The sequence below is a fragment of the Notolepis coatsorum genome, assembly GCF_963971535.1.
Source record: "Notolepis coatsorum genome assembly, chromosome: 9".
In the NCBI taxonomy this organism is placed as follows: Eukaryota; Metazoa; Chordata; class Actinopteri; order Aulopiformes; family Paralepididae; genus Notolepis; species Notolepis coatsorum.
The window spans coordinates 75,880,143-75,952,231 of record NC_140173.1 but is presented as its reverse complement, the minus strand read 5'-3'; positions in this window follow the sequence as shown (position 1 = coordinate 75,952,231).

The window sequence follows — 72,089 nt, the reverse complement described above, 5'->3', positions numbered from 1 at the left end:
TCGCCGACAACAAACTATCATTACACATGGGCAAAACAGAGTCCATTCTCTTCGGTTCAAATAACAAACTCAGCAAAACAGACGGCTTCTCAGTTACAGTGGGTGACAATATTGTCACAAGGAAAGATGAAATTACCTACCTGGGTTCCATCCTAGAGGCTAATCTTTCCTGTGACAAAATGGCATCCAATGTAATAAAAAAAGTCAATCAACGAACTCGATTCTTGTACCGGATCTCCTCCCTGGTAAACAAGAATACCCTGAAGACTCTGGCAGGAGCACTCATTCAAGGGTACTATGACTATGCTTGCACCTCATGGTACCAAAGCACCTCAAAGGCACTAAAAACCAAATTACAAACATCTCAAAACAAACTAGTCAGACTACTGCTTGACCTGACTCCTAGAACCCACCTCACCCCTGCACACTTTGCCAACCTAGGATGGCTTAGAGTAGACGACAGAGTACAGCAACTTGCAATGGGCCTGGTCTACAAGATACACTACACGACCAAGGTACCCATGTACATGTCAAAATACTTCCCAAAGGTCAGTGAATACCACGATCACAACACCAGAGGGAGCTCCACAAATCATGTAAAACCCAGATTCGGCACAAACAAGGGACTAAACACGTTTCGCAATTATGCCACAACAATGTGGAACGCCCTACCCAAAGCTGTAAAGGAATGTAAATCACTACCCACCTTCAAAAACACTCTCAAAGAACACCTACGGGAGACTGCAATTCAAAACTGGCCCCTACAAATGTCCTAACCCAGTTGTACAATAAAGACCAAGCATGGCTTTGTCAGTATTCCAATGTACAGCCCCACCCAACCCAACACCTACCCAACCTCCTCCAATGTACAGTTTCCATGTCAAATGTATGTCAGTATTCCAATGTACAGTGTCCCCCCCCCCTACCCAACCCCCCCCCCCCCCCCCCCCCCCACCTACAATGTACAGCCCCACCCCACCTACCCAACCTCCCCCAATGCACAGTTTCTATGTCAAATGTATATACTCTTCTTCTGGATTTTTTTAGTATCACAAACAGTACTGTATTTGAAAATCTGGTATGTCATAAATGTATAGATGTAGCAGTACTGTCTATCTGTATGTCATGTGTGTCATATGATGAATTGAAAATGGGGGACCCTGATGGAAACAAGACAAAAGTCTTTCTCAGGTCTGCATCCTCTTAACAATTGTATGTATTGAGCTGTACTGTACTGTACCCATTCTGCAATCTGTTAATAAACTTTTCAATCAATCAATCAAACTACCTGGCTCAGTGTAACCTCGTTCCCAGCTTTATCTCGTGAGAGTGCCATCTCTGCCATTCCATTCGCCGTCTCCGCTGTCAATCAGTTGTATGGCCTGGTCCCGCCTCCACCAATCACATTCACCAATCACAGCACGGCTCCATTTGTGTGTGTGTGAGAATGCTCCGCGAGAGGAGGAGAGTCAGACACTACTCCAACTCTGTCGCAGACAGTGAAATCCTGGTTGTTCCCCCCACCCCACCCACGTATTATCTAACTATCGCACCGCCGCAACTACAAACAATGGCATCTAAGTTCAGTGGCCTGACTGTGGGCAAAAAATATTATAATAATAATAATAAAAAAAAAAAAAAATGTAATTATATAATTTTTTTTTTTTAATCTGTCCAGGTCAGGCCACCGGGAGAACTCCCGGTGCTCCCGATGGCCAGTCCGGCCCTGTCCACCAGTGGATGGGTCAGCTCCGCAGCGTGCTCACTCTGTGATACATGCACTGTCTCGTGTGTAGACAATCATGGTACAAGACCACCACCTGAAGAGCAGCGAGATCCAGGATACAGTGGTGCCCAGTCCTGCTGTCATCCACCACCCAACAAGAGCAAGCCTTACTACCACACAACATACAATGAACCTCCAAGCAAGTCAGTGGTGAATGACATCATGGTGAAACATGTGGAGGCCATGCGGCTGAAGAATATTCCATTCTCCTTTCTTGTTGGTGACCTGCCCACCTACAAGACGATCACTCAGCTCAAGGCGGAGAATCCAGAAATGTTCAAGGACATCATCCCAATCCTCTGAGCTTTCCACCAGTTGATGTCCTACATCTATGCCATCTACAAGAGATTCAAGGGCTCTGGAATGGCAGACACTCTGGTTACAGCAGGGGTAGTAGTGGAGGGGTCGGTAGACAAAGCACTACAAGGAAAGCACTACAGACGGGGCGTGCGGTGCATCCTGCTCTTGAGAGAGGTTCTTATCCAAAATCAACTGTCAAAGATTCTTGAGCACAAAGAACTATCGGAAGACATCAAGGAGAACCTCAACATTCTGCAGAATGCACTGATTGAAACTCAAGAGGCTCTACAGACAGCTTACTGTGATCTTGAGAATGATGGCGACATGAAGGAGCTGATCAACAGACTTTATAAGAAGCCTGGCACAGACATGGGGGACTTTTGGGTCTCGTTCTTGGAGATGTCTGACCCACTTGTACAATGTCTTGATGCATGTCATGCAAGAAATGGCTCTGAGTACCTATCGTCAACCTACAACATGCTGCCAGGACTGATGGCATATGACAACCATGACTATGGGAGGTGGTTGCCAGACTACTGGGCAATGCTCTCTTCACTGTCAGATGAACAAATGGAGTTCTTCAACGATCACTTTACCCAGTCAATGACAGGGCTACCCTACTCCTGCCAGCCCCTCAATCTTTGGATAGAAACAATGAATGAATCTGAACTCAAAGCTAAAGCAAGGATGGACTCAGCTTTAAAAAAAAATGAGAAACAACTGTTCTCAACAACAAAGAATGCAAACAACGTTGCACGGGTGAAGTGTGAAGCGGGGCCTCCAGTGCCAGCGTCGTCACAGGAAGCATGTCGAATGCCAGCCAGCGAGGATGAAGAAGGATGAGCAAGCAGTTCAGGACCTGCAGGCATGCATGAGGGATTTTGAAGCTAATCCATTTGACATCTCCTCACCTACACTGAGGTCACTACAGTCTGGCCTTGTCGCCTCACCAGAGTTACTGCATGACCTTAAGACTGCAATTCCAGATTCCAGGTTGAGACTTTTCTGCAAGAGCGGGTGTTCACCAAGATCAAGCCTCTTACTGCAACCATCCACAGGAATAAGAGACGGAATTTTGCAAGTGAAAAGAGCTGCGCACCTTCTGGTGCTCATATGCAGGTGGCCCATATGGAGAGATCAGGACTAGCGGCCCTGGTGGACCTAGCAGAGGGATCTGGTATGATACAACTTGAATCATCCCTTGAGAGAAGAGTGACAGAGGGGTGCCTTTCACTCTTCAATGTGGATGGGTCAATGTGCAAGACTGTGAAGAGCAAGTTGTTAGAGCTTTTCACCCTAGAACCAGTTCCTGAGGAACCGCAGAACTACGTGAGCCTTGTAGACATGGGTCTGGTATGGCGGCTTGCCACCCCCACATCTGAGGACCGAGAGGCTAGGAAGTGGGATGGTTCAGAGTACCGCTGGAATGACTACCTGCATAAAATCTGCGCAATCATCTTCTCACGCCATGCCAATGCTTACCTCATCATTCTCATCAACGACAAGTATGACCTTCCCTTCAGCATCAAGGATGATGAGCATGATGATGAGCAAAACATCCACACGTCCCAAATGTTTTCCTGAAACCCGAAGACAGGTTCCCAGGTGAACTCATGGTCAACTCAGGAAACAAGGTCAGATTGCAAAAACTTGTGAAAGAACAGCTGAAAATACAAGTTGGTCAAGTGCAGGGTGATATCAAATACTGTGAGGGAGAAGTGTCAACCAACCTCAGCACTGGCATCGATAATGGAGAGTATGTCTTCAAACATCCAGAGGCAGATACAATGCTGCTCTCCGCCTATGCAAAGGTGAGGCCACCAACTACACTGGACCTGTTGTTCTAGACTGCGGAGACACAGACGTGTTTGTCCAAGCAGCTTATGTCTCGCAACAAATCAGAGGTGATCTGCTGATCAAGCGCAAGAATGCATTTATCAACTGCTGTGCAATGCTCTCTGAAGCGGTTGCAGACATCATCATACCTCTCCATGGCAGTGACCACACCTCAGGCTTCTATGGGCATGGAAAGAAAAAGGTGTTGGAGAAGGTGATGGTTGTTCCTGAGGCAAGAGAGCTCCTGTGACAAGTGGGTGATAGTCTGGAGTTGACAGATGAAGTGAGAGCAGATATGAAAGCATTTGTCCTCTCAATTGTTTACACTGAGAGTGCAGATGTTATGTGTGGCCCGGCCAGAGCTTCCAAGTGGCACAAATTGAAGAAGAAGTGTACGATTCGTCTCCCACCTGATGAGGACTCCTTGGATCTTCATGTGGAAAGGACAAACTACATGACATATTGCCAGCTCCATTACAACCTTCAAGAACATCCTTTCCCCATTGGTCACGGCTGGGAACTAGTGAATGGGAAGTGCCGGCCAGTGTGTCATACCCTTCCCCCCCCAGCAGCTCACATCTCATGACTGCTCAGATGAGAGTAGCAGTGATGATGAATGGAGTCAGTGTGGAGAATCAACAGATTCTGATGAAGAATAGTGATTCTGTCTCCCGTTCTCATCATCCATCAACAACAAGTTGTTACGTTATATCATCTGCTTAGCTTACTTTATATCCATCCCTATACTCTGTATTTTGTGTTTTCTACCAGCCTTTTCTCTCCACCCTTATTTCCTTTATTTTTTAATATTGTGATGTGAACATTAGTGTGTTTTTATTCTAACAATTATATTTTCAGTTTGACATTACATGGTTCAGTTGCTGTGTCAGCCAGAGGGAGATGCTGTTGCCTCCAAATCTGCCCTTAAGGCAATTAGGCTACTAGTTGATCAATTATTATTTTGGAGTGCTATTTGTTGAAGCACCATAGTTATACAAAAGTTACAAAACATATATTAAGAAAAAAAAGAAAAAAGGTGGAAGATAACCACCTATCCCCTCTGTCCATAACTCAACTCATCATGAGCAGAGCTTTCATTAGAGCCTAATGTGAAGGCTCTGTGACGATTTTGAAAAAAATCCATTTTGGAGCTCAAAATTGACAGCCATCTTGCATTTGAAGGTCAACAATAGGTCAAATCATTATATAAACACCAAATATGTATTCCTTGATCAAAATAAGCTCTGAAACCATGTATTGTGCATCATTGTAGGTCAAACCATTAAAAAGTTAATTTCCACGGCAGCCATTTTGGATTTTGGTCTCTCACGAATTTTTCCCGCCTTTTAAAAAAATACACCCCGGCTAAATTTGTTTATTAACCCTCCTAGATGACAAATCCATTGAGAAACGGACCTTCGCTCTCCACGGTCACGGAAGTGCCACAGATGACCCTACTAAAGCGCTGGTGGAACTACACGACCACCTCAACAGACACCAGATCAAGCACCCAGACGCGGCATTGATAGTGGCTGGGGATTTCAACCAGGCGAATCTGAAGAAAGTGACAAACAAACAAAGATCACGTGACGCCGTCGTGTGACGTGAGACAAGAAAATGGTCTGACGAATCAGAGGCCACGCTCCAGGATGCGCTCGAAGACACGGATTGTGATATGTTTCGAGAAAGCGCCAGTGACGTCAATGAGTACGCTGATACCGTTGTGAGCTTCATATCATCACTCGCTGATAGTATTGTCCCCACGAAAAAGGTGCAGGTTTTCCCAAACCAGAAACCGTGGGTGGACAGTACTATTAGAGCAGCCCTGAACTCTCGCACCACGGCTTATAACCTGGGCAGAGAGTCAGGAAACATGGAAGAGTACAAGGCTTCAGTCTATACAAGGCTGTTAAACTTGCTAAGAGGACATATGCTGATAAACTGGAGACACAAATGGCACAAAACGACACAAGAGGCTTGTGGCGGGGACTGAAGACAATAACTGACTACAAAGTCAGCGCCCCCTCAATGGGGAGCGACGACGCCTCTCTTGCGGACAAACTCAACTCCTTCTACGCTCGGTTTGGTGTAGACAGTATCGCCGCTAGCTCTCTGGCTAGTGACGTCACTGGCGCGCCGGCTGTTGTGGAGGGGGGGGGGCAACCGCGGGGGGGCGGGGACGCTCTCTCGTTGTCGGAACACAGTATGAGAAGAGCATTTATGCAGGTGAACACCAGGAAGGCTGCTGGCCCAGATGGTATAACAGGACGCATACTTAAGTCCTGTGCCAACCAGCTTGCCCCGGTGTTCACCGCCATATTTAATCAATCCCTGGCGGAGTCAGTGGTCCCTGCCTGCTTCAAGATGTCTACCATCATCCCTGTACCGAATAAACCCTCCCCAACATGTCCAAATGACTACAGACCGGTGGCACTCACCTCTGTGGTCATGAAATGTTTCGAGAGGCTGGTCAAGGACCACATTTGTGCCTCCTTCCCCAGTGATATGGACCCTATGCAATTTGCATACAGGACAAACAGGTCCACTGACGACGCGGTCTCCCAGGTACTGCACAGCACCCTCTCTCACCTTGACCGTCAGAAGGGGGGCTATGTGAGACTGTTGTTCATTGACTACAGCTCAGCGTTCAACACCATAGTCCCCACCAGACTGGTGGACAAGCTGATCGAGCTGGGTCTGAGCTCCGCCCTGAGCGCCTGGGTACTGGACTTTCTGAGTGAAAGATCCCAGGCGGTCAGGGTGGGGGGTCAGACCTCCAACACCATCACCCTGAGCATCGGGTCCCCCCAGGGCTGTGTTCTGAGCCCCCTGCTGTACTCACTCTACACACACGATTGTGTGGCCAAGTTCAGCTCCAACTCCATAGTGAAGTTCGCAGACGACACGTGGTGGTGGGGCTGATCTCGGACAACGACGAGAAGGCCTACCGGGAGGAGGTTGAGGTACTGGAACGCTGGTGCCAGGACAACAGCCTGCTCCTGAACATTGGTAAAACCAAGGAGCTGATCGTGGATTATAGGAGAGGACAGCAGGAGACACACACACCACTGATGATTAACGGGGCTACCGTGGACAGGGTGAGCAGTTTTAAGTACCTGGGGGTCCACATCTCAGAGGATCTGACATGGTCAACACACATAGACACAGTAGTAAAGAAGGCGAAACAGCGCCTCTACCACCTGAGACAGTTAAGGAAGTTCAGAGTATCGGGGAAGATACTCCAGTCCTTCTACTCAGGAGCTGTAGAGAGCATCTTGACCGGAAACATCACTGCCTGGTATGGAAACAGCACGGCACAGGACAAGAAGGCCCTACAGAGAGTGGTGCGCTCAGCCGAGCGTACCACAGGTATTGCACTATCTCCCCTGCAGGTTCTATACAACAAGAGGTGCAAATCCAGAGCCTGTAGAATAATGAAAGACCCCCACCACCCCAATAGCAGCCTGTTCCAGCTGCTGAGGTCAGGCAGACGCCTGCGAACCCCAGCTACTAGGACAGAGAGGCTTAGGCTCAGCTTCTTCCCCCAGGCCATCAGAGCCTTGAACAATGAACATTGAGTGCCACAGAACACTGAACTATCCACACACAAGCACACATGAACACACACACGACACGCTCACACACTAGCAGCCACTTTAACACTTTAACATGAGCGGGCACACACTCATGCCGCACACACGCACACTTATGGCCAAAAGGAAAGGCCACTTTAAATTAGTATAACAACAGGAACAGTGTATTGCACTACCAAAGCTACCTAGCATGTCCTATATGCTCTGTAAATAACTATGTACAGATACCGAGATGTCACACCATGTTACCTGTTTATTGCACAATGTTGTTTGTTTATTGGATTATATTATATGTTGTACCACTGTATTGCACATCGTTGCGGGCAAGACCACCCGCATTTCATTGTATACTTGTATGCCGTGACAATTAAAACTCTTGACTTGACTTGACTATAGGGCTGCATTTAAAATTTCGTTGTAACAACTGTAACAATGACAATAAAGATATATTCTATTCTATGGGATATGTTATTTGTAGGGATGCTCGATATTGGCTTTTTTACCGATACCGATATTCCGATATTGTCCAACTCTTAATTTCCGATACCGATATCAACCGATATCAACCGATACCGATATATGCAGGGTTTCCCCCCCCCAAAAAACTGAATAATTTCAGGTAACTAATAATTTCACTGGATATATATATAACAAATATTGTTATTGTTTTTTTCTTTTTTTAAACCGATACCGATATTTTCCGATATCACATTTTACTGCCGATATCGGCCGATAATATCGGACATCCCTAGTTATTTGTTATTATGTAAGAGTGAATAGTGGCACCAAACCCGTCTTTTCCATATAACTAACACACACACACACACACACACACACACACACACACACACACACACACACACACACACACACACACACACACACACACACACACACACACACACACACACACACACACACACACACACACACACACACACACACACACACACACACACACACACACACACACACACACACACACAGAGGAGCGGGGGCCAGTTGATCACCGCCCTGACATACACACACACAGACCACGTATATAGCTACCTTGAATAAACATGACGGAAATAAAGTCGCAAGCCTGCAGCCAGTTCGGCGCATTTAATGTAATGATAATAAATAATACGATATCACTTGTTTACTCCTCTGTTCCTCAAAAACTAATAAAATAATAAATACAATAATCCAAAGGCAGCTCTTCTCCTCTGGTCTTGAAGTGACTCTTGAAGTTTCTGATGTGCAGTGTTCTGATGTGCAGGTGTTCTGGTGTGCAGTGTGCACACAGACTAACAGAAAGGACTAAGTAAGAGCTAAGACCAGACCAGAGGAGTCTGGAAACAAGTGACTTTTTTTCTGATGTGTATCTGAATAACAGAAAGGAGGAATGAAGCGGTCAGGTGGCGTAGCGGAGATTGCGTTCGTCACCAACACCGGAGACGCTGGATTCGCCTGTTCGGATCCAGCTCACAGCTCCGGCGTTGTCACCAGCTTGGCTGGCCGTTCACACTAATACAATTGGCTGTATTAGAGGGTGGGAAAGCTGACGGGGTGGGTCCGGGTCGTTGTAAACAGCGACTCCTACAGTTCGGTCGGGGCGCCTGCTCAGCGCGGATAGGATCTAAGGGGGGTAGTGGGATCCTTCCACACGTTACACCCTCTCAGTGAGAGTCCGCGCTGCCAGGTGAAAAGAAGCGGTTGATTGGCTAGACGTGTGTCGGAGGAAGCACGTGATAGCCTCCACTCTCCCAGACCGACTGTGGGGGGTAAGTACGCAGCAACCAGGAAGGGGATTGGGAATTGGCATAACGACTAACATTGGGATGGGAGAAAATCGGAGGAAAAAGGAGGGGGGAAAAAGATCAATAAAAAAATTTAAATTAAAGAAAGGAGGAATGAAGCAGAGGGGAAGGTGAGAGGTTTAGAGGGAGAGAGAGAAGAGGGAGGGAGGACGTTGCTCTGTATCGTCAATGGTCAAATAAATATTTTATTAAGGAATATAATATGCATTTTTTTTATTATTTCTGTGTATCAGCAAAATGTTTAGATTTTTATGTTAGACATTGAGGTAAATTATTTTTTACAAACCGCCGCTTATCAACCAACCGGTTAATCGGAAGGTGACGTATGTTGCTCAGTAGTTGCTGATGTCTGCTCAGGAGGTTTGAGTGTTTGCTCAGACCGAAAAAAAAATTTGAGGGAACATTGGTCATCACCATGGACGGAAATCCCACAGGGGACGGGGGGGACAAGTGAATCTATGGTGGACTGTTTTCCAGTGTGGGGAGATTCAGGTGCAAATTGGAAATTGGAATGTTAAATTGGTTATATATTTCAATTTGGCTTTAAGATTGGTTGGCCCTCTTTTGATTGTAATGTTATGGTTGTGAAGATAATTTTGTTTGGTGTTTTTTTTTGGTTGAGAGAGGACTTTGTTCTCCGACTACAGTTCATGTCAGAGACACCTTGCTCTGTTTGCTGCTGGGACATTGGATTGGGATTGGTGGGTGCTTATCTCCTGGTGTGTACAATGGGGGATAGTTGGAGCTAAAAATTTATTCCCCAGAGATGTATAAGATATGTGTTCTCCATAGGTGGACTCATTTGTTTGTTGTTTTTTAGCTGGTTTATTATTTTTGTGTGTTTTCTGTGTGGTTAGAAGCAGTTGTCTCGGGGGCACATCCATGGTATTGAGAGGGTCGCCAGTTTGCTGGTTGTTTCATCATGCCATCGGGCTCGAGTGCATAAATACCCACCGCCAGTTACACATGACGACTAGGGTTAAGTTAGCCAGGTAGCTTATTGTTTAGGAAAGTAGCCAGGGGGGGAAGCTCCACTTCTGTAATTGAACTGTTTCTTTCTTGTTTGCACCAGGGGGTTAGGTACATGCTAATTATTTTTCCTGGTCTAGTGTGCTCAGTTGCAGGGTGATTGTTTCCTATTTAGATATTGAGCACATGGTGCTTTTGAGACAATACTTTATTTATTAACTAACATTTTCTTTATTCTGTAATAAAGACATTTTAAAATTTTAATTTACATGAATGATTTGGCTATGTCTTGTAATACTCTACTCCCATTCTTATTAGCAGATGACACCAATCTCTTAGCTATACTCATCATGACTTCAAGTCCCTGATTGTATGCGTGAATGAGGAACTTGAAATTGTCTCTAAATGGTTTCAATGCAACAAGCTTACTCTAAATGTCAAAATGTTTTACTTCATGGTCTTCTGCAACAAAAATAAGTACTACCCTAAAGACGAATCTAAAATATTAATGGGAATTAAATTCTCCAAGTGCCTTTCACAAAATGTTTAGGAGTTACTATAGATGAAGGGTTAAATCGGCATAATCACATTGACAATGTATGCAAAAAGTCAATGATGATTCTCGGAATTTTGAGAAAGGTCTGCCCCATGATACATCCCTCTGCCCATCTAACCTTGTATTATAGCTTTTTATTTCCTTACCTTAACTACTGTAATATAGTCTGGGCTGCAACATATCCATCATATCTTAACAATTGTAATAATCCAGAAGAGGTTCCTCAGGAGGGTCCTACTAATCACCCCAAAGTACCAGAAAATACCAGAAAATACCAGAAACTACCCCAAAATACCCCAAAGTATACCCCAAAATACCAGAAACTACCCCAAAATACCCCAAAGTATACCCCAAAATAACAGAAACTACCCCAAAATACCCCAAAGTATACCCCAAAATACCAGAAACTACCCCAAAATACCCCAAAATACCAGAAACTACCCCAAAATACCCCAAAGTATACCCCAAAATACCAGAAACTACCCCAAAATACCAGGAAATACCAGAAAATACCCCAAAATACCCCAAAGTATACCCCAAAATACCAGAAACTACCCCAAATTACCAGAAACTACCCCAAAATACCCCAAAGTATACCCCAAAATACCAGAAACTACCCCAAAATACCCCAAAATACCAGAAAATACCAGAAACTACCACAAAATACCCTAAAGTATACCCCAAAATACCAGAAACTACCCCAAAATACCAGAAAATACCAGAAACGACCCCAAAATACCACAAAGTATACCCCAAAATACCAGAAACTACCCCAAAATACCCTAAAATACCCCAAAGTATACCCCAAAGTACCAGAAAATACCAGAGAGAATACCCCAAAATACCCCAAAGTTCCCCAAAATACCCCAAAGTATACCCCAAAGTACCAGAAAATACCAGAAAATACCCCAAAATACCCCCAAAGTACCCCAAATAGTGTGTAATAGTGTAATAGTGTAATAGTAGTAATAGTGTGTAATAGTGTAATAGTGTAATAGTGTAATAGTAGTAATAGTGTGTAATAGTGTGTAATAGTGTGTAATAGTGTAATAGTGTGTAATAGTGTAATAGTGTGTAATAGTGTAATAGTGTGTAATAGTGTAATAGTGTAATAGTGTGTAATAGTGTGTAAACGTGTAATAGTGTGCTAGTGTAATAGTGTGTAATAGTGTGTAAAAGTGTAATAGTGTGCTAGTGTAATAGTGTAATAGTGTGTAATAGTGTGTAATAGTGTGTAATAGTGTGTAATAGTGTAATAGTGTAATAGTGTAATAGAGTGTAATAGTGTGTAATAGTGTAATAGTGTAATAGTGTGTAATAGTGTAATAGTGTAATTTTGTGTAATAGTGTGTAATAGTGTAATAGTGTGTAATAGTGTAATAGTGTGTAATAGTGTGTAATAGTGTGTAATAGTGTAATAGTGTGTAATAGTGTAATAGAGTGTAATAGTGTGTAATAGTGTGTAATAGTGTAATAGTGTGTAATAGTGTAATAGTGTAATTTTGTGTAATAGTGTGTAATAGTGTAATAGTGTGTAATAGTGTAATAGTGTGTAATAGTGTAATAGTGTAATAGTGTGTAATAGTGTAATAGTGTAATAGTGTGTAATAGTGTGTAATAGTGTAATAGTGTGCTAGTGTAATAGTGTAATAGTGTGTAATAGTGTAATAGTGTGATAGTAGTAATAGTGTGTAATAGTGTAATAGTAGTAATAGTTTGTAATAGTGTAATAGTGTGTAATAGTGTAATAGTGTGATAGTGTGTAATAGAGTAATAGTGTGTAATAGTGTAATAGTGTGTAATAGTGTAATAGTGTGTAATAGTGTAATAGTGTAATTTTGTGTAATAGTGTGTAATAGTGTAATAGTGTAATAGTGTGTAATAGTGTAATAGTGTGTAATAGTGTGTAATAGTGTAATAGTGTGATAGTGCAATAGTGTGTAATAGTGTAATAGTGTGTAATAGTGTAATAGTGTAATAGTGTGTAATAGTGTAATAGTGTAATAGTGTGTAATAGTGTAATAGTGTAATAGTGTGTAATAGTGTGTGTGTGTGTGTGCGTGTGTGTGTGTGTGTGCGCGTGTGCGTGTGTATGTGTGTGTGTGTGTGTGTGTGTACGTGTGTGTGTGTGTGTCTGGGTCTCTAGCACTCAAGATGGATTCCAACTTGTATGGCATCTTGATGGAGGAGCTGTGGAACAAGGGAAACCAACCAGGGGGGGAGAGAGAGGGTGAGAGAGAGAGAGAGAGAGAGAGAGAGAGAGAGAGAGAGAGAGAGAGAGAGAGAGAGAGAGAGAGAGAGAGAGAGAGAGAGAGAGGGGGGAGATGGAGAGAGAGAAGGGGGATAGAGGGAGATCTATATCTGCTTTGCACTATATAGTACTGTACATTAGTACACTGCATAGTATTGTATATTATATGGTAACTCAGAACATTGTACATATGTCTATACCGAACACTGTGACCTCATTTTCTTCTTCTAAAATTACATGCTATACTATGTTATTTGATACTATCTTGTCTAGCACAGTCTCTGGAGCGTAACAGTAAGAAGCATTTTGTATGAAAGTATTCTGTACTTCTGTATGACAACTATTAAAGAAACTTGAACTTGAAACTTACACACTATTACACTATTACACACTATAACACTATTACACACTATTACACAAAATTACACTATTACACTATTACACACTATTACACTATTACACACTATTACACTATTACACTATTACACTATTACACACTATTACACAAAATCACACTATTACACTATTACACTATTACAAACTATTACACTATTACACTATTACACTATTACACACTATTACACACTATTACACTATTACACTAGCACACTATTACACTTTTACACACTATTACACACTATTACACACTATTACACTATTACACTAGCACACTATTACACTTTTACACACTATTACACTATTACACACTATTACACTATTACACTATTACACACTATTACACTATTACACACTATTACACAATTACACACTATTACACACTATTACACTATTACACACTATTACACTATTACACACTATTACACTATTACACATTATTACATGGCGTTTTCACATTCGACGAAATGCTTGCTTGTGATTGGTCAATAGCCCCCCGACTGCGGTCATTATTTTTCAATAATGACCGCTGTTTTTTCAATAATGACCGCAGTGCGCAGCTGTTGGCAATCAAGCCCACTGACACACACTGTTTCAGTGCAATTAGACAGTGTTCTGCTGCCGGCGATGACAGGGGGCGGAGCGACGAGCGGAGCCAGAACACAGCGGAGCCAGAAGGCTGCCCGCGATAATAATAATCACGTTATTTGGGCTGACAGAGCCACAGAACAACTGCGATTTGTCAAATGAATTAGGTATATTGTTAGTAAGTTAGCCATGTAATAAGCGGGATAATGTATAGCCTACTCGGTCATTGTCGCAAAATAATTGACCTTCACTACGTTTAAAACACCTCGGCGCGGCGCCTCGGTATTTTAAACTCCGTGTCGGTCAATTATTTTGCGACAATGACCTCGTAGCCATACATTATCCCTTACCTATTACACTATTACACACTATTACTACTATTACACTATTACACTTTTACACACTATTACACTATTACACACTATTATTACATGGCGTTTTCACATTCGCCGAAATGCTTGCTTGTGATTGGTCAATAGCCCCCCGACAGCGGTCATTATTTTTCAATAATGACCGCTGTTTTTTCAATAATGACCGCAGTGCGCAGCTGTTCGCAATCAAGCCCACTGACACACACTGTTTCAGTGCAATTAGACACTCGGTGTTCTGCTGCCGGCGATGACAGGGGGCGGAGCGACGAGCGGAGCCAGAACGCAGCCAGAATAAGGTGTTGGCGCCGAGGTGTTTTAAACGTAGTGAAGGTCAATTATTTTGCGACAATGACCTCGTAGCCATACATTATCCCTTACTTACACTATTACACACTATTTGGGGTACTTTGGGGTATTTTGGGGTATTTTCTGGTATTTTCTGGTACTTTGGGGTATACTTTGGGGTATTTTGGGGTATTTTCTGGTACTTTGGGGTATACTTTGGGGTACTTTGGGGTATTTTCTGGTACTTTGGGGTATACTTTGGGGTATTTTAGGGTATTTTGGGGTAGTTTCTGGTATTTTGAGGTATACTTTGGGGTATTTTGGGGTAGTTTCTGGTATTTTCTGCCACTCCGCCCCCTGCTGGCAACCTCCACTGGTCCCACGCAAGGACCGCTCCAGAAAGGGAAAAAGGGCTCAATGTTATTGCTAGTAATCCATACTGCATCTGGAGAAGAGTAGCACCTCACCTCGTCGTTAGACTGGGCGAGCTATCCAAAGGAACACTGTTAGGCTATCCAAAGGAACACTGTAAATCACACGTTATACACACACAGGGAAAGTAACAGTTAGTTAGCACTACTGAATACTTTGTAGAATATTCAGGCTGCTACATATATACAGGTCACCTAGTGTATTAATACCGAGTGAGGCCCATAAGGAGAATGCTCCATCCATCAGTGATGGGTGAAATAAAGGGTTAGCTGCTATCGGGGCCAAGTGGGATTGAGTTTTGAACCCAAAATGGCGTCTGAATTGATTCCAAATTCTGAATGTAGTTTTAACGATAATATTTTTTAAGTAAGGGGCCAATGGAGAACTAATGGGGGCATGTATAAGACCGGTTAGTGAAGCAGGTTTGATGGATGAGGCTTCGATGTCAACCCACATAGGGCACACCAGAGGTTTGTCTGACTGTAGCCATTGCTGTATGATTCTGAGATTGGCTGCCCAATAGTAGGCTCTGAAGTTAGGTAGAGCCATGCCACCCAGAGATCTACGCCTTTGTAATAGAGCTTTACTAATTCTGGGAACTTTGTTATTCCAAATGAATTTGGACCCTAGGCTGTAAATTTTTTGAAAGAATGAGTGGGGAAGAAAGATAGGCAGGCACTGGACAAGATAAGAAAACCTTGGGAGAGAATTCATCTTAACGCAATTAATACGTGCAGCAAGAGAGAGAGGTAATAATGACCAACGTTCAAAATCTTCCTGAAATCGAGTCAGTAGAGAGCCAAAATTAAATTTGAATAGGTCCCCAAATGTATCCCTAATTTGGATACCGAGATATTTGAAGCCATGGGGAGAAATTTACAATGGGAAGTTATGCAGTGGATAACTTCGAGCTTCTGCATTCAATGGAAGAAGTTCACTTTTGTCTAAATTTAGTTTATACCCTGAAATATGGCCAAATCGGGTGAATATGTCAAGTGCAGCTGGAATAGATGTGGAGATGTCAGATACGTATAGAAGCAGGTCATCTGCATATAGGGAGGTCCTCTGTTCAACACCCCCTCTGATTATACCTTTAATACGAAGGTCTGATCGAAGTGCGATGGCCAACGGTTCAATGGCAACATCGCACAGGAGTGGACTCAAATTGCAACCCTGTCTCGTGGAGCGGTGTAGATGGAACTGTGCTGAACGTGTGTTGTTAGTCCTTACTGAGGCAGTGGGAGAGGTGTAAAGTTGTTTCACTCAGGCTACAAAGTTATCCCCCAGTCCAAACCTTTTCAATGTATCGAAAAGATATCCCCACTCCACACGGTCAAAAGCTTTGGCCGCATCCAATGAGATGACAGCCTCCGGGCTAGTTGTGGAGGAAGGGCTATATATAACATTAAAGAGACGCCTAATATTAGAAAATGAATATCTGTTCTGGATAAAACCTGTTTGGTCTGGAGATATGATAGTGGGAAGGACAGGTTCTAAGCGCATAGCTAAGAGCTTTGATAGAAGCTTTAAATCAACTGACTGACAGGATGATAACTTCCACAGGATAGGGGGTCTTTATCTTTTTTTAGCAACAGAGAAATCGAGGCTTGAGTAAGGGATGGGGGTAACTTAAGTGACCTAAATGAATCTGCATACATGTCAATTAAAATGGGTGCTAGTTTATCAAAGAATTTCCTGTAGAACTCTATAGGGTAACCATCTAGCCCCGGACACTTCCCTGTTTGCATAGAGTAGGCGGCCTCTCTGAGCTCATCTATCGTGACAGATCCCTCCAGCCCCGTGGCAGCCTCCGGGTTTATCTGTGGTATGTCCAATGAATTAAAGAAATTACCATAGGCAGAAGGGTCAGAGGTTTGTTCAGATGTATATAAGGAGGAATAAAAGTTTTTAAATTCTTCATTAATTAGCTTAGGATCCGTAGTTAAACCATTGGTTGTCTGGATTTGAGGGATCTGATGTGAGGCAGAGGCCTGTCGTAACTTGTGGTTGTACCACTGTATTGCACATCGTTGCGGGCAAGACCACCCGCATTTCATTGTATACTTGTATGCCGTGACAAATAAAACTCTTGACTTGACTTGACTTGACTTATGGGCCAATAATCTTGTCTCCATGCTCATAGTAAGTATGTCTGGATTTAATCATTAGATCCTCCACGTAAGCAGAGGAGAGGACATCAAATTTAGCTTGGAGGGAGAGACGTTCTTTATAGACATCTGGGGATGGTTGAGTAGCATGTATGCTATCTAATTGACTAATCTGCTTAATCAAGTCACTCATCTGTCTTTTTCTAACCTTCCTTTCATGGGCGCTATATGAAATTATCTCACCCCTCAGATATGCCTTCAATGTCTCCCACAGTAAAGATGCTGAAATCTCAGGGGTCTTATTGGTTGATATAAAAAATCGATTTGGTTGTGTATGTAATTAACAAAATTCTTATTTTACAATAAATGGCAATTTAGGCGCCAGGGAGGTGGCGAGTTGTTATATTCCTGGAAGCACAACTCCAGAAGCACTGGAGCATGATCCGACAATACGATCGCTTCATAAGAGCAGGAGTGTAGTGATGGGATGAGTCGATTATCAATCAGAAAAAAGTCAATACGAGAATAAGTTTGATGAACATGTGAAAAAAAAGAATATTGTCTTCCTTGTGGGTTTAAAAATCGCCAGGGGTCAGAGACCTTGAATTCATTCATAAAAGCATGAATGGTTTTGGCAGATCTTGAAGGTACACTATTCCTGGGTGATGAGCGATCTAATCTAGTGTTTTGAAACAGTGTTTGAAAAAAGTTCTCATTGTCCCAGTTGGGGCCGTATACATTAGCCAGAATTACTGGTACATCATACAGCTGTCCTATAACCAGGGCCGTCTCAGGGGGTGTGCGAGCAGTGCGGTCGCACAGGGCCTCACGGGAAGGGGGGCCTCGCAAAAAATAAAAAAAAATAAAAGAAAATTATTATTTCTTTTATTATTATTATTATTATTATTTTTTTGCGAGGCCCCCCTTCCCGCGAGGCCCTTTTTCATCATCGACCTAAAATCTAGTTTTGCTTATATGCTTATATATTTCAGATTAGACACGTTTGTAGAATGTGTCTGACTTGTTCCTGGCTCTGCGGCTCTGCAGCAGACATACTCACTATTGGAGCTCTGGGGCATACTATTGGTTTCAACGAAGGGAGGGGTTACATGTGTACAGTCGGCCGGCGTGCGTCAGCTGCGTCTGACTATTTCGCGAGTGCAGCATTGGAGGTTATGCCAGCCAAGAGGAAGAGGACGGTCATTCGGCAGATGGACTGAAGATGAAAGTTGTTGCATGTTAGACAGTTCAGTCAGGCTAGCCATGTCGGCTTAGCTAAAGGCAGGGACAGCTAGTTAGCTTTAGCTACGTTATAATATCGAGTGCTAACGTGTGGTTCAGTCGGGATAGCCATGTCGGCTAGTAGCTTAGCTAAAGGCTAACTAGCGTTAGCTAACCTAGAGAGAGCACGTGCAGCATTGTTATGCCAAGATGAAGAGGACGGTCATTCGGCAGATGAACTTCGTCAACTCCACGCGGTTGTCTCCATCCTCTTGGACGTTTGGTGAGTTTTTAATGCACTCTATTCTTTTCCCGCCGTGGAGATATCTCTCTCTCTCTCTCTCTCTCTCTCTCTCTCTCTCTCTCTCTCTCTCTCTCTCTCTCTCTCTCTCTCTCGGGCCGGCTAGCTATCATGGCTAACGTTATGTTGGCTAACATTATGTGGAGCCAGCGGGCCGGCTAGCTATCGTAGCTGACGTTCTGTTGGACCAGCGGGCCGGCTAGCTATCGTTGCTAACCTTATGTTGAGCTAGCAGGCCGGCTAGCTATCGTAGCTAATGTTATGTTGAGCTAGCGGGCCGGCTAACTATCGTAGCCAACGTTATGTTGAGCTAGCGGGCCGGCTAACTATCGTAGCCAACGTTATGTTGAGCTAGCGGGCCGGCTAGCTGTCGTAGACGTTATGTTGAGCCCAACGGGCCGGCTAGCTGTCGTAGCTAATGTTATATTGAGCCAAAGCGGGCCGGCTAGCTAACGTAGCTAACGTTATATTGAGCCAAACGGGCCGGCTAGCTGTGGTAGCTAACGGTGTGTACCTGGTGTCAGTACCTGGCTACTCTATTTGCAGTTAGCCTATTTAGCTGATGTCGGCCGTTGGCTCCTTGCTACTTTGTTTTCTCTGGGATAGACCCTCTTCTCTTTGGATTTAAGTGTTGATCTTTGTCCTTTTGGATCTATGTATATTTATGTTGCCTTTGTGAAGTTATCTTTTCCTTCTGTTTTGTTCTTCCATTAAAAGTTGAATATCCTTTAGGGGCTCATCTTAGCTATCTTGCTTATCTCTCTCATACATGCTCTCTCTCTCTAACACACACACACAGACATGCTCTCTCTCTCTAACACACAAACACACATGCTCTCTCTCTCTCTCTCTCTTTCTAACACACCCAGACATGCTCTATATCTCTCTCTAACACACAAAATGACATGCTCTCTCTCTCTATATTTCTCTCTCTTTCTAACACACATATACATGCTCTCTCTCTAACACACACACACAAACAGACATGCTCTCTCTCTATCTCTCTCTTTCTAACACACACAGACATGCTCTATCTATCTCTCTCTCTCTTCAATTCAAATGGGCTTTATTTCACATTCTTGTAGTTCTCCCAGTAGGTATGGGAGTTTTGAGTTATTGTCCATGTTTTCAAAGTCTCTTTGGGTGTTTGCAATTTGTGGGAAGTATATGTCTTGGTATAGTGGGCAGGTTGTTAAGAAGTGGATGTGGTACCCTTGACTGGGATTTCATAATCAAAACTGTTAGATCAACCCTGAAAACTGAAAATATCTGTGGTAATAGTTAATTCATGCATTACATGGACTCTTTCAAGTTTCTTCAAGTTTCAAGTTTCTTTAATAGTTGTCATACAGAAGTACAGAATACTTTCATACAAAATGCTTCTTACTGTTACGCTCCAGAGACTGTGCTAGACAAGATAGTATCAAATAACATAGTATAGCATGTAATTTAGAAGTAGAAAATGAGGTCACAGTGTTCAGTATAGACATATTGTTACAAAGGGTCAGATTAAACCGAATATATATATTTATTACTTGAGATATATTGTATAATATTTGTATATCGTCTGATATCCCTTGTATATTCTTTGTATATATACACGGAATATCCCTTTACCTAGGTACAGGCCAGACCATAATATTCGTTCTCCTATTGGACAGCGACCCCTAGGCGCCAACGGCCATACCCCCAATGGCAAGTTCAAAGCTACCGCTAAGACATGTCTCAACATGTCCAGGTTTGCGCAGTAATACGGGACAGAGCTGAGGTTGGCACTAGATTATTCACCTTACGTATAAATACGTCGCAGGTGGATACAGAAGCACTTAGACCAAAACGTTGAAGCCTTCACCACGATACAACGTGCCGTGAAGTGGGCCCCCTTTTGCCCCTAAATAGAGCCTTGAGAACTGCGTGCGAATAGATAGCTAAAGTGTCAGAGTTTAACGCTGTATCGTCGAGTTCGACTTATTCTATTGTAAAGTAATAGTCTATTATTTATAGTGTATCGTGCGGCTACCGTTCTACAGTGACCAGCATTACCACCGGTTCGTCGTACTCTAGCTAGTGCACTTATCCAGGCTGGGCGGCCTAAACTCGTGCCGCCATCCGAGGAGTCCTAGACGAGAACCGTTGGATATGTACACCGGAGAACCTACACCGGCGAATGCAGAGCCTTTTCCGGCTGGATTATATTGCTTTGGTACTGTGGCTGCTGGAGCAGAGAACCGTCTACCCCACTGCTGTGTGGGATCTACCCTGTGAGGAGCACCATCGAGCCCGCCTCTAGGACCACAGAGGCTGGCTAGCTTTCATCTATGCTGTCTTGCATACTGGAGTATAGCTGTTGCTTTGTCTACGGACCAAGGGATTATTGCACTGGCTCCTGTATCTGGAGTCTCTTTATTCCTCGTTGATCCAGACTTTTGCTCCTGAACATTCCTCTCCCCTGCTGGCTTACAACCGGAGGGAACCCCTTAGTATCTCCAGCTGACTACGAGTGTGCCTTATGTAATTCTTATGCTACAGGTGGCGTCAGTTATACCCATCTTATTATGCTCATGGACTTACGCTCTTGACCTACTTAGTTTCTTTCTTTCTTTCTTTCTTTCTTTAATAGTTGTCATACAGAAGTACAGAATACTTTCATACAAAATGCTTCTTACTGTTACGCTCCAGAGACTGTGCTAGACAAGATAGTATCAAATAACATAGTATAGCATGTAATTTAGAAGAAGAAAATGAGGTCACAGTGTTCGGTATAGACATATGTACAATGTTCTGAGTTACCATATAATATACAATACTATGCAGTGTACTAATGTACAGTACTATCTAGTGCAAAGCAGAAATGGGATGAGGTACAATTTAGGTACAATTTACAGTAAGGTGTACGAGTTGTAGTGCAATCCTTCATCAATAAATATAAATATAAAGTGTGGGGAGTGGGTGCTACAGTGTGTTTGTTTAAAGTGGGTGTGTGCTATAAAGTGTGTGGATGTGTGTGCTATGTGCGTTTGGTGGTTGTTGTTGTGTAGTGTTCATTCATTGTTCGTTTAGCAGCCTGATGGCCTGGGGATAGAAGCTTCTTCTGAGTCTTTCTGTGCTCGCCTTGAGACTCCGGTATCGCTTGCCTGACCGCAGCAGTTCAAAGAGGCAGTTGTTCGGGTGACTGGAGTCTTTAATGATTCTCTTAGCCTTGCCCTTGCAACGCTTGTTGTAAATGTTCTGGAGGGTGGGGAGCCCCCCTCCAATTGTGCGTTCGGCTGAACGTGTCACTCTTTGTAGTCTGCTTCGGTCTTGTGCAGTGCTATTCCCAAACCAGGAGGTGATGTTGCCAGTCAGGATGCTCTCTATTGTACATGAGTAGAAGTTCTTAAGGATCTTCTGACTGACTTGGAACTTCCTTAGGCGCCTGAGGAAGTAGAGGCGTTGTCGTGCCTTCTTCACAACACTGTCAATGTGTGTGGTCCATGTCAAGTCCTCGGATATGTAGGCTCCGAGGTACTTAAAGCTGTTGACTCTCTCAACCGGTGCCCCGTCGATGCTGAGGGGGCTGTAGTCCTTGACCCCCGACCTCCTGAAGTCCACAATCATCTCCTTTGTTTTGCTGACGTTCAGGGAGAGGCTGTTTTCCTGGCACCATCCCGCCAGGACCTTGACCTCTTCCAGGTAGGCCCTCTCGTCGTTGGCAGAGATCAGGCCCACCACCACTGTGTCGTCAGCAAATTTGATGATTGTATTGCTACTCCGCTGAGCCACACAGTCGTGTGTGTACAGGGAGTAGAGGAGGGGACTCAGAACACAGCCCTGGGGGGGCCCCTATGTTGAGGGTGATGGATGAGGAGGTGCAGTTGCCTGCTCTCACCACCTGGGGTCTGCCAGTCAGGAAGTCCAAGACCCACTGGCAGAGGTCATAGTTCAAGCCCAGGTCCCTGAGCTTGGCTATGAGTATGGAGGGGACTATGGTATTGAATGCCGAGCTGTAGTCGATGAATAGCATTCTCACATAGTTCCCCTGCCTCTTGTCCAGGTGTTTAAGTGTTCTTCGCCATATAAGCGCAATTCATAATTCTCAATTTGTAACCTATTGTTGCTGCTCTAATAATAAATACCTCTAAATAGAACTTTCTTTGTCAAGCCGTATTCTTGTGTGGGTGTTCACCAGATATACGGTGTACTGTATGGCCAGTAATTAAAGTACATAACTAAGTAGTGGTTTAATGATACCATACTCTCAATACAGTCAGGGAATTGTACCCCTCAGTTACAATTGGTCCTTCGAGCCGGAGGAATATCAGTGTAATATCTAAATATAATATTGATATTAACCATGGCCAGCGGTGAACACTCCACAAACGGCTCTCCTAAGCTAGAACGCCCGCAGCGCAGACGTCAGCCACCTCCTTACCTAGAGGACTACGCTGCCAGTCTAATACCTAGCTTTATACAGACATTAAATGCGGGAAAAGCGGATAGTAAAAGCATGTCAAACCCTACCGACCAGGCGACCTTGCCAGTAGAGACCCTAGTGGGTTCTAACGTAACTGACCAAGCTCACGGGGGGGACCAGGAGGGACATGACATGACTATACCCCCAGACAACGCCACCGGGACGGTCCCCGGAGAGCGCCAGGATAAAGAAAGCGCTCCAGGGACGGAACCCGACCCACTACCAGAAGAGAAGCGCGCCCAGGAGATAGACCTCCTCGGGGCGCGCCAGGAGAACGGATCTCCAACGAGCACTGTCAGAAGCCGATCACCTCCATCAGTGTCTTCCCCCAGCGAAGCGGACAAGATGCTGGCGCAGGCATTCATCTGCACCCTGGCAGCCTCCACGGAACGCGATCGACTCCAAGTACAGACGCTTAGCGAGCGCGAACATTCTTCCATGGAACAAGAGCGCCTCCGGGCGCAACAGCTAAGTGAGCGCGAACACTCTACCATGGAAAGAGAACGCCTGCAGGCTCAACAACTGAGTGAGCGCGAACAATCTGCAGACCAAAGAGAGCGCCTTCACGCGCAACTCCAAGCGCAAGCCCTTAGTGAACGCGAACACTCTGCAACCCAGCGAGATCGCTTCCAGGCGCAGCAAAGGAGCGAAGACGACCGCATACGCCTGGAGACCAAACGCCTCCAGACGGAAGAGAATATTGAAAGAGACCGCGCCGATGCCCAGCGCGCCGCCGCCGATGCACAGCGCGACGCCGCCAATGCACAGCGCGACGCAGCCCAAGCCCAGCGCGAAGCAGAGCGCGACATCGCTCACATCAAGCGCGAAGCAGAGCGCGACCGGCTACAAGCGCAGATAATGGAGCAATTGATTGCCAGGGCGACACCCCCTCTCTCCGCACGGAGCTCCAGGGCATCATCACGACAAGGGTCCAGGGCACCTTCCCCTACCCGACCAAGTGACCCGGAGCCCGGCCAACAGAAAGAGCCTATCCACGTCTCCGAACCCCCTCCCCGACCGGTCCATGCGAGACCCAGCAACCGGGAAGTACCGGCCTATGCCGCCGAGAGACTGAATAGACGACTTCAAGATCTAGAAGACCTAGCAGAGGAAGAGGAAGAGGAGGAAGGTCAAGCCCACCAGCAGCATCGTACTCCACAGGACCAGGAGGTCCAGTACAGCCCAGACTTTACCCCCGAGGCCCTGCGTTACAGACCCCCGACTCAACTCAAGGGTGAGTTTGACGCACAGCCAGCCCCGAGGAACAGCACCTGGGTACCCGGGCTTTGGTACCCACCAAGTACCAGCCCACGACGACACGTACAGGGAGACTCGCCCAGGAGGCCTCTCCCGCAACGCTCACCGATGTGCCAGCCATCCATGGCATCGTACCTTGGCACACCGACGTTCCCGGATTTTACGCACGAGGACAGAGCACAGTACACGGAATTACGGATGTGCTTAGAGACTATGATGTCCGACGTCCCTGATGAGTCGTACAAATACGCTATCCTCCTCAAGCACCTCAAGGTGCCCAGAGCGCATAATATAGCGCTGGCATATTCCAACTCAAGTACCCCATACACCGCGGCTCTAGTAGCCCTCGACCAGCGTTATGGACGCATATGGGACTACGTGATACAAGAGATAAGGAATATTGACCGTCTCCCCCCAGCCACAGACAATCGCTCATTGGATGACCTCTCTATCAAGGTACAATCCCTGGTAGGGATGCTGGGGTCCCAAAAGGAAAAAGATAGAAACGAACTGTATGCTAACTCTAATGTAGAAAGGATATTAGAGAAGCTCCCTCCAGCCTGCCAAGGGCGATTCAGGCGGCAGAGAGACCACCGTGATCCCGACGGTCCCGAGCCATCCCTCCTAGACCTGGCCGACTTTCTCGCGAGAGAAGTCAGCAGCCTACGACTGGATACGTTCGTGCGGAGTGGACCAAGCCCCAGAGATGGACCTCGGAGATCCAACGATAACCGCAGGCTGGTGACCGTCATGCACCAAGCCGAATCAGTACCGCGGAACAAGAACCACAACACCCCCTCGACGAAAGAGAAGTGGAAGATTGTATGCCAGTACTGCGAGAAAGAACATTGGCTGTCACAATGTGACACTTTCAAGAAGATGACCGCCGACGAGGTGAGTCAATGGATAAAGTCCAACCGCCGCTGTTACCACTGTGCGCGCAGCCATATGGCAGCCGAGTGCCGCTTGAAGAAGAGGTGCAGCCGGTGTGACGGCGCCCACTTGGACGTCTTGCATGACAGCAACAGGAAGAAACTCGCACCCCCAAGCAGCACCAGAGTAAGCGTCATGTATATTGACCCCGCCAGCAGCGGGAGCTCCTGAGTGCTCTTGAAAGTGGTCCGAGTGACATTAAGCTACGAGGACAAGGTCATGGACACTTACGCCGTCCTTGACGACGGGTCAGAAAAGACTCTCCTCCTCGCATCCGCTGCAGCCCAGCTGGGTCTGCGGGGGAGCGAAGAAACGATGACAATTCGTACTATAAGAAGAGACCTGAAGACAATAAAGGGTGAAAACGTCTCCTTCACTATCACAGCAAGCGGGCAGCCAGAGAAGCGGTATAGGATCACTAACGCTTTCACCAGCCAAGACATAGGCCTGTCGCGGTACACCTACCCCATCCCCAAGCTGATGGAAAAATACGTGCACCTGCGTCAACTACCTATACCGCTCATCGACGGCGCCACCCCGACCCTGCTCATAGGATCCGACCACGCACACCTCATCGTCCCAACGGACCGGGTCCACATCGGGCCCAGAGGCTGTCCAGCAGCAGTCGAGACCCGCCTAGGATGGACATTACAAAGCCCCCTCTCCAGGTCTCCCAACCGACCAGCAGCCACTCGCTGCCTCCACTCCCGAATGACAGAAGAAGACACCACCCTCTTACAGCACGTCGAGAGGCTATGGACACTAGAGACAATGCCCTTTAAGAACGAAAAGAAACACATTCGTTCAAAGGAAGACATTTATGCCATAGCCCTCCTCGAGCAGAGGACAAAGAGAGTCGAGGTCAATGGAGTGATGAGATACGCAACTCCACTCTTGAGGCGAGAGGGTATGCCCACCTTCCACGCCTCAAAAGAAGCGACGGAGCGATATCTACTGAACACCGAGCGGCGCCTAGCCAGAGACCCCGCTCAAGCCACTGTGTACGGCGCTGAGATTGACAAGCTAATCACAGCGGGACACATAAAGAGAATTGACATTCAAGAGGCCGATCAGACGACCGAATCATGGTACGTGCCCCACCACAAGGTCCACCACAACGGCAAGGATCGTATTGTGTTTAACTGCAGCTACCAGATCGGATTACAGAATCTGAATAAAGAACTCTTGCCCGGTCCAACACTCGGCCCCTCTCTACTAGGCGTGTTGCTACGTTTCCGCCAAAACAAGGTGGCCATCAGCGGCGACATCAAAGGGATGTTCCTGCAGGTGCGACTAGTGGAAGAGGACAAGCCCCTGCTGCGGTTCTTATGGAGAGAGAGGATCGGGGATGAGCAACCATCCATCTATCAATGGGAAGTCCTCCCTTTCGGAACCACATGCAGCCCATGCTGTGCTACGTTCGCACTGCAAAAACACGTCGCAGAGGACCCAGCAGCCGACGAGGAGGTCCGACAAAGTGTAGAGAGGAGTTTCTACATGGACAACTGTCTGCAAAGCGTCTCGACGCCAGAAGAGGCCGAGGCCCTCCTACTCAAGCTCCGCGCCTCCCTGATCAAAGGCGGCTTTGATCTCCGGCAGTGGGCCAGCAGCGACCCTCAAGTACTGCGCAGCCTCTCCCCAGAGAACAAGGCAGCAAGCAGCGAGACCTGGATGGCGACCATCCCAGGTGAAGCCCAAGAAATGACATTAGGACTAGTCTGGCGCTTCAAAACAGACTCGCTCCATTATAGACACACACCCCTGACCAATGAGCAGGGAAGGTCGATTTCACTACCGACCACCAGACGGAGTGTATACAGAACACTCGCCAGACAATATGACCCGTTGGGATGTATTCTACCCTACACCACCAGGGCAAAAATGATTGTGCGAGAGCTGTGGGACAAGGACCAGGGCTGGGACGACCCCATACCCGACCACCTTGCTTCCACATGGAGAGAGTGGGAAACAGAACTCAACTCGCTCCCAGGTGTCAACATACGCCGCAGCTACTTCCCACCCACAGTGCGGCTGGAGACGTGCCAGATGGACCTGCACGTCTTCAGCGACGCCTCCGAAGTAGCTTACGGTTCGGTGGCCTACTTGCGGGCCCGAGAGGAGGGAGGAGAAATACATACCGCCTTCATCCTAGCTCGTTCAAGGATAGCCCCCCGCAAGCAACAATCGATCCCGCGTCTAGAGCTCTGCACAGCCCTAGTAGGAGCGCAACTCGCCACGTTAATCCAACGTGAACTCACCATCCCGGTGCAAAGAACAATCCTGTGGTCAGACTCCATGACCGTACTCACATGGATCCAGTCCGATTCGTGTAGATACAAGGTCTTCGTGGGAGTCAGAATCACAGCGATCCAAGATTTAACAGAATCAGCATGCTGGAGGTACGTGGACACAAAACAGAACCCAGCGGACGTCATCACACGGGGAATGTCCCTGGATGACCTCACACGTCACAATATCTACAGTGACGGTCCCGAGTTCCTCAAGCTCCCGGAAAAAGAGTGGCCTAACCCCACCCCACGGGAGGCTAGTCAAGAGGAGGCAGAGATGAAGAAATCTATGTTCTGTGGGTTGACGCACACACCAGTCCCCACAGACCCCAACATAGACGACTGCCCCACCCTTGAGAGTGCGCAGTTAAAGACATTCCTGTGGCACCACCCTGAGGTCCCCTCCACTACTGACATTAATGCAGCTAATTACGAAGAAGCAGAACTCCTTCTGCTACAGCGAGCCCAAAGAGACTCGTTCCCCGACGAGCTAGACTGTCTGCAGGGATCAAAGCCAGTCCCGTCAGACAGCAGACTGCTCCACTTGGCCCCTGAGCGCGACGCCCATGATCTCATCAGAGTGGGTGGTCATCTGAGAAGGGCCCCGGACTTAACGGATGACGTCAAGTTCCCTATAGTTCTCAACAGCCGACACAAGGTCACAGAGCTCATCATAAAGAAATACGACGAGGACGTGCACCACGCTGGGGCAGAGAGAGTCTTCGCTGAGATCAGACGTCGCTATTGGATACTGCAAGGAAGAGAAGCAGTACGACGCTTCCAGCGGACCTGTCTAGACTGTCGCAAGTGGCGAGCACAGCCCAGTATACCCAGGATGGCTGACCTACCCCCCTGTCGCCTCCGACTCGGCGACAAGCCCTTTCACTCCACCGGTATGGACTGCTTCGGCCCGCTATATGTGAAGAAAGGAAGAGGGACGGAGAAGAGGTGGGGTATTGTATTCAAATGCATGACCACCCGAGCGATACACATAGAACTCCTTCCAACCATGAGTACGGACTCATTCCTTATGGCCTTCCGGAGATTCACAGCGCGAAAAGGAAAACCGTCTATATTATTGTCTGATCACGGGACAAACTTCAAAGGCGGAGAAAGAGAGCTGAGAGAGAGCTTCCAAGCTATGGGCCCAGAACTTAAGACCCACCTCGCTCCCTCTCAGATTGATTTCCAGTTTAACCCCCCGAACGCCCCTCACTTCGGGGGAACCTGGGAACGAGAAGTACGTTCAATAAAGACAGCCCTGTACGCCGTGCTTGGGGCCCAGACCGTGGCGGAAGAAGTCCTCACGACAGTCCTCACAGAGATCGAGGGAGTATTGAACTCAAAGCCCCTCGGTTACGTCTCAAGTGATGTAGCAGATGTCGACCCAGTCACCCCCAACACTCTCTTGATGGTGCGGCTGGACAGACAGTGTACAGACCTGAGGAAGCGAACGGCCGAAGGATGTGGAGGTACAGTCAAGTATTGGCTGACAAGTTTTGGAACAGTTTCCTCCTCCACTATCTACCGTCTCTACAGACCCGCCAGAAATGGGTAAAAGAAAGAGACAATTTGACGGAGGGCACAGTCGTCATGATCATAGACCAGTCACTACCCCGAGCTATGTGGCCGGCCGGCCGCGTAAGCAAAGTGATCACTGGTGCCGACGGAAAGGTCAGAGCGGCAGAAGTTCTCGTCCAGGGACGGACATACACCCGACCCGTGGCGAGGCTGATAGAGTTGCCAAGGCTCCCTGACTCCCTTAATGACGACCATGACCCACTGACTTTGTGAATTGCCCTACTCCTCACAACGGACATTGAGTAGTGGACAAGACGGTTAATCTGTCTCTGCTTATATAATTAGGTGCGGACTAATTAGGAGGCGGCTGTTACAAAGGGTCAGATTAAACCGAATATATATATTTATTACTTGAGATATATTGTATAATATTTGTATATCGTCTGATATCCCTTGTATATTCTTTGTATATATACACGGAATATCCCTTTACCTAGGTACAGGCCAGACCATAATATTCATTCTCCTATTGGACAGCGACCCCTAGGCGCCAACGGCCATACCCCCAATGGCAAGTTCAAAGCTACCGCTAAGACATGTCTCAACATGTCCAGGTTTGCGCAGTAATACGGGACAGAGCTGAGGTTGGCACTAGATTATTCACCTTACGTATAAATACGTCGCAGGTGGATACAGAAGCACTTAGACCAAAACGTTGAAGCCTTCACCACGATACAACGTGCCGTGAAGTGGGCCCCCTTTTGCCCCTAAATAGAGCCTTGAGAACCGCGTGCAAATAGATAGCTAAAGTGTCAGAGTTTAACGCTGTATCGTCGAGTTCGACTTATTCTATTGTAAAGTAATAGTCTATTATTTATAGTGTATCGTGCGGCTACCGTTCTACAGTGACCAGCATTACCACCGGTTCGTCGTACTCTAGCTAGTGCACTTATCCAGGCTGGGCGGCCTAAACTCGTGCCGCCATCCGAGGAGTCCTAGACGAGAACCGTTGGATATGTACACCGGAGAACCTACACCGGCGAATGCAGAGCCTTTTCCGGCTGGATTATATTGCTTTGGTACTGTGGCTGCTGGAGCAGAGAACCGTCTACCCCACTGCTGTGTGGGATCTACCCTGTGAGGAGCACCATCGAGCCCGCCTCTAGGACCACAGAGGCTGGCTAGCTTTCATCTATGCTGTCTTGCATACTGGAGTATAGCTGTTGCTTTGTCTACGGACCAAGGGATTATTGCACTGGCTCCTGTATCTGGAGTCTCTTTATTCCTCGTTGATCCAGACTTTTGCTCCCGAACATTCCTCTCCCCTGCTGGCTTACAACCGGAGGGAACCCCTTAGTATCTCCAGCTGACTACGAGTGTGCCTTATGTAATTCTTATGATACAGGTGGCGTCAGTTATACCCATCTTATTATGCTCATGGATTTACGCTCTTGACCTACTTAAGTGTTCTTCGCCATATAAGCGCAATTCATAATTCTCAATTTGTAACCTATTGTTGCTGCTTTAATAATAAATACCTCTAAATAGAACTTTCTTTGTCAAGCCGTATTCTTGTGTGGGTGTTCACCAGATATACCGTGTACTGTATGGCCAGTAATTAAAGTACATAACTAAGTAGTGGTTTAATGATACCATACTCTCAATACAGTCAGGGAATTGTACCCCTCAGTTACACATATGTACAATGTTCGATGCAGAATAGATGTAACTGAGTTACCATATAATATACAATACTATGCAGTGTACTAATGTACAATACTATATAGTGCAAAGCAGAAATGGGATGAGGTACAATTTAGGTACAATTTACAGTAAGGTGTACGAGTTGTGGTGCAATCCTTCATCAATAAATATAAAGTGTGGGGAGTGGGTGCTACAGTGTGTTTGTTTAAAGTGAGTGTGTGCTATAAAGTGTGTGGAGTGGGTGCTACAGTGTGTTTGTTTAAAGTGAGTGTGTGCGTGTGGATGTGTGTGCTATGTGCGTTTGATGGATGTTGTTGTTGTGTAGTGTTCATTGTTCGTTTAGCAGCCTGATGGCCTGGGGATAGAAGCTTCTTCTGAGTCTTTCTGTGCTCGCCTTGAGACTCCGGTATCGCTTGCCTGACCGCAGCAGTTCAAAGAGGCAGTTGTACGGGTGACTGGAGTCTTTAATGATTCTCTTAGCCTTGCCCCTGCACCGCTTGTTGTAAATGTTCTGGAGGGTGGGGAGCCCCCCTCCAATTGTGCGTTCGGCTGAACGTGTCACTCTTTGTAGTCTGCTTCGGTCTTGTGCAGTGCTATTCCCAAACCAGGAGGTGATGTTGCCAGTCAGGATGCTCTCTATTGTACATGAGTAGAAGTTCTTAAGGATCTTCTGACTGACTTGGAACTTCCTTAGGCGCCTGAGGAAGTAGAGGCGTTGTCGTGCCTTCTTCACAACACTGTCAATGTGTGTGGTCCATGTCAAGTCCTCGGATATGTAGGCTCCGAGGTACTTAAAGCTGTTGACTCTCTCAACCGGTGCCCCGTCGAGGCTGAGGGGGCTGTAGTCCTTGACCCCCGACCTCCTGAAGTCCACAATCATCTCCTTTGTTTTGCTGACGTTCAGGGAGAGGCTGTTTTCCTGGCACCATCCCGCCAGGACCTTGACCTCTTCCAGGTAGGCCCTCTCGTCGTTGGCAGAGATCAGGCCCACCACCACTGTGTCGTCAGCGAATTTGATGATTGTATTGCTACTCCGCTGAGCCACACAGTCGTGTGTGTACAGGGAATAGAGGAGGGGACTCAGAACACAGCCCTGGGGGGCCCCTATGTTGAGGGTGATGGATGAGGAGGTGCAGTTGCCTGCTCTCACCACCTGGGGTCTGCCCGTCAGGAAGTCCAAGACCCACTGGCAGAGGTCATAGTTCAAGCCCAGGTCCCTGAGCTTGGCTATGAGTATGGAGGGGACTATGGTATTGAATGAATGAATAGCATTCTCACATAGTTCCCCTTCCTCTTGTCCAGGTGTGATGCTGCTGTGTGCAGCACATGGGCTATGGCGTCCTCCGTGGACCTGTTGGGGCGGTATGCAAATTGCAGGGGGTCCATGTTGATGGGGAGGGAGGAGCAGATGTAGCCCTTTACTAGCTTCTCAAAGCACTTCATGGCTATGGAGGTGAGAGCTACAGGGCGGTAGTCGTTGAGGCAAGCAGGCTTGGATTTTTTGGGTACAGGGATAATAGTGGACTTCTTCAGGCAGGTGGGGATGACAGCCTGTTCTAAGGACAGGTTAAATATGTCAGTGAATACCGGGGCCAGTTGGTCGGCACAGACTTTTAGGACGCGGCCGGGGATGCCGTCCGGTCCTGCTGCCTTCCTGATATTCACTTTTTTAAAGGTCCACCTCACCTCATGCTCTGTTACCCTGAACACTGAGTCTCCATCAGCAGCAGACCCCCCCCCCCCCCCCCATTGCCGTGGCTTGTGGGCTGGTGTTGTTATTACCAGCATCAAACCTCGCATAGAAGGTATTGAGGTCATTTGCTAAGGAGATGTCACTGTTCAGTTTGAGGGAGGCGCCTTTGTAGTCTGTCATCGTTTTGAGCCCCTGCCACATAGCTCTAGAGTCAGCCTGTTCAAACTGGAGTTCAATTTTATCCCTGTAGCGCCGTTTGGCCTCTGTCACTGTCCTCCTTATGTTGTATCGCGCCACCTTGTGGTCATTCATGTTGCCTGCCACTAGGCCGTCGTTGAATGCTTTGGTGCGCGCTCTCAGAGCTTCACGGACGGATTTGTCTACCCAGGGTTTTTGATTTGGGTAAACTCTAATTGTGGTAGTGGGGATTGTTTCTTCCACCAAAGTACGAACATAGTCCAGCACTGTCTCCGTGTAGACATTAATGTTATCTGTGTCGTGGAACACGCTCCAGTCTGTGCACTCAAACGCAGCCTGGAGCATCTCCTCTGACGTCAAATCCCATTTCTGCACCTCTCGCGAGACTACAGGAGTGCTCTTGATTCTTTGCTTGTACTTTGGTGAAAGGAAAATGGCCGCGTGATCAGACTTACCAAAGCCACTAGCAGAATGAGCCTTGTAGCCACCCTTGAATTGCGTGTAACAGTGATCTATGATGTTACCGCCTCTGGTGTTACAAGTCACATGCTGATAGAAGTCAGGCAAAACCTTTCTCAGATTGGCGCTATTGAAATCACCCACTACTACAATGGCGGCGTTAACGTTCACGGCTTGGATTCTATTTACCTCATCGTGGAGTCTGGAGAGCGCGACACTATTGCTGGCTTGCGGTGGAATATACACTCCGACCAGGACGATCGCCGTTAACTCCCTCGGGAGGAAGAAAGGATGACACTTGATGGTTATATATTCCAGGTCTGGGCAGCAGTGGTTCGATAATTCCTTCACGTTAGCTGGATCGCTCCAATTGTTGTTAAACATGAAGGCGATACCTCCTCCACGCTGTTTGCCGGACTCTGCTGTCCTTGCGGTGGATGAAGAAGTGATCGGCCGGTTGTATGGCGTGATCTGGGGTTTCTGGCGACAGCCACGTTTCAATGAAGCAGAGAACATTGCAGTCTCTAACGTCTCTCTGGAATTGAATCCTTGCTCGGATGTCGTCCAGTTTATTGTCAATTGATTGTACATTGGCTAGCAATATACTGGGTAGTGGCGTTCGGTGTCGTCTGGTTCTCAGTCTGTTACGGATCCCAGCTCTCTTCCCACGCCGTCTGGGAAGACTATCAGATTGACAGAGCAAGAAAGATGCAGCGTCAGTATTGTGTGACATTCCTGAGGAGCCTTCAGGCAAAACCCCCTCTCTGTCCAACATGGGAAGCAAACAGCCCCCCTGCTGCTGCAGGAAAAACCCATGAGGAAGGACATGTTGGGACCGATAAGCCCCAGAAGGGAATGTTAAAAGGTCTGAGGTCGTCGGACCTCCTCGCTGCTGGGAACTGGAAGAGGACACCAACGGGGAGGTCGGGGGGGGGCTGACCGGCCTCCCCCGGAGGGTCATCTGGGGAGGGGCGCCATGTGTGGAGGCAAGGAAACTATGGGGGGAGTCAGGGTATAAAACAGTGGGTTTTGGTGAGGGAGGGCAGGCCAGCTCATGACCCGCCACGACCGTTCCCCAGGGGGTCATCGTCCTGCGCCTCCATCACCCACCGACCATGGTTCTACTTTGTCGCTATGTAAGTAAACTGTATATAATCACTGTTGGTGATAACTTAGAGGAAGATGTCTATCTTAGACCAGGTTTACCATGTGGCGGCAAACAAGTACTATTGATCTATTTCATTGACATAACATGAATACTATTAATGTGCAAGACTGACTTGATGTGAGAGCCACTGTTGTCTGGGCTATTGTGATTTACCTCATCAAACCTTTTGTACAATCATGTATTATGCTGAAATACATTCCTGTATGTAACTAATGCAATATCCACTCTGGGCCGCGCTGCAAATAAATGAGTTTGGACCATAGCTCCTGTTGTGTCTGGCTATACACGGATATTTCTCATCTGACTAAGTCAGATGAGGACCAGGGTTCTATGTCGCTCTCCTTTTCTCCATCCAGTTAGCAGCCTCATTGTGCTGCAATTAACCTTAGATATTCAGTTAAGAATACACGACAATTGGTACCGTTTTAAGACCCGTTCTGATTTGTTCACATAATGAGCAGGCAGTAAAAGAGCCGGGAGTTGGGGATTTGCAGTGCAGAGTGGTGGCTGTCTGGATGGGGGTGAGAGGGGTGAATAGGAAAATTGGTCATGTATAGCCACAGTAGGGCCAAGGGTGAATGTATTCTTTGCGTACAGGACAGGTGGAGTGATGTTAGATTTAGACTGTCGACCTGCTTGCTTGGGGTTTTATTGCAGGAAATACGAGCAGCGTATTTGTGCCATGCCATAGGTAAGCAGGAGGATGGAACTTTTTAATTTTTTGTTGATTATATAGAAGCGACGGCCCGACAAGTGGTTATTAGTCATATTGTAGGGACAAGCTAGGGCTGATGTTAGGCGGCGCTGAGGAAATGATTGACACAAGGTGTCGAGTTAGGAGGCTGCGTGGATTGAGCAGACCTAAGTGAGGGAAAGTATACGAATCTGTATGACTGTCTGGTAAATGTAATAGCTTAGGTCATAGGTGTCAAACTCACGGCCCGCGGGCCAAATCCGGCCCGCCACGTCATTTGATGTGGCCCCCCAAGAGCTCAGGTTAAAAAAAAAAAAAAAAAAAAAAAAAAATTTTTTACATTAATATTGGGTTAAAAAATAGCAGTGTTAAAATAATTGTGGGTTAATGCGTTAATAAAGCTTTAACTTTGACAGCCTTAGTTATTACACATTCTTACACATACATGTATGTTGAACATCTGAGGTAACAAAGGAAAAAAGCCAAAAGCACTTACTCCTCAGACATTCTTTGACAATTTTACAGCCCAAAATACAAAAAAGATCCAGGCGGAATAGGTAACAAAGGGTTGAAGAAATATTGTCTGAACTGTCAGATGCAAACTGGCTGTGTGACATAACCGAGCATCTCGCTCAATTGAATAAGAAGCTGTAGGGACGCAAACAAATCCCACCCAAAAGTTGACCAATATAGTTGTGAACTGAGACAACCCTTATTTTGTTATTTTTGAGTACAGTTACAGTTGTGTGTTCATGCAGACACATAATAGCAATTTCATTACGAATTGAAAATGGGGGACCCTGATGTAAACAAGTCGAAAGTCTTTCTCTGGTCTGCATCCCCTTAACAATTGTGTGTATTGAGCTGTACTGTACTCTACCCATTCTGCAATCTGTTAATTAAAGTTAATTAAACTATCTTCCATTAGTTGGATGTATGGCCTCTGCAAGGTTGTGTGCAGCCATTTGTTTTTGTAACATCTGCTACATCTGTCCCACGTGTTCTTTGCAGCTCACAGTTGTTAGTTCTGCCCCTCTTGACTGTGACAAAAAGGTTTTGAACAAACTTAATGTCATAGCTTGTATTTGATGATATTCTTCTTTGTTATTTACTTGAATGGTTTGATCATTGATTGGTGGAGTAATATGGGGTTCTGATAAACTAAAATAATTTGTTAAAATAACATAAGCTAACATATATTTTTACATTTATGCAAATTAATATCCAATATGTATAACTTGAATAAGTAATAAATACAGAAACACCATGTTTAACAATATGTAAATGTGTAGCTACATTTATTTTACATTACATTAACATTTATACGGTCTTTGGCCCTTTGAGGGCAACCATAATGCTGATGTGGCCCTCTGTGAAAATGAGTTTGACACCCCTGGCTTAGGTGATCCAACGCATATAGTTTAGGGATAGGTAAAATATTTGAAGGACACGGCGAGGAGCGGTAGAACGTGGATTAGTTACAGAGATGCAGGAAGTGGGACTGTGAAGTGGCTGGACAGTGATGGACAATGCAGGGTAGTCAGACATATCTTAAAGAGAAGATTGTAGTGTAGGGTTAGGTGAAAAGTGTGAGGAGTGTGTAAATGTGGAAGTCTATACCCTGTTAGTGGGACGAAATTGTATTATTAAATATATGGCTGGGCTCGTCGCTCGGAGGACTGTGTATGACTGTGTATAAAAAAGGGGTTAGGGAGGGGGTGGGCACCCCGAACCTCTAGCCCCAAGCAGGCGGCAGTGGGCTCGCAAGAGTCTGAGCGCACGTTAAACACATACTATAGTGCTGGGGAGTTACTGAAGGCCTCTGTGCGTAACGAGGTATGAATTAACATACCACTGTGGTACCGTCTAGTCGGCCCAGGAAACGTCGCACGTAAGTTAGTGTGGGCACTGGGTGGTAGGTGGACGACAGTCCACACCTAGGAGCAGGGCGGTGCACCGGAGGGGGCACAGCTCCTGCCGTGAACAGGCAAGGCTGGCGAAAACGGTCAATATTTCCATGCCCAGAGCAAGCGGGATGGGGGCAAGACCGTCGGTTTCTAAACTGAGTGGCTGATAGGTACTACGGACATCAGCCGCTTGGGGTCCTGACTTGATGACGGACTATGAGGTCGCTATCGACTGGGTCGCCAGCCGGTCAGGAGAGCGTTATGACCCCTGCTTATAGTCACAGAAACGCAGGAAGTGGGACTGTGAGGTGACTGGACAGTATTGGCATAAATGCACTTGGCTCAATGTACAGTCAGGCCACAGTAAGCCGAAACCGAATGCGTTAGTAGGCGAGTTGTGCTTCTGTGATCAGCAGGTTTGAAAAGAACCACTGGGAAGCAGAGGGGTAAGGGGTGTCAATTCAGAGGAATCTGGACTGTCACTCCTAAGATTGGAAAGGGATCCAGCCTTAAACTGCACCTGAAGGTAAAATAAGGGGACTTCTTCTGTTCATGAGAGGAGACCTTAGCCTGGAAGTGGAGGCCTGTATCCCTGTTGGGTGAGAGGGGGTCCGGTGTAGGAGGCAAGGCGGCCCTGAAAAGCCGGTTGCCCCACACTTTGCACCTCCTAAACTTGTTTGGGGAAAGGTGCATCTAAGTAGGGCAAGGAGTGCATCCGAACGGGAGGAGGGTACTCTTAACTGGAAGGAGGTTAAAAGGGTCAAAGCGGCGTGGTTGTTATATAGACTGGAGGCCGCAACAGAGTGGTGTTTGTTTATTGAAGTGTGTGACTTTGTTTGATTTTTTTTCTCTTTTTGTTCCCAAATATTTTTCATGATCTGGTGAGGGAGAACGGGTGAAGGCTGAGATGCATTGGAACAGGTCGACGACAGATAAGTAGTTCCACCACATTTTGCATATGGGATTAATGGCTTCCCTTAAAAAAAATAAAAAATTGACATATTGTGTAATGGGATTTGCTTTGTGCTTTTGTCTTCAACAGCTCAGTCGAGGGGGGATTGCAGATCAACTCTGGGAGACACATGAATACATTACATTAGAGCGGTAACGTAGGATTTCATTTTCCCTGTTACTCTGCAGTCCACGGTGGTCAGTTACCGAATTGTGGTAGGAGAATTCTTGTATGCATTCGCCCCCGTCTCTACAGTACCCCATGCGGGTGGGGCCAGGTTGTAATAACTGAACAGATGGGGTTTTGGGACAGATTTCCAGGCTAAAAAACTCATCTGACGACCAGGTTGTCATGACAGGAAGGATGACTGGACCTGGGGGCATGCCTGGCCTGAGGGGCGGGGCCGGCTTGAGGGCTGAGCTGAAGAATGTGGGCAAGAGTCTCTGAGAAATTATGGATGGGTTGGACTGTGGGGCACAGGGTGATGACTGTACAATTGCTACTGATGGGCTTTGTTTTGTGCACATTTGATTGGTAGGACGCACAAACAAAGGGCGGATAGATTATGACACAACGCAGGGATAGGTAAGAACATACACATCGATTATGGTCAGAGTGAGGTTATGGCCAGAGTGAGGATAGGAAGTGAAAGAAATTTTTCGTTGAAAATCTGCTTTCCTCTACCAGACTGGGCTGTGGAAACCAAGGTGGTAAGGTTATGACCATTATATGTGTCATAAAGGGGGGAGGATAGATGGGAAGCGGTTGATTGATTATGCAAATGTGATTGTACTATTTTAAGAAAAAGTTAGCAGAAGGAAGATATTATTTCAGAGAATGAATAAAGTGAAAATATTGTGATACTAATTATTGTGATACTAATTATGTTTTCTCTCCCAGATCATATAAAAGATTGTGGAAACAAACTTTCGGTAACTTAAGGAAATTGGGTTTTAAAAATTGTGATTGGTTATACTTTAATGTGTAATGTTTAGATTAAATTGTTTTAATTGTTTTCAACAAATTACCTCTGGCTGTGAGCCCAGAGGAACAAAGCCTGATGAAAGAAAGTGGGAAACACTGTTTCAAAGGCAGGATAAGTTAAGTGGGAGAACTGATAAACGGGTTATGACCACTCCCGGGAGTCATAGTCAGGGGCAACTGTGAGGGAAAATCGAAAAAAAAAAATAAGATTTTTGTTATTATGTTAAATTGTATGGCTAGTATGTATAGAAATCAAGTCAAGGCACTTGTTTATGACATTATTAAATGTCAAAGGGAGGAATTGTGGTACCCTTGACTGGGATTTCATAATCAAAACTGTTAGATCAACCCTGAAAACTGAAAATATCTGTGGTAATAGTTAATCCATGCATTACATGGACTCTCAGAGTGATAGAGCAAGAAAGATGCAGCGTCAGTATTGTGTGACATTCCTGAGGAGCCTTCAGGCAAAACCCCCTCTCTGTCCAACATGGGAAGCAAACAGCCCCTCTGCTGCTGCAGGAAAAACCCACGAGGAAGGACATGTTGGGACCGATAAGCCCCAGAAGGGAATGTTAAAAGGTCTGAGGTCGTCGGACCTCCTCGCTGCTGGGAACTGGAAGAGGACACCAACGGGGAGGTCGGGGGGGGGGCTGACCGGCCTCCCCCGGAGGGTCATCTGGGGAGGGGCGCCATGTGTGGAGGCAAGGAAACTATGGGGGGAGTCAGGGTATAAAACAGTGGGTTTTGGTGAGGGAGGGCAGGCCAGCTCATGACCCGCCACGACCGTTCCCCAGGGGGTCATCGTCCTGCGCCTCCATCACCCACCGACCATGGTTCTACTTTGTCGCTATGTAAGTAAACTGTATATAATCACTGTTGGTGATAACTTAGAGGAAGATGTCTATCTTAGACCAGGTTTACCATGTGGCGGCAAACAAGTACTATTGATCTATTTCATTGACATAACATGAATACTATTAATGTTCAAGATGACTTGATGTGAGAGCCACTGTTGTCTGGGCTATTGTGATTTACCTCATCAAACCTTTTGTACAATCATGTATTATGCTGAAATACATTCCTGTATGTAACTAATGCAATATCCACTCTGGGCCGCGCTGCAAATAAATGAGTTTGGACCATAGCTCCTGTTGTGTCTGGCTATACACGGTTATTTCTCATCTGACTAAGTCAGATGAGGACCAGGGTTCTATGTCGCTCTCCTTTTCTCCATCCAGTTAACAGCCTCATTGTGCTGCAATTAACCTTAGATATTCAGTTAAGAATACACGACATGGAGCTCGGTTTTCACCTCATCTTGTGTGCAGTGGGTCTGTCTTCGCTTGGGAGCCAGGTCTGCCTATGGCGGCCTTTCTCGATGGCTAGGCTGTGCTCGCTGAGTCAGTATCTTCTTAGTATTGGGTCAGTCACAGTGCTCAGGTATTCTGCCACTGTGTACTCTCTGTTTAGGGCCAAATAGCATTTCAATTTGCTCTGGTTTTGGGTTGTTTCTTTCCAATCTCTCTCTCTCTCTCTCTCTCTCTCTCTCTCTCTCTCTCTCTCTCTCTCTCTCTCTCTCTCTCTCTCTCTCTCTCTCTCTCTCTCTCTCTCTCTCTCTCTCTCTCTCTCTCTCTCTCTCTCTCTCTCTCTCTCTCTCTCTCTCTCTCTCTCTCTCTCTCTCTCTCTCTCTCTCTCTCTCTCTCTCTCTCTCTCTCTCTCTCTCTCTCTCTCTCTCTCTCTCTCTCTCTCTCTGGCCTTGCTCTGGTGGAGGGTCAGGGGCATTGCCGGGTCTGTGCAGCGATAACACTGTATATTAACTGTAGAACGGGAGCTCTCTCTCGCTCTCTCTCTTGCTATATGTTGACTGTATCATGCCCAGCCTCGGGCAGCGCTATTATTTAAGAATATGTTGACTGTATGATTTTTTTTTGCGCATGAGATCCCCGCTTGGTTCGACGCTTTGGTTCATATTAATCACATATTAACACGCTTTGGTTCATATTAATCACATATTAACGCTAACGCGCCATATTAGCACACATATATACACGCGATGGACGCAGCAGGCGATCATATTAATCACATATTAACTCGCTTTGGTTCATATTAATCACATATTAACGCTAACGCGCCATATCAGCACACATATACACGCGATGGACGCAGCAGGCGATCACTGCTACTGTTATTCAGCCGCGCCGAGGTACATGATTGATTGAGTAGTTCATACAAGACATTATCCTCTAAGCCAAGCTGCACTTTATCATAGGCCTGGGTTGTTTTTATTTCTGTTAGCGCTGCCACTCTGCAGTAAACAGACATCACTGATATAGAGTGTCTGGTCAGTAACATGGGTCTAGAACCCACCTCACCCCTGCCCACTTTGACAACCTAGGATGGCGTAGAGTAGACGACAGAGTACATTTTCCTTTTTGAAAATCATCTGACATGAAGGCGTAACACTTTTTAGTTGTTAATATGATTTATATTACTGGTAGTTCATACAAGACATTATCCTCTAAGCCAAGCTGCACTTTAACATAGGCCTGGGTTGTTTTTATTTCTGTTAGCGCTGCAGATATAACAAAGAGGTCTAGCTGAGTCAATGTTGGCGGTTTTGTTGAACATTTGTACGTCACAGGAGAGAAACCGTGTATTCAAAGAAAGCTATTAAAATAGTCTTTGAATCTAAATATACTTTCTTTGTAAAATTTGTCATAATGTAGCATTTGTGTGTGTAACGTACTGTAAAAAATAAATGTTTTTTCACAGGAAATTCACTATTATTTTACAGATTACTTTTGTTTTTCTACTTTAAGTGTAAATGCCATACAAATATAGTAAATTACCTTTTATCAAAATATTAACCATTAAATAAAGGTTGTAATTAGGGCTGTCAGTTTATCTGTATGTCATGTCCTGATGAATTGAAAATGGGGGACCCTGATGTAAACAAGACGAAAGTCTTTCTCTGGTCTGCATCCCCTTAACAATTGTGTGTATTGAGCCGTACTGTATTGTACCCATTCTGCAATCTGTTATTTTCATTCAATCAATTTCATTCAATCAATTTTATGAATGACCGAAAAAACAATGTTACAAAGTAAAGTTGATAGCTGCGTTGTGTTATCGTTACAATGTACAGGGAAATAACATTATGGCGTTGCGAGTGAATCGCGTCGTGATAATATACATGTATTCCATAATATGTAAAGTACAGTTGACAGCTGCATTGTGTTAACGTTACAATGTACAGGGAAATAACATTATGTGGTCCTCGTTTGGATAATATGTAAAGTACAGTTGACAGCTGCGTTGTGTTACGTTGCAATGTACACGGAAATGCTGCGTTGTGTTGCAATGTACTACATGCATTCCATTTCGGCGTCTGAGCGGGGGGAAAGAAAATGCGCATTTGGAGGGCGTTACCGCAGCCAATCAGGGCAAAATGCGGAAGCGCTCTTGCACTCTTCCGCTGGGATTAAGCTACACGCGGGGGGGCCTCGCGTTTAAATCTCGCACAGGGCCTCGCATTTCTCCCAGGCGGCCCTGCCTATAACTATCACATATCTCCCGCCAGGATCTGAGATAATATCGGAGTAAACAAAGTTGACAGATTTATGGATTAGAATGGCTACCCCTCTGGATTTCCCTTGAAACCACGAATGATAAACCTGACCCACCCATCTCCTCTTTAATTTGATATGATCCGTTCCCTTTAAGTGGGTCTCTTGAAGGAAAGCAATTTTAGCGCCAAGGTGTTGAAGATGATGTATCACCTTACTACATTTGATCGGTTGATTTAGGCCTCTGCAATTCCAGCTGCAAAACCTAAGTACACCTCCCGACCGCTGTACTGATCTAGGTTGGGTCATAATACCGGCAAGATAATGAATAGATGTGCTTGGTACAGCACAAATGAGGAACACTGAGAACAATAAAATAAAACTGCAATAGGGCGACCAAGCCAAGTACACAAAAATAAAAAATAACTGATACAGACAACATTACTCCCTCTTCCCTCCTCCCCCCTCCCCTCCTCCCCCCTCTCCCTTCCCTCCTCCCCCCTCCCCCCTCACGCCGAAGCATCTCCCGCTGAGATACGCGTGTGGTGTGGTGCCCGGAGCTCCTGCCCTCTTTTATTTTAACCTCTCCTCCCCCCATGTCCATCATGAAAAATAGTTCTACGATTTCATCCATGTCAAATTGTGTAGAGTTGAAAGAAACAGTCATTGCGAGCGACAGTATTATAGTCTACTAGGGGTTGGGTAAACCCCTTTCACTTGGTATGGTCCGTGTGACGTCACTCGTTGTTGCAGGAACTATGATCGCAAACTTGACTGCAGAATGGTGTATACAAAACAGATTCAAACCGATCAGAACTAAACAATCAACACATACCAGCTTTTCTTAAATGGATATTTCTACTACGCGATTTTCAAGAGGAGGGGATTTAACAACGTCTTACCTCCACTCTTGGTGGCAGAATGCAGAGTCAATGTGAGACTTACGATGACAGTTCGAGTGTCTCGAGAAATTCTCTCACCGCCTTTGGATCGTTAAAGAGGATGATGTTGTTCTCTTGAAGGACACGCAGTCGATTTGGATATGCAAACCCTCGGAAGATACTCTTCTGGATGAGTACTTTGATCACGTCGTCGAACTCTCTGCGCTTAATCCGCACCTCCCATGGCAGATCCTGACGAATGGTGAGTTTGATTCCCTCTTCTTGCATTGGTGTCCTCTTTGCCGTTTGTAGTATCAGTTTCGCATCTCTGACCCGTAGGAGACGAATCAATGTTGGTCTTGGTGGTTTTCCTGGCTCAGGTGGGGTTCGGCCGGAGCGCATGGCTAGTTCTAGGTCGATTTGTTTGTCAGGGATCTTAAGCCAATGTGGTAACTTCTCAATGAGTCAATGAGTTCTTGTCCATGTTCGGATTTTTCTGGGAGACCCAGTAGAACCAAGCTCTTCATCTTATCTAGTATGTCCAATTTTATTTCTAACGCTTGTATCTTCTTATTTGCACTGTCTGCTGTCTTCTTGTTGGTTGTCAGAGAGTGTCTTCAGCTGTTGAGACCTGGGTTTCTACTTCATCCAGGCGTAGCTTCTGTGTCTCCAGTGCTTTGTTGGTTTTTTTTAGCGTGACTTTGATTGCCGATACTTCGGTGGTCATATCTCCCAAGCGTGTGTCGATGCCATCCAGTCGTTCTACTACCACATTATGTTGATATTTTAATTCTGACATAATTGCCTGTAATGTAGGTTCAGGTTCATCATTTTCGGTTTCTTGTGTTTGGTCCTCGCCGAATTGTTTGCCTTTGCGTGTCGTACGACCAGCACCACCACGACCACCATGTTCTAATGACATCTTGTTGTCTGTACTTTTTACTCCAAGTTGGAGTAAAATAATTGTTAAATTATTCACTGAGTGAAGGTAAGAAATGATATTAAAGTCGAGGAAATGCGGAGCTCTCAGCTCAGGCAGCCATCTTGTTCAGCACACCTCTTATTCTACACAAGACAATAGAATGCCCGAACTTTCCAAACATGAGGAGACATGCTCAGAAGATGTTAGTTCTCTTTGGATCCACCTACATATGTGAACAGACATTCTCAGTCATGACGTTTACCAAATCCAGGTACAGATCCTCTCTCACTGATGAACATCTGTCAGCTGTGCTTCGCATCTCCACCTCAGACATTCAACCTGACTTTGATGGACTTGTTAAAGCTCAAAATAGACTGGATTTCTCACACTGAATGAAAAAAAAGAACTGAAGAACAAAATGTGGAAATATAACAAGTGAAATGGGACACATGGTCTTTTTTTTGCACAGTTCTGAAAACATTAAATGTTTAATATAGGCATGTAAAGTCAAAAAGGCTACAAAACGGGGACACTTTTCTTTACACAGTTACACAGTTCAGTGACATGTCTTGTTTATTTTGGCTACAAAGATGATGTGATGTCTTTAGAAAGCTAAGAAAATCCTTGTTTCAATAGTATATGAAACTCAAAATGCCCTTTGTTATTAATGTGACTGAAAATGAGTTAAATGTTTCACATTTTGTTTATCATTTTGGAAATTCTATTTGAATAAATTATATTTTTTAAAGCTAACCTCAACTTTTAATTGCCAAATAATAACATACACTCTTAGCAGCGGTCAAATCAATGCCATTTACTGCTTTTTATATAGAAATAAAATGTATATTATGCATAATTGAGTTCGAATTTTGGCCTGGTCCTCCAAAATATTTTCAGTTGCTCATTTGGCCCCCTGGGGAAAATAATTGCCCACCCCTGGGATAGACTATGGTGAAACATTTTCCCCCACCGCCAACCTGACCAGTGTAAGGGTAGTGGTTCAGAAAGTGTTATGGTTTGTAACCGACCTCAAACGCAACGGCACAGACAGGAAGTTCAGAGTTAGCCAAAAGCTAGGGTGTATTTATTTACAGAGTCACAAGATGGATGAGGTACAGTAATCAAACAAACGGGGATCTGGCATGTGACGATGTAGCGGCTCTGCAGATACTCCCAGTAGATAGTGGTGAGGAATTGGCATGTGACGTTGTAGCGGCTCTGCAGATACTCCCAGCTTTCACTCATGGTGGAAAAACGGAGAGAGAGAGAAATCAGAAACAGCCCAACGAACACACAGAGGCAGAGAGGTGACTGAGTCCAGTATTAATCCCAAGTGACTTGATCTTCGGTGTACCACACACAAGTTAGCTGAGTCCAGTGAAAAACAACACGGTATTCTTCAGTGTTATCCTAACACACAAAAAACTGATAATCCAAAAGGAACCAGGTTCTCCACAGCGGTTCTCCACAAAAAGGTCCTGGAGAGAAAGAAGACAGGAACAGCGTGTCCAAAAGCGTGTGGCGGGGAATGCACCAATCAACACGGCACCTTAAAGGAACGGAGCGCGTGGCGGGGAATGCATCAATCAACATAGTACCTTAAAGGAACGGAGCGTGTGGTGGGGAGTGCACCAATCAACACGGCACCTTAAAGGAACGGAGCGCGTGGCGGGGAATGCATCAATCAACATAGTACCTTAAAGGAACGGAGCGTGTGGTGGGGAACAGACCAATCATCACAGTACCTTAAGAAGCCTGTGGTGGGGAAAGAACCAATCCTCACAGTACCCCCCCCTCCACGGGAGCCACCCGGCGACCCACTCGGCCCTGGCCTGCCCGGACGGGACCGAAGGAAGCTGGCGATCAGGGGCACTGGAGAGGGGGACAAAGACAGAGGCCCGGAGAGGGGGACCGGAGACGGGGACAGAGGACCGGCGAGGGAGGCCGGAGACGGGGACTGGGGCCCGACAGCGGAGGCCGGGCACGGGGACAGAGGACCGGCGAGGGAGGCCGGAGACGGGGACTGGGACCCGGTGAGGGGGCTGGACGGCACCTGAAGACACTGGGCACGACAGGAGGGGCTCCACAAGAGGAGAGCTGGTGATGAAAAACTGGAGTCTCTCAACGTGGTTACCAGCAATGGTGAGAAGGACTGGACAGGTGCGTTGAGTGATGTCAGCCAGGCGGCGATGATCCAGCGCGAAGACCTCCAAGGGCCTCTCGAGGTCCTCAAGTGGAATGTTGGCCCGGGTGGCAAATTCAACGTCCAGGAAACTCCCATCAGCACCAGAGTCAATGAGTGCACCCACCGTCGCCCGCTGGTCCGCCCAGGCTAGGGTGACGTTCGCCAGACGGTTAGGTGGTGCACGGGTGGGGGAACAGGAAAAACGGCTCACCAGGATCTCCCGGGGTCCCGGCGAGCCTGGTCTTCTTGGCCGGGTAGGGCAATTGGAGACACGGTGTCCATCCCGGCCGCAGTAGAGGCAAAGGCCGGACCTGAGCCTGGACTCCCGTTCGGCCGGGCTAAGGCAGTTGCGTCCCAGCTGCATGGGTTCCTCCTCGGTCACGGCTCGGGAGGGAAAAAACCCACCGGTCACGGAGGGGGCAGGACGGTCAGCACTGTAGAGGCGGCCGCCGGGAAAGGGAGCCCCTGAGCGGAGGTCGATGGCACAGTCGTAAGGCCGGTGAGGCGGAAAGACCTGAGCCCTGGACTTACTGAAAACCTCCTCGAGGTCGTGGTACTCGGGGGGTACGTCTGGGGGTCCCCGTCGTGCTCGCTCACGCCTTCTCTCCCGGAGGCGTCCGTCGATGCGTATAGCGAGGCTGATTAGGCCCTCGAGAGAATCGGGCTCCTCTTGGGTCGCGAGCTGGTCCCTTACTGCGTCGTTGAGCCCCCTCAGGAAGGTGAGACGAAGCGCTTGATCGTTCCAACCGCTCTCCGTTGCGGCCAGTCTGAACTCCAGCGCGTAGTCTCTGACACTGCCACTGTCCTGCCGGAAGGTGCCCAACCGAGCCCCAGGGTCCTGGCCACGGGCTGGGTGGTGGAAAACCCTGCGGAGCTCTGCCACGAAGTCTGGGTAGGAAAAACAGAAATCAGCCCCCATTGCCCAGGAGGCAGTAACCCACTGTGCTGCTCGGCCCGTGAGCAGGTTGGTCATGTAGGCTACTCGGGATCCCTCTGATGAAAAACGGCTGGGTTGATGAAGGAAGACCAACTCACACTGCATGATAAATGTGGCACAATCCTCGAAGTTACCCTCGAACAGACGTGGTTCGGAGAGACGGGGCTCCCGAGGTGCGAGGTCTGCCGCGGGTGGTGAGCTGGCCGAGACTCCTGGGACAGGTGGGGTCAAAAGCAGAGTTTTTAATGATGTACGGAGAGCCTGAAGCTGGTGCATAAAAACAGCCTGCTGATACCCCTGGGAGTCAATGGCATCCAGAATAAGCTGGACCTCTGCCCGGAGGTCCTGTAAAGCGGCCGCAGCCGCACCCAACTGTTGGGTGTGGTCGTTGACCAACTCGATCTGGACCGCCAACGCTGCCCTAATCCTGTCTGTGTCGGCTGAGGTCGTCATGGTTGGGTCGTAATGTTATGGTTTGTAACCGACCTCAAACGCAACGGCACAGACAGGAAGTTCAGAGTTAGCCAAAAGCTAGGGCGTATTTATTTACAGAGTCACAAGATGGATGAGGTACAGTAATCAAACAAACGGGGATCTGGCATGTGACGATGTAGCGGCTCTGCAGATACTCCCAGTAGATAGTGGTGAGGAATTGGCATGTGACGTTGTAGCGGCTCTGCAGATACTCCCAGCTTTCACTCACGGTGGAAAAACGGAGAGAGAGAGAAATCAGAAACAGCCCAACGAATACACAGAGGCAGAGAGGTGACTGAGTCCAGTATTAATCCCAAGTGACTTGATCTTCGGTGTACCACACACAAGTTAGCTGAGTCCAGTGAAAAACAACACGGTATTCTTCAGTGTTATTCTAACACACAAATTAGCTGAGTCCAGTGCGAAACAAAACGGAATTCTTCAGTGTTATCCTAACACACAAATTAGCTGAGTCCAGTACAAAACAAAAATGGTATTTCTTCAGTGTTCACCAAACACACAAAAAACTGATAATCCAAAAGGACTGTTTCCAAAAACTCAGATAACGAGGCACAGCTCCAAACGGAGAACCAGGTTCTCCACAGCGGTTCTCCACAAAAAGGTCCTGGAGAGAAAGAAGACAGGAACAGCGACGGGGAAAAGCAGGTATATGCAGTTGTATTCCAGAACGACCTAACATCGATAGCAAGGAGGTCTGTGTATATAAAGCCTTCAGGGGCGCTAATTACAAACTGTGACAGCTGCGGGATGAGATTGATACTTGCTCCAAAAGCGTGTGGCGGGGAATGCACCAATCAACACGGCACCTTAAAGGAACAGAGCGCGTGGCGGGGAATGCATCAATCAACATAGTACCTTAAAGGAACGGAGCGTGTGGCGGGGAGTGCACCAATCAACACGGCACCTTAAAGGAACGGAGCGCGTGGCGGGGAATGCATCAATCAACATAGTACCTTAAAGGAACGGAGCGTGTGGTGGGGAACGGACCAATCATCACAGTACCTTAAGAAGCCTGTGGTGGGGAAAGAACCAATCCTCACAGAAAGCAGCTGAGGACAATCTGATTTTACATCAGATGGATGTGAAGACAGCCTATCTGCACGCACCCATAGATAGGGAGATATATATGGAACAACCTGAAGGTTACGAAAAGAAAGGGGGAAAGCTAGTGTGCAAGCTAGAAAAATCCATTTACGGCCTGAAACAGTCTGGGCGAAATTGGAACGAGATGCTTCACACATGCCTCATTGAGGATCACTTCCTACAGAATCCAGTAGACCCCTGTGTTTACTCAAGGGAGTCAAAAGAGTCAGGAAAAGTGATAATCGTCATTTGGGTGGATGATTTGATCATCGCAGCAGACAACACTAGAAACCTAGATCAGGTGAAAGGTATGCTCTCCACCAGATTCAAAATGAAAGACCTTGGCAGGTTAAAGCATTTCCTAGGCATGGACTTTGAGCAGTTGGCCAATTGTGTAACAGTATCCCAGAAGAGATATGTGGAAAAGATCCTGAAACGTTTTGACATGCAGGAATGTAGAACAAGGGAAACACCATGTGATCAGAAACTTGATTACCAGGAGGATGCTCAGAAACTGACGGATGTAAAAATGTACAGGGAAGCCGTGGGTAGCCTCATCTACTTAACAACATGTATCCGCCCTGACCTATGTTTTGTAGTGAGTAAGTTGTCACAGCATTTTGCTGATCCCACAGAGGAACACTGGATTACGGTAAAACATGTTTTTCGTTAACTCAAAGGTACAGCAGATAAACAACTTTGTTTCAGAAAGAGCAGCGAAGGCTTAGGGCTTAAAGCCTACAGTGATGCAGACTGGGCTGCTGACATCACAGATAGAAGGAACTACTACAGGATACTGTGTTAGTTTGAACACAAACTCACTGGTTTCATGGAAAACAAAGAAGCAGCCCACAGTGGCACTGTCAACTTGTGAAGCCGAATACATGGCTCTGGCCATGACAATACAGTAGTGTATTTATCTAGAACAATTGCTCGGAGGAATGGATAACTATGTATATAAGAAGACTGTTGTTTATGAGGACAACCAGGGAAGTATTGCCATTGCGAGAAACCCTGTGTGCCGACAGAGGTGTAAGCATATGGATATAAAGTACCATTTCATCAGATCTGTCATCAGAGAAGAAAGGATGACACTGGTTTATTGTCCAACAGACGACATGGTAGCAGACGCTATGACGAAGCCTGCTTACAAATTGAAACTGAGGAGATTTGCAGAGGTCATGTTTGGTGTGTAAATATTGACTGCCATACTCTTTTTGATGTTCCAAGACTGTGTTATTTTCTCTGTAAATTGTTTTGAAGAGTTCATACAGTGTGCTAAGCAACCCTAAGTGGGAGTGTTGCATGTAGAGGTTGTATGTAGGGTTGTAACTAACTGTAACTGTACTCTACTGCTCCCATGACTGCATATATATGTCCACTGGAGGGCGCTATAGGCGGAGCTTCTACTGTCTACGCCAGGTTGGGAGTATTTAAGCCTTTGTTCCCTCCCCCTCTATCTTCTTACTAGGGGTGGGAATCACCAGTTTCATCATGATACGATACGATATCGATTCTTTGGACAACGATACGATATTTGCCGATATCACAAAGTCTCTCACGATACAATACGATACGATTAGATTCAGGTGCCTGCAATCGATATGAGATGATATCATATGCCCATTTAACACAATCAGTAACATTTAGATCAACCAAAAAAAGGTAATGAAAATATCATTTGACATTTGTATTTTTGAGCTCTTCCAGACATTTAAAAGAAAATCAATATTGTTTTTAATACAAATAGACCTCCCGTTCACTGTAAAGTGCCACGTTTTGATATATTGAGCTTTAAACTTTAAGCAAAAAATTTTGGAACTCAAAACTCACAACCTAAAACCCCTCCCTACCTCCCTCTCCCAAACCGTTCCTACAACAATTTGTTGATGTTGCATGATCATGTATAGGCCTACATTTATTATGTATTATATTGTTTATGTTTAAATAACATTTAAACATCAAACTCCTCTGACCTCATCTGGTCTTTCCAAAGACGCGCGCGCACACACACACACACACACACAGAAAGGGAGAATGCTATGCTGTAACATCTACACACACGGAGCTACTGCTGTTGTTCTTGGGCAGATATGAGACTCGCCACAGGATTTTCAAAATAAGAGTATCGATATGAATCGATCTTATTACATCGCATCGATCCGATTCGATCATTGATAATTACATCGATGTATCGATCTGGATCGATGTATCGTCCCACCCCTACTTCTTACCACTTCTGCCTCTCAAGGAAAGGAGTGCCCATGTGCTGTGCTGCTGTGAATCACTATGAATGAATAAACAAGCCAAAGGCTAAAGATGGAATTCATGCCTCCTACATATTATTGTCACCCCATAGCCAATTCTGTCAACACTCTTAGTCGAATATATAAAAAAGATTTTTTATTTTATTTATCATTCTTTCCAAAAGAAAAGAGGCCTAGAAGCATGGCTAATGCTAATGGCACGCATACCAGAGGCTAACTGCCTACGAAAACAGGCACAGAGGCACTGAAAGAGGATTTCACCCATCTAATGAACACACTAGACTAGACAAATATCAAGATGTATCCATCAGTGGACCAATTGCATGCTTTTGCAGAGGACAAGAAGCCTTCAGTCGACTCCTTCAGACATTAAGCACCCCCCACAGCCCAAATGGAATGAAAAAAAAAGAAAAACAAAGATTTAAAATATTATAATTTTTTTTTTTTTTTTTTTTTGTCGAATCCTTAGTCGGGGACAGCTGATTCAGGTTAATGTGGTAAAATAGACCGTAGTCGAGTTTGTCATTATTGTTTGGGGGAAGGTCATTGGAAGAATGAGTGCCCTAGTCTTAGAGCAAAAGCAAAGTTCCCAAATGGAAGTTTCCAGGTGAGATCTGCTCATATTGGTAGTAGGGTGCCCACCTGTCCCGCGATTTGCGGGACAGTCCCGATATTGGGACGTTTGTCCCGCGTCCCGCTACAACATAACAATGTCCCGCAATTAAAAAAAACTAAATATTACTATCATTTTTTTTTTCAAATATTATTATTAATTTTTTTTTTAAATGTTGTTAATTTAATGCCTCGTTCTAATACCCGCTTATATTTAAAATAAAAAAATTGGGCGACGTCAAACCAATGCGCAGCCGAGCGGAGCAGCTCGACTCGAGTCTTGCGAGTCGCGCTGCCTGTCACTCAGACAGTCCAAGACCGAGGCAGCTGCAGTGTGTGTGACGTCAGTCATACCTGATGTTTCTGCAGAATAGCCTAAAGCTTTTTTACGACGCAGTGCTTGAAGTTGAGGGGGATGACACAACTGTCTGTGAGCTTTTCCAGCTCATGACCAGTCTAAGACTGAAACTTGAACAACGATCAAAGGACCGTTATTTTGGATTCGAGACCAGTGCTCTCATGCAGAGGGTTCCTACCACACAGGCTGCTGCGATCGAACAGGACTTTTTAATTTTCTATCAGAGAGCGCTCGCTTACCTAGACAAATGGTTTGATTTCTCTGATCAGAATTACCTGAAACAGTTGCCATGCTTGGCTCTCAAGAAGAGAGCATTCAGCTTCCAAGAGCTTCGCGAAGCAGCTGAAGCTCTTAATATCAGCAGCAAACTGGACTCTGCATTGTTTAAAAAATGTTGTGGGTTCACCAGACACATATTGCGGAGACTGTGCTGTCTCACCTTTTCTTTATGTTATATAGGGTTTGTGGAGACTTTGGGTCTCACCCTTTTTGAGTAACTGAGTGATCCGCTATTCACAATAAAAACATTATTATATTGTGAAGATCAACCATCGCATTCCGTCTCCTCTCTTCTACACTTCACTGCTAATAATGCTCAGGAAAAGATGGCTGAAAAGACTTAGCTCCTGCTCTTTCTATTAATGGAGTGATTTTATCAGCTTGGATACCAAGATTGATGGTTACCTGCTTAATGATGAAAGTGTGATTAAATAAAGATGTTGGTGACATAGTAGCGGCTGAGAAGGTGATTGGTGAAGCATCTATACAGTTTAATAAGATTAATAACAAAATGTGCTATATATAGCCTACCGTCTGCGTCGAATATGAAATAAAGGCATTTAAATAATAAATACATTTCTTTAATTTTAATTAGAAAAAAAAAAAAAAAAAAAATCTTCTTCCCCCCAGCCCCCCCACCTACGTGTCCTGCTGCTGTCCTGCGACTGAACTTTTTTGACCTGGTCACTCAAATTGGTAGTAAGGCTGATGCTATTGCCTTACATACCTTACATCACAGAGTAGGGGTCATTGGTGGAACACTTGAATAAATGCATCTCCACAAATAAGAAGCTGGTCACATCCTACGTATAGGCCATATTCATGTGTGTCTTTCCATTCTGGTTATTTACACCGGTTCTCTTAGGGCTTCTATGGTGCACCCGAGTTGGGCGCAGCGGTGGCCTAAAGGTTAGAGAAGCGGGTTTGTGACCGGGAGGTCGCCGGTTCGATCCCCGGGACCAGCAGGAAAGATCTGCTGCTGAAGTGCCCTTGAGCAAGGCACTTAACCCCCAACTGCTCCAGTGGAATTGCTCAGTGGCCAATGGTGTCAGACTGTGGTTGTAATGGGCAGCTCCCAGGTGTGAATGGAACTGTGTGAATGTGAAGCAGGGCGTTCCTGAAAAAGAGCATCTGTGCTCAGCGAACCTACCCTGGGTAAATAAAGGTTAAACAAGTTGCTGAGGCTAGGGCTGAGCTGACCAGGATGAGGGAGTTGGTGGGCATGTCTGTGCGAGAAAATTGTCAACATCATTTTTTATTAAATGTATTTGTTACAAAGGGTCAGATTAAACCGAATATATATATTTATTGCTTGAGATCCCATGTATACTATTTGTATATCGTCTGATATCCCTTGTGTATTCTTTGTACATATACACGGAATATCCCTTTAACCTAGTACAGACCATAATATTTCGTTCTCCTATTGGACAGCGGTCCCTTAGGCGCCACTGCCATACCCCCAGGGTCTAGTTCAAAGTCACCGTCAAAGACATGCCTGGGCATGAACGGCTCTGCGCAAGGATACGAGACAGGAATAGGGCTGGTACTAGTTTGTTCACCTAACGTATAAATACGGCGCAGGTGGATACAGCAGTTAGTTAACCTAGTTCGAGTTACCCAATAAGTTGAAGCCTCACCCACGATACAATGTGCGGTGAAGTATGGCCTGTTTGGCCCCAAATAGAGCATTGAGACCGCGTGCGAATTAATAACTGAAGTATCAGAGTTTAACGCTGTACCGTCGAGTTCGACCTATTCTATTAATTCAGTAATAGTCTATTTATGTATAGTGTATCGTGCGGCTACCGTTCTACAGTGACCAGCATTACCAACGCTTCCTCGCACCAGCAAGTGTGCTTATCCAGGCTGGGCAGCTTAACCTGGCGCCTTCATCCGAGGAGCCCTAGACGAGGACCGTGTGGATTATGTACACTGGATAACCTACCCGACGACTACAGAGCCCCTTTCTGCTGGATTATATTTGCTTTGGTCCTGTAATTGATGGAGCGGAGAATCGTCTACACCCACAATTGTGTGGGATTTACCCTGTGAGGAGCAACGTCGAGCCCGCCTCTCAGAAGCCTGAGGCCGGCTAGCTTTTTTCCATGCGGAGCTGCATGCCACGGAGAACAGCTGTTATTCGTCTGCGGATCAAGAGATTATTGTACCGTCTCCCGTAGCAGGAGCTTATTGAGTCCCCGTTGATCCAGACTCTACTACCGACAAATCCTCTCCCCTTGCTGGCCTACAACCGGAGGGACCCTACCAGTATCTCCCGCTGCCTTACTAGAGTACCAGAGATATAATTCCTAAGATTCAGGTTGTATTCATTATCTCCTGCGTAATATGAGAATGGACATACGTTATTGATTTGCTTACGCACATTCCTTTGCCTTATAAGCGCACCCTACGTAAAGTATTGTTATATATACTATCATTGCTGCTAATAAATATTCTTAAACCCAGTTTTGTGTGGAACCGTGTCATTGTGGAGGTGTTCTCATCATATACCTGTGTACTGTATGGCCAGTAGTAATGTACATAAGACGGTAGTGGTTTAATGATACCATACTTATTTAATACAGTCAGGGAATTGTACCCCTCAGTTACAATTGGTCCTTCGAGCCCCGGATAGTAATTAGCGTAATATTAATATAATATTAATATTAACATGGCCGATGATGAACACTCCACAAACGGTTCTCCTAAGCTAGATCGCCCGGAGCGCAGACGGCAGCCACCTCTTCACCTAGAGGACTACGTTGCCAGTCCAATACCTAGCTTTAAAAGGAAGTTAAATACGGATAAAGTAACTAAAGCGGATAGTAAAAGTATGTCAAACCCTACCGACCAGGCGACCCCGCCAGTAGAGACCCTAGTGGGTTCTAACGTAACTGACCAAGCTCACGGGGGGGACCAGGAGGGACATGACATGACTTTACCCCCCGATAACGCCAACGGGACAGTCCCCGGAGAGCTCCAGGATAAAGAAAGCGCTCCAGGGACGGAACCCGACCCACTACCAGAAGAGACGCACACCCAGGAGATGGATCTCCTCGGAGCGCGACAGGAGAACGGATCTCCAACGAGCACTGCCAGAAGCCGATCACCTCCGCCTGTGTCTTCCCCCAGCGAAGCGGACAAGATGCTGGCGCAGGCACTCATCGCCACCCTGGCAGCCTCCACCGAACGCGATCGACTTCAGGGTGAACGCGATCGACTCCAAGCGCAACAGACGAGTGAGCGCGAACAAGCTGCAGACGAACGAGAGCGCCTTCACGCGCAACTCCAAGCGCAAGCCCTCAGTGAACGCGAACATTCTGCAACCGAGCGAGAGCGCTTCCAGGCGCAACAAAGGAGTGAAGACGACCGCATAAGACTGGAGACCAGACGCCTTCAGACAGAAGAGAACATTGAAAGAAGCCGCGCCGAGGCGCAGCACGCCGCCGCCAATGCGCAGCGCGACGCCGCCCATGCCAGCGCCAATGCACAGCGCGACGCCGCAAATGCCCAGCGCGAAGCAGTGCGCGAAGCCGCCCATGCCCAGCGCGAGGCAGAGCGCGACCGGCTGCAGGCGCAGCTGATGGACAAATTGATTACCAAGACGACACACACGGGTAGACTCGCCCAGGAGGCCTCTCCCCCAACGCTCACCAATGTGCCAGCCATCCATGGCATCGTACCTTGGCACACCGACGTTCCCGGACTTCACACACGAGAACAGAGCACAGTACACAGAGCTACGAATGTGCTTAGAGACAATGATGTCCGATGTACCGGATGAAACGTACAAGTATGCTATCCTACTCAAGCACCTGAAGGTGCCCAGAGCGCACAATATAGCGCTGGCATATTCCAACTCTACTACCCCATACACCGCGGCTCTAGTAGCCCTCGACCAACATTATGGACGCATATGGGACTACATGATACAGGAGATAAGAGACATTGACCGTCTCCCCCCAGCCAGAGACAACAGAGCATTGGATGACCTCTCTATCAAGCTACAGTCCCTGGTAGGGATGCTGGGGGCCCAAAAGGAAAAGGGGATATACGAACTGTACGCTAACTCTAATGTAGAGCGAATATTAGAGAAGCTCCCTCCCGCCCGACAAGAGCGTTTTCGGCGGCAGAGAGACCACCGCGACCCCAACGGTCCAGAGGCATCCCTCCTAGACTTGTCTGATTTCCTCGCCAGGGAGGTCAGCAGCCTACGACTGGACACGTTCGTATGGAGTGGACCAAGCCCAAGACCAGGACCTCGGGGATCAAATGATAACCGCCGGTCGGTGACCGTTATGCACCAAGCCGAATCAGTACCGCAGCACAAGAACCACAACACCCCCTCGACGAAAAAGGAGTGGAAGATTGAATGCCAGTACTGTGAAGGAGAACATCGGCTGTATCAATGCGACACTTTCGGGAAGCTGACCACGGATGAGGTGAGTCAGTGGATCAAGGACCACCGCCGCTGCTTCCGCTGCGCGCGCAGCCACCTGGCAGCTGAGTGCCGCTTGAAGAAGAAGTGTGGCAGGTGCGGCGGCACCCACTTGGAGGTCCTGCATGACATCAACAAGCGTCAGCCAGGACAACAGAGTGGGCCCGTCACGGTAATGTACCAGGCCGAGGCGGTGGCACCAGTACCAAAGATCCACCAGACCGCTCCCTACTGTCCCGACTGCTACAGCAGACACTGGGAGTCACGGTGCTACTCGGACGACCGCGAGTCGGCACCACTCCAGAAGATCCAAAGCAACCGACTAACAGGAGTGCTCCACATTGACCAGCATAGCGGGACCCCCCGAGTGCTCATCAAAGTGGTCAGAGTGCTCCTGAGCTACGAGGACAAGGTCCTGGACACTTACGCCGTCCTGGACGATGGGTCTGAAAAGACTCTCCTCCTCGCTTCCGCCGCAGCCCAGTTGGGCCTGCGGGGTGCCAAAGGTACAATGACCATACGCACCATCAGAAGGGACCAGAAGACCATAAAAGGTGAAAAGGTCTCCTTCAAGATAGCAGCGGTGGACCAGCCCGAGAAGCAGTATAGTATAACCAACATCTTCACCAGCCACGACATAGGCCTGTCTCAGTACACCTACCCCATCCCACAGCTGATGGCGAAGTATGTGCACCTACGTCAACTACCTATACCGCTTATCGACGGCGCCACACCGACCCTGCTCATCGGCTCCGACCACGCAGACCTCATTCTCCCAATTGAGGCGGCCCACATCGGACCCAAAGGATGCCCAGTCGCGGTTCAGACCCGACTGGGATGGACGCTCCAGGGCCCCCTCTACGGACTTGACAGTCAACCCACGTCGACACGCTGCCTACACACAAAGGCGAGCGACACCGGCCACTCCCTCGTACAGCCCGTTAAGAGGCTATTGACATTAAGCGAGAGGCCTGTGAGAGAACCGTGGGCACAAGAGGGAGTTCGGAACTCCACCCCCCTCAGCTGCGCTCCAGACGTAGCTGCGCCACTGCCATACCCCCAGGGTCTAGTTCAAAGTCACCGTCAAAGACATGCCTGGGCATGAACGGCTCTGCGCAAGGATACGAGACAGGAATAGGGCTGGTACTAGTTTGTTCACCTAACGTATAAATACGGCGCAGGTGGATACAGCAGTTAGTTAACCTAGTTCGAGTTACCCAATAAGTTGAAGCCTCACCCACGATACAACGTGCGGTGAAGTATGGCCTGTTTGGCCCCAAATAGAGCATTGAGACCGCGTGCGAATTAATAACTGAAGTATCAGAGTTTAACGCTGTACCGTCGAGTTCGACCTATTCTATTAATTCAGTAATAGTCTATTTATGTATAGTGTATCGTGCGGCTACAGTGACCAGCATTACCAACGCTTCCTCGCACCAGCTAGTGTGCTTATCCAGGCTGGGCAGCTTAACCTGGCGCCTTCATCCGAGGAGCCCTAGACGAGGACCGTGTGGATTATGTACACTGGATAACCTACCCGACGACTACAGAGCCCCTTTCTGCTGGATTATATTTGCTTTGGTCCTGTAATTGATGGAGCGGAGAATCGTCTACACTCACAATTGTGTGGGATTTACCCTGTGAGGAGCAACGTCGAGCCCGCCTCTCAGAAGCCTGAGGCCGGCTAGCTTTCTTCCATGCGGAGCTGCATGCCACGGAGAACAGCTGTTATTCGTCTGCGGATCAAGAGATTATTGTACCGTCTCCCGTAGCAGGAGCTTATTGAGTCCCCGTTGATCCAGACTCTACTACCGACAAATCCTCTCCCCTTGCTGGCCTACAACCGGAGGGACCCTACCAGTATCTCCCGCTGCCTTACTAGAGTACCAGAGATATAATTCCTAAGATTCAGGTTGTATTCATTATCTCCTGCGTAATATGAGAATGGACATACGTTATTGATTTGCTTACGCACATTCCTTTGCCTTATAAGCGCACCCTACGTAAAGTATTGTTATATATACTATCATTGCTGCTAATAAATATTCTTAAACCCAGTTTTGTGTGGAACCGTGTCATTGTGGAGGTGTTCTCATCATATACATGTGTACTGTATGGCCAGTAGTAATGTACATAAGACGGTAGTGGTTTAATGATACCATACTTATTTAATACAGTCAGGGAATTGTACCCCTCAGTTACAGTATTGATAGTTGACGTGGGATGTTGGGGTTGAGGAAAGGGTGCTCCAGTGACCCTATGGTCCCTGTCTTATGGGAGGGGGTGTGACGACCCTCACCCACATGGTTTTGCTTGCTCTGCTCTTTTTCCCTGTTTCACAGGATTGGTGGGGTGCAGGCCTGGACTGGCCATCTGGCATACCGTGCATTTGCCCGGTGGGCCGACGCATATTTGGGCCGTTATGATTTGATAAAAAAATAAAATATTTATAAAAAATAAAATAAAAAATAAAATATTTTTTTTCATTTGGTCAACGACCGGCCCACTACTAGGCTGGGACAGCGGCCCATTGGTACTGACTGATACTGGGCTGGCCCATACACATATCTTACTAAGCACCCCCCCCGCCAGTCGTGCAGGTACATGACTGAGAGGGGGGCTGGTACATGATTGAGATGGGGCTGTGGTACATGACTGAGATGGGGCTGTGGTACATGACTGAGAGGGGGCTGTGGTACATGACTGAGATGGGGCTGTGGTACATGACTGAGAGGGGGCTGGTACATGACTGAGAGGGGGCTGGTACATGACTGAGAGGGGGCTGGTACATGACTGAGAGGGGGCTGGTATACAGGACTGAGAGGGGGGCTGGTATCCATGACTGATTAATTGATTGATTGAAAAGTTTATTAACAGATTGCAGAATGGGTACAGTACAGTACAGCTCAATACATACAATTGTTAAGGGGATGCAGACCAGAGAAAGACTTTCGTCTTGTTTACATCAGGGTCCCCCATTTTCAATTCATCATAACATATATGACATACATGACATTCAGATAGACAGTACTGCTACATCTATACATTTATGACATATCAGATTTGCAAATACAGTACTGTTTGTGATACAAAAGTGTCCAGAAAAAGAGTGTATATATACATTTGACGTAGAAACTGTACATTGGAGGAGGTTGGGTGGGTGGGGTGGGGTTGGGTGGGTGGGTGGGGGCTGTACATTGGAGGTGGGGGGGGGGGGTTGGGTAGGGGTGGGACACTGTACACTGTACATTGGAATACTGACAAAGCCATACTTGGTCATTTACTGTACAACTGGGTTAGGACATTTGTAGGGGCCAGTTTCGAATTGCGGTCTCCCGTAGGTGTTTTTTGAGAGTGTTTTTGAAAGTGGGTAGACTGAGAGGGGGCTGGCTGGTACATGACAGAGAGGGGGCTGGTATACAGGACTGAGAGGGGGGCTGGTATCCATGACTGAGAGGGGGCTGGCTGGTACATGACTGAGAGGGGGCTGGCTGGTACATGACTGAGAGGGGGCTGGTACATGACTGAGAGGGGGCTGGTACATGATTGAGAGGGGGCTGGTACCATGTATTGGTACTGACTAACACTGGGCTGGCCCAATCACATCTCTTACTAAGCACCCCCCCCGCCAGTCGTGTGGTACATGACTGAGAGGGGGCTGTGGTACATGACTGAGATGGGGCTGTGGTACATGACTGAGGGGGGGCTGTGGTACATGACTGAGATGGGGCTGTGGTACATGATTGAGAGGGGGCTGGTACATGACTGAGAGGGGGGCTGGTACATGACTGAGAGGGGGCTGGTATACATGACTGAAAGGGGGCTGGTACATGACTGAGAGGGGGCTGGTATACAGGACTGAGAGGGGGCTGGTACATGACTGAGAGGGGACTGGTATACAGGACTGAGAGGGGGATGTATACATGACTGAGAGGAGGCTGGTACATGACTGAGAGGGGGCTGGCTGGTACATGACAGAGGGGGCTGGTACATGACGGAGAGGGGGCTGGCTGGTACATGCCTGAGAGGGGGCTGGTACATGACTGAGAGGGGGCTGGTACCATGTATTGTGCATCATTGTAGGTCAAACCATTAAAAAGTAAATTTCCACGGCAGCCATTTTCGATTTTGGTCTCTCACTAATTTTCCCCGCCTTTTAAAAAAATACACCCCGGCTAAATTTGTTTATTAACCCTCCTAGATGACAAATCCATTGAGAAACGAAGTGCCACAGATGACCCAACTACTAGGTCCATATCGTATCATCATAATATTATTTAAAAAATCATTAGGATAAGGGTTCCCTTGATAAAGATGCATGAAAAGGCTGTATAATATACAACACCTGTAACTCAACTGCAAAAACTGCTTTTTTTATTTGATTAGATTTGTATTTGGAAATTAAAAACACATCATAAAAACAAATTATCTTGACCAATTTGTATTCCTGAGGATATCACCTAAAAGCATTCATTAAATCATTTATTTCCAAGGTGTTCCTCGATGGAAGACATAAAAACACAGCACATATAGCCTACTCAACTGCAAATTTTTGCTCAACTGCAAAAATGTATGCCTACTTATGTATTAGCCTACAGGGAAAAACACATTCACAACAGGCAGCAAAGTTTATTTTCAGCCAAGTATGGCAATAAGGTAACTATTAGGATATAATCGTATGGATTACTTACTCTTATAACTTATTACTATCTGTGGTAGCTCTAGTCTCCACCTACACAAATAGTTTTTGTGCTGTCCATTGATCATGCACCTGGTAGGCACATTAACTGTAGGTCAAACTCCCCAAACAAACAAACACACCATTGATTTAATTGCCATATAAATCACATACAAAGATCTAAATATTACTCCTCTCTGAACATGAATATAAAACAAGAAGGTGATCTATTAACTGTGTAAACTAGGGATGCTCGATATTGGCTTTTTTACCGATACCGATATATACCGATATTGTCCAACTCTTAATTTCCGATACCGATATCAACCGATACCGATATATGCAGGGTTTCTCCCCCCCCAAAAAACTGAATAATAGCTTGTTTGCAGTCACGTGATTTTGATGACGCGCGAAACTTAGTTGGGTGGCAGGAAGTGAAGAACAGTAATTTAAAACAACGCAAAATATGATCCGTACACGCTGAGGAAAAGCGTCTTGACCGATTTGCCTGGCGTTGAGGCGATTGACATAACAAATTACCTCGTCCTCCAGACCTCCTACTACACGGCTAGCCAGATGAAGGCATACAAGAGTCTGGAGGCTTATAACTATTTTGTGTGTGGTTGGGTCAACGACCTCGGATCGAAAGCAGCATTGAATGACTGTCGTCTTGTTTTTGCGCGGGTGAGTAAATCTACTTGAGAATCACTCTTTTATATTACTATTTCAACTCTAATGTACTTGGATACACCACTGGCGTCAGGCTATGCGCTAAACGTTAGCTGGCTAAACTGTAGCTACTATTTTCTACCTTGCTACTAGGTCAACCATTCTCTGAGGTCTGGTGAAACACCGCTGAAAACGTGGATCGTGGCGAAACGAAATGGAGAAGTTGTCACAGCACATTGTGATTGTATGGCTGGGTAAGTCATAATAACGCAAGGCATGTTTAACTACATAACGCTGTTGTAAAATGATGCTAACGAGCTGGCATGAAGGTGTCTATCTGTCTGTCTGATGGTGAACAGATGTCCAGAACAACGAGCAGTTGTCCCAAATCCTCTCCTGTTTATCCCGATAATTATCCTTTGATTGATTGATTGAAAGTCAATATGGCACTCATATCTGTCCTACTTAAGAAAGATAAGGACCCCACCGAATGTGGCAGTTATAGACCCTTAAGCCTCCTTGGAACCGATCTCAAGCTATACGCTAAGGTACTAGCCATCCGACTTCAAAAGCATATGACATCTCTAGTTCACCCTGATCAGACATGATTCATAAGAGGCCGACTGATCACGGATAATATTAGACGGTTACTGCATGTGATAGATGCCAGCAAGGATGCCGCGCCTCCTACGGCTGTATTATCCTTAGACGCGATGAAAACCTTTGACAGGTTGGAATGGTCTTATTTATGGTCAGTACTTAGAAGGATGGGGTTAGGTGATGGGTTCATTCATATGATCAAAGTACTATATACAGGTCCATCGGCCATGATTTTAACAGGTAAACTCTGCTCTCCACTCTTCCCTGTGTCGCGCTCGTCCAGACAGGGTTGTCCTCTTAATCCTGGACTATTTGCTCTATCCCTTGAACCTTTAGCACAGTACATGAGACAATCCCAGTCCATAGTACCGATCTCAATTAAGGGCACACAGCATCACATTAGCTTATATGCAGATGATGTAATCTTGTTCATGCAAAACCCCGCCACCTCCCTACCTCATCTTCTCAAAGTAATAGATGATTTTGGCAATCTATCTGGATTTAAGATAAACTGGCCAAAATCGGCTTTAACTGAGGGGTTACAAAACCCTGACTGTATTAAAGATTGTGATAGATTAAACCACTGCTAGTTATGTACTTTAATTACTGGCCAGACAGTACATCAAATATAGATGGTGAACACCCACAAGAACACGGCATTGACAAAGAAATAGTATTTGAGGGTAATTTATTATTATTAGGCAACATTAGGTTACAGAATGAGAATTAGGGTCGCGCTTGTATGGCGAAGAATATGCGTAAAGTCAGTCAATAGCATGAGTCACTAGGAATAGCAGGAATCCTACGATGGGTCTAAGTTGACACCACCTGTCGTATAATAGCAACTATATAAGGCAACGCTGATACCGCCTGGAGACAATGGGTTCCCTCCGGGGGTGTAAGGCCTGGAGGGTAGAGGAATGTTCGGATACTCAGTCTGATTCAATGAAGAATAAAGAGACTCCAGGTACAGGAGTCGGTCCTTGTAAATCCCTTGATCAGCAGCAAAGCAATAATTGTAATCCAAATGCTCGATAACACTGATGACAGCTAGCCAGCCTCCGTCCACGAGGCCAGCCCGAGTTGTAATCCTCACGAGGTTGAATCCCAAACGATAGTGGAAATCAACGATGCTCTTCTCCGGGTAACACGGTCCAAATCAATATAATCCAACCAGTAATGGTTCTGCAATCTTGACGTTACTGCATTAAACTCTGACACTTTACTATTCTATTCGCACATGTTCTCAATGCTCTGTTAGACGCAAGGTTGCTCACTTCACTGTTACCGAACTTGTCACACTGCTTGCTTAGACGAACTGCATGAACTACTGCTGGGCGCACCTGCGCCAGCATATATACTTAAATGATTATCTAGTTCCAAACCTCAGACCTTGTCTGGTATCAATACGCTGTCTCCGGGCATGTTCTGACATGCCCCAAACTCGCCCCTTGCACCTGTCTGAGTGCGAGACTGCCTGGCGCCGCCGTCAGGGGGGCATTATTCATAAGGAAAGTGAATATTACTATGGTTTGAACGCAGGTAAAGGGATATACCGTGTATATATGAATAATATACAATGTATATAAAACAATAAATGTAGATTCTCAGTTTAATCTGGCCCTTCACAACATCGGCCTTCCTTCCACTCAATGTGACTGCGAAGGCTACCATCCTCCCAGCAAATATGCCCATGGTAGAACACTTTAAATGTCTTGGAGTTGAAATATTCCCCACTATAAGCCAAACGGTGAAGTATAATCATTCCGGACTGCGAGACAGGATCACAAATTACTTCAGCAGGTGGTCAAAATAAAAAAAACTCATTACAGGCCCGAGCGTCAATAGTTAAGATGAATGTTTTGCCCAGAATTAACTTCATCAGCTCGATGTTGCCGTTACCCCCCCCCCCCTGCTGGTTACTGGCAAAAACGACACTCCGCTGCATATACATTTATTTGGAACAGCAAACGTCCACGATTAAAAAGATCCACTGCACAGAGAAATAAAACCGACGGGGTTTAGCCTTTCCAGACTTCAATTATTACTTTAAAGCGTTTTCTTTAAGACCACTGATCACCTGGTTTGATTCTCAAGCAGCGGTATCCTGGAGACCATTAGAGGAGAACATAGTGGCACCACATAGACTGCAGGATATAGTGTACACCAACATATCAATTAAACAAATTCAACTTAAAATTTGGCCCTCTTATTACACATGTGATCCGGATATGGCGTGACACACAGAAAATTGTATACAAAACAGATTCAAACCGATCAGAACTAAACAATCAACACATACCAGCTTTTCTTAAATGGATATTTCTACTACGCGATTTTCAAGAGGAGGGGATTTAACAACGTCTTACCTCCACTCTTGGTGGCAGAATGCAGAGTCAATGTGAGACTTACGATGACAGTTCAAGTGTCTCGAGAAATTCTCTCACCGCCTTTGGATCGTTAAAGAGGATGATGTTGTTCTCTTGAAGGACACGCAGTCGATTTGGATATGCAAACCCTCGGAAGATACTCTTCTGGATGAGTACTTTGATCACGTCGTCGAACTCTCTGCGCTTAATCCGCACCTCCCATGGCAGATCCTGACGAATGGTGAGTTTGATTCCCTCTTCTTGCATTGGTGTCCTCTTTGCCGTTTGTAGTATCAGTTTCGCATATCTGACCCGTAGGAAACGAATCAATGTTGGTCTTGGTGGTTTTCCTGGCTCAGGTGGGGTTCGGCCGGAGCGCATGGCTAGTTCTAGGTCGATTTGTTTGTCGGGGATCTTAAGCCAATGTGGTAACTTCTCAATGAGTCAATGAGTTCTTGTCCATGTTCGGATTTTTCTGGGAGACCCAGTAGAACCAAGCTCTTCATCTTTTCTTTGTTTTCTAGTATGTCCAATTTTATTTCTAACGCTTGTATCTTCTTATTTGCACTGTCTGCTGTCTTCTTGTTGGTTGTCAGAGTGTCTTCAGCTGTTGAGACCCGGGTTTCTACTTCATCCAGGCGTAGCTTCTGTGTCTCCAGTGCTTTGTTGGTTTTTTTTAGCGTGACTTTGATTGCCGATACTTCGGTGGTCATATCTCCCAAGCGTGTGTCGATGCCATCCAGTCGTTCTACTACCACATTATGTTGATATTTTAATTCTGACATAATTGCCTGTAATGTAGGTTCAGGTTCATCATTTTCGGTTTCTTGTGTTTGGTCCTCGCCGAATTGTTTGCCTTTGCGTGTCGTACGACCAGCACCACCACGACCACCACGTTCTGATGACATCTTGTTGTCTGTACTTTTTACTCCAAGTTGGAGTAAAAGAATAGTTAAATTATTCACTGAGTGAAGGTAAGAAATTATATTAAAGTCGAGGAAATGCAGAGCTCTCAGCTCAGGCAGCCATCTTGTTCAGCACACCTCTTATTCTACACAAGACAATAGAATGCCCGAACTTTCCAAACATGAGGAGACATGCTCAGAAGATGTTAGTTCTCTTTGGATCCACCTACATATGTGAACAGACATTCTCAGTCATGACGTTTACCAAATCCAGGTACAGATCCTCTCTCACTGATGAACATCTGTCAGCTGTGCTTCGCATCTCCACCTCAGACATTCAACCTGACTTTGATGGACTTGTTAAAGCTCAAAAGAGACTGGATTTCTCACACTGAATGAAAAAAAAAGAACTGAAGAACAAAATGTGGAAATATAACAAGTGAAATGGGACACATGGTCTTTTTTTTGCACAGTTCTGAAAACATTAAATGTTTAATATAGGCATGTAAAGTCAAAAAGGCTACAAAACTGGGACACTTTTCTTTACACAGTTACACAGTTCAGTGACATGTCTTGTTTATTTTGGCTACAAAGATGATGTGATGTCTTTAGAAAGCTAAGAAAATCCTTGTTTCAATAGTATATGAAACTCAAAATGCCCTTTGTTATTAATGTGACTGAAAATGAGTTAAATGTTTCACATTTTGTTTATCATTTTGGAAATTCTATTTGAATAAATAATATTTTTTAAAGCTAACCTCAACTTTTAATTGCCAAATAATAACATACACTCTTAGCAGCGGTCAAATCAATGCCATTTACTGCTTTTTATATAGAAATAAAATGTATATTATGCATAATTGAGTTCGGAATTTTGGCCCGGCCCTCCAAAATATTTTCAGTTGCTCATTTGGCCCCCTGGGGAAAATAATTGCCCACCCCTGGGATAGACTATGGTGAAACATTTTCCCCCACCGCCAACCTGACCAGTGTAAGGGTAGTGGTTCAGAAAGCAGCTGAGGACAATCTGATTTTACATCAGATGGATGTGAAGACAGCCTATCTGCACGCACCCATAGATAGGGAGATATATATGGAACAACCTGAAGGTTACGAAAAGAAAGTGGGAAAGCTAGTGTGCAAGCTAGAAAAATCCATTTACGGCCTGAAACAGTCTGGGCGAAATTGGAACGAGATGCTTCACACATGCCTCATTGAGGATCACTTCCTACAGAATCCAGTAGACCCCTGTGTTTACTCAAGGGAGTCAAAAGAGTCAGGAAAAGTGATAATCGTCATTTGGGTGGATGATTTGATCATCGCAGCAGACAACACTAGAAACCTAGATCAGGTGAAAGGTATGCTCTCCACCAGATTCAAAATGAAAGACCTTGGCAGGTTAAAGCATTTCCTAGGCATGGCCTTTGAGTAGTTGGCCAATTGTGTAACAGTATCCCAGAAGAGATATGTGGAAAAGATCCTGAAACGTTTTGACATGCAGGAATGTAGAACAAGGGAAACACCATGTGATCAGAAACTTGATTACCAGGAGGATGCTCAGAAACTGACAGATGTAAAAATGTACAGGGAAGCCGTGGGTAGCCTCATCTACTTAACAACATGTATCCGCCCTGACCTATGTTTTGTAGTGAGTAAGTTGTCACAGCATTTTGCTGATCCCACAGAGGAACACTGGATTACGGTAAAACATGTTTTTCGTTAACTCAAAGGTACAGCAGATAAACAACTTTGTTTCAGAAAGAGCAGCGAAGGCTTAGGGCTTAAAGCCTACAGTGATGCAGATAGAAGGAACTACTACAGGATACTGTGTTAGTTTGAACACAAACTCACTGGTTTCATGGAAAACAAAGAAGCAGCCCACAGTGGCACTGTCAACTTGTGAAGCTGAATACATGGCTCTGGCCATGACAATACAGTAGTGTATTTATCTAGAACAATTGCTCGGAGGAATGGATAACTATGTATATAAGAAGACTGTTGTTTATGAGGACAACCAGGGAAGTATTGCCATTGCGAGAAACCCTGTGTGCCGACAGAGGTGTAAGCATATGGATATAAAGTACCATTTCATCAGATCTGTCATCAGAGAAGAAAGGATGACACTGGTTTATTGTCCAACAGACAACATGGTAGCAGACGCTATGACGAAGCCTGCTTCCAAATTGAAACTGAGGAGATTTGCAGAGGTCATGTTTGGTGTGTAAATATTGACTGCCATTTTCTCTGTAAATTGTTTTGAAGAGTTCATACAGTGTGCTAAGCAACCCTAAGTGGGAGTGTTGCATTTAGAGGTTGTATGTAGGGTTGTAACTAACTGTAACTGTACTCTACTGCTCCCATGACTGCATATATATGTCCACTGGAGGGCGCTATAGGCAGAGCTTCTACTGTCTACGCCAGGTTGGGAGTATTTAAGCCTTTGTTCCCTCCCCCTCTATCTTCTTACCACTTCTGCCTCTCAAGGAGAGGAGTGCCCATGTGCTGTGCTGCTGTGAATCACTATGAATGAATAAACAAGCCAAAGGCTAAAGATGGAATTCATGCCTCCTACATATTATTGTCACCCCATAGCCAATTCTGTCAAGACTCTTAGTCGAATATATAAAAAAGATTTTTTATTTTATTTATCATTCTTTCCAAAAGAAAAGAGGCCTAGAAGCATGGCTAACGCTAATGGCACGCATACCAGAGGCTAACTGCCTACGAAAACAGGCACAGAGGCACTGAAAGAGGATTTCACCCATCTAATGAACACACTAGACTAGACAAATATCAAGATGTATCCATCAGTGGACCAATTGCATGCTTTTGCAGAGGACAAGAAGCCTTCAGTCGACTCCTTCAGACATTAAGCACCCCCCACAGCCCAAATGGAATGAAAAAAAAAGAAAAACAAAGATTTAAAATATTATAATTTTTTTTTTTTTTTTTTTTTCGAATCCTTAGTCGGGGACAGCTGATTCAGGTTAATGTGGTAAAATAGACCGTAGTCGAGTTTGTCATTATTGTTTGGGGGAAGGTCATTGGAAGAATGAGTGCCCTAGTCTTAGAGCAAAAGCAAAGTTCCCAAATGGAAGTTTCCAGGTGAGATCTGCTCATATTGGTAGTAGGGTGCCCACCTGTCCCGCGATTTGCGGGACAGTCCCGATATTGGGACGTTTGTCCCGCGTCCCGCTACAACATAACAATGTCCTGCAATTAAAAAAAACTAAATATTACTATCATTTTTTTTTTTCAAATATTATTATTAATTTTTTTTTAAAATGTTGTTAATTTAATGCCTCGTTCCAATACCCGCTTATATTTAAAATAAAAAAATTGGGCGACGTCAAACCAATGCGCAGCCGAGCGGAGCAGCTCGACTCGAGTCTCGCGAGTCGCGCTGCCTGTCACTCAGTCCAAGACCGAGGCAGCTGCAGTGTGTGTGACGTCAGTCATACCTGATGTTTCTGCAGAATAGCCTAAAGCTTTTTTACGACGCAGTGCTTGAAGTTGAGGGGGATGACACAACTGTCTGTGAGCTTTTCCAGCTCATGACCAGTCTAAGACTGAAACTTGAACAACGATCAAAGGACCGTTATTTTGGATTCGAGACCAGTGCTCTCATGCAGAGGTTTCCTACCACACAGGCTGCTGCGATCGAACAGGACTTTTTAATTTTCTATCAGAGAGCGCTCGCTTACCTAGACAAATGGTTTGATTTCTCTGATCAGAATTACCTGAAACAGTTGTCATGCTTGGCTCTCAAGAAGAGAGCATTCAGCTTCCAAGAGCTTCGCGAAGCAGCTGAAGCTCTTAATATCAGCAGCAAACTGGACTCTGCATTGTTTAAAAAATTTTGTGGGTTCACCAGACACATATTGCGGAGACTGTGCTGTCTCACCTTTTCTTTATGTTATATAGGGTTTGTGGAGACTTTGGGTCTCACCCTTTTTGAGTAACTGAGTGATCCGCTATTCACAATAAAAACATTATTATATTGTGAAGATCAACCATCGCATTCCGTCTCCTCTCTTCTACACTTCACTGCTAATAATACTCAGGAAAAGATGGCTGAAAAGACTTAGCTCCTGCTCTTTCTATTAATGGAGTGATTTTATCAGCTTGGATACCAAGATTGATGGTTACCTGCTTAATGATGAAAGTGTGATTAAATAAAGATGTTGGTGACATAGTAGCGGCTGAGAAGGTGATTGGTGAAGCATCTATACAGTTTAATAAGATTAATAACAAAATGTGCTATATATAGCCTACCGTCTGCGTCGAATATGAAATAAAGGCATTTAAATAATAAATACATTTCTTTAATTTTAATTAGCAAAAAAAAAAAAAAAAAAAAAAAAATCTTCTTCCCCCCAGCCCCCCCCCCCCCCCCCCCCCCACCCCACCTGCGTGTCCTGCTGCTGTCCTGCGACTGAACTTTTTTGACCAGGTCACCCAAATTGGTAGTAAGTCTGATGCTATTGCCTTACATACCTTACATCACAGAGTAGGGGTCATTGGTGGAACACTTGAATAAATGCATCTCCACGAATAAGAAGCTGGTCACATCCTACGTATAGGCCATATTCATGTCTGTCTTTCCATTCTGGTTATTTACACCGGTTCTCTTAGGGCTTCTATGGTGCACCCGAGTTGGGGGCAGCGGTGGCCTAAAGGTTAGAGAAGCGGGTTTGTGACCGGGAGGTCGCCGGTTCGATCCCCGGGACCAGCAGGAAAAATCTGCTGCTGAAGTGCCCTTGAGCAAGGCACTTAACCCCCAACTGCTCCAGTGGAATTGCTCAGTGGCCAATGGTGTCAGACTGTGGTTGTACTGGGCAGCTCCCAGGTGTGAATGGAACTGTGTGAATGTGAAGCAGGGCGTTCCTGAAAAAGAGCATCTGTGCTCAGCGAACCTACCCTGGGTAAATAAAGGTTAAACAAGTTGCTGAGGCTAGGGCTGAGCTGACCAGGATGAGGGAGTTGGTGGGCATGTCTGTGCGAGAAAATTGTCAACATCATTTTTTATTAAATGTATTGATAGTTGACGTGGGATGTTGGGGTTGAGGAAAGGGTGCTCCAGTGACCCTATGGTCCCTGTCTTATGGGAGGGGGTGTGACGACCCTCACCCACATGGTTTTGCTTGCTCTGCTCTTTGTCCCTGTTTCACAGGATTGGTGGGGTGCAGGCCTGGACTGGCCATCTGGCATACCGTGCATTTGCCCGGTGGGCCGACGCATATTTGGGCCGTTATGATTTGATAAAAAATTTTTATATTTATAAAAAATAAAATAAAAAATAAAATATTTGTTTTCATTTGGTCAACGACCGGCCCACTACTAGGCTGGGACAGCGGCCCATTGGTACTGACTGATACTGGACTGGCCCATACACATATCTTACTAAGCACCCCCCCCCCCCCCCCCGCCAGTCGTGCAGGTACATGACTGAGAGGGGGGCTGGTACATGATTGAAGAGGCGGGTGAGGCGAGTCCTGAACAGGAGGACGACGTGGACTGGGTCCACATGCTGCATGGACCGCTCAGCGCAGTAGTCACGCTGGCTGAGCTGCAGCAGGCTGCGGCTGAAGATGAGACATTTACAAATCTCCGTGCCTATATCCAGGACGGCTGGCCAGCCACGGTGGAGGACAGACTGCTCCCCTACCGCCGAGTCCGCAACGAGCTCTCCTGCTGGGGGGAGGTGTGCCTCGCCCGCGGTCACCGCGCTATTATACCAGAGGCGCTGAGGGCCAGGGTATTGCACATGGCGCACGACGGCCACCTGGGGGTGGTTAAGTTGAAACAACGCTGCAGAGACACAGTGTGGTGG